At 38.5% G+C, this 72,089-nt stretch overlaps 3 protein-coding genes, 1 long non-coding RNA gene, 1 other non-coding gene and 1 pseudogene across 6 annotated transcripts in view; 3 read left to right on the forward strand and 3 right to left on the reverse strand.

Moving 5' to 3' along the window:
• Nucleotides 1-4,959, forward strand: part of LOC108824847 (uncharacterized) — an 8,316-nt gene extending 3,357 nt beyond the window's left edge. Inside the window, 3 exon segments of the mRNA XM_056990196.1 lie at nt 2,241-3,700; nt 3,794-4,124; nt 4,127-4,959. Of these exon segments, the coding sequence (XP_056846176.1) occupies nt 2,241-3,700; nt 3,794-4,124; nt 4,127-4,959 (2,624 nt within the window).
• Nucleotides 1,413-1,519, reverse strand: LOC130497809 (small nucleolar RNA R71). Its single transcript, XR_008936798.1, has one exon. It is a non-coding gene; the product is annotated as a small nucleolar RNA R71 (small nucleolar RNA).
• A 7,827-nt stretch (nt 4,960-12,786) lies between the features above and the next one.
• LOC130497423 (uncharacterized) lies at nt 12,787-17,651 on the reverse strand. Its single transcript, XM_056990201.1, is given in 8 exon segments — nt 12,787-13,204; nt 13,340-13,521; nt 13,582-15,029; nt 15,032-15,626; nt 15,723-15,915; nt 15,991-16,225; nt 16,296-17,086; nt 17,311-17,651. Coding segments are annotated over 8 exon segments (4,203 nt in total).
• LOC130497961 (small nucleolar RNA R71) lies at nt 17,120-17,220 on the forward strand (annotated as a pseudogene).
• Nucleotides 17,652-35,378: 17,727 nt separating the features above from the next.
• LOC108842049 (pentatricopeptide repeat-containing protein At1g26900, mitochondrial) lies at nt 35,379-37,371 on the reverse strand. 2 transcript variants are annotated; one of them, XM_056987029.1, is made up of 2 exons: nt 36,608-37,371; nt 35,379-36,511 (listed from the first exon to the last, which is right to left on the reverse strand). In XM_056987029.1, the coding sequence occupies exons 1-2, from the start codon at nt 37,338-37,340 to the stop codon at nt 35,538-35,540; spliced, it is 1,707 nt and encodes a 568-aa protein (XP_056843009.1). In that variant the 5' UTR covers nt 37,341-37,371; the 3' UTR covers nt 35,379-35,537. The 2 variants fall into 2 exon arrangements, with proteins under 2 accessions (XP_056843009.1, XP_018470361.1); XM_018614859.2 differs by having other exon boundaries at nt 35,379-37,371.
• A 1,467-nt stretch (nt 37,372-38,838) lies between these two features.
• Nucleotides 38,839-40,850, forward strand: LOC108857324 (uncharacterized). The gene is made up of 4 exons (XR_001950340.2): nt 38,839-39,225; nt 39,762-39,969; nt 40,240-40,408; nt 40,495-40,850. It is a non-coding gene; the product is annotated as an uncharacterized LOC108857324 (long non-coding RNA).
• The last annotated feature ends 31,239 nt before the right edge of the window (nt 40,851-72,089 follow it).

Here is a 72,089-nt window from a genome sequence, read left to right on the forward strand (position 1 = left end):
AAATTAGTCTTTTCACTTTAGTTATTCTTAATACTAGATTTAGGATTGATCACCCTTAAATCTAGATCTTAGGATTGAAGAGATAACCAACTGTATACTCTCAATACCCTGAAATAAACTAAAGTGATCTAACTGACTAGACACATGCGAAAGGTGGTCTAGATCATTAGAGAACGTTTTCAACCAAATCGATAATGCTTGCTAGAATTACCATCGATCGATACAACCATCGTTGTAGCGATCGATTGTTTGAAAGGTGTATCGATCGATTAGACGAAAGTCGTATCGATCGACTCTTTTCCGAGATCAACAAACGACAGTTGAGATCCGGGATCTAGTAAAGGAGACCCTACTGGTCGTACCAATTGATTGAGTTCAAAGGACTAAAGCCCTAATGTCACTTTCAAACTGCATAAATTCATACCTGAGAAATACCTGAATCTAGCTATTTTCCTCATTAAGAAACAACCTTCATTTCAGTTACTGAACAACTTCCTTGTTCACATTAATATTTACTGCTTAAAAACATATAAAACCTTAAGTCTATCTTTATTTCTAATTAATTGAACCTTCAAGTAATCCTAGAGTCCTTGTGGATTCGATCCCTAAGTACTACATCTGAACCTCTTATTTGAGAGAGTAATTCACTTTTTAGGGTAATTTGAGTGATATCAAATTTGGCGCCGTTGCCGGGGACTCTTTCTTATTACTTTTAGATTTAATTTAGGATTTAGCATAGACTTTGTTACTTTTGCTAATTTTTCTATTCTTTTGTTTTACAACACAAAGGATGGAGAATACAGATGTCGGCCAAGCATCGATCGACACGGAACATTGTCAATCGAGCGACGCAGATACAGAAGAATCGATCGTTTCATCCGAAATTTATCGATCGATACCACCCAGCCGGAAGCAGGTAAGTACCCTCTTACCGATGCTGATAATGAGAAAGTAGTCCAAACTGAACCAATAGGTCAATCAAGCAACATTTCTAGCCAAACTAATGAAAAACAGGGGACTGAAATCCCTGTTAAGTCAAACTCTACCTTAAACATAGGTAAAGAAATTAAATTGCCCTTGCAAGACTACTTAAACCCCAATAGGACCTATTCCAATAGGTCCGCTATTAGAGTACCTGACGACGTCACCACGAAAACCAAGTTTAATGTTGATTACTATAATATGGTGCGTCGAAACCCTTTTAAAGGATCTTCCTTAGAACATCCACAAGACCACATCGAAGGTCTAGAGGAATTAATTCCAGACGAATACATTCGTTGCAGACTTTTTCCATTTTCACTAGAAGGGGAAGCCTTGAAGATGGTAAACTGTCTACCAAAAGGATCCCTGACTAGTTGGAAGGAGATTAGAAATGTCTTCTTAAGAGATTCTTCGACGATACTCGTTACTGGGAAGTAAGGAGGCGAATCTCTACCTTCCGTCAAAATCCTCAGGAATCATTCAAAAACGCATGGGGAAGATTCAAGAGTTATGAACTCGAATGCCCCCACCATGGTTATCCAGAACCACAATTTCTTAAGATCTTTTACAAAGGTGTTATTCTGAGCTATAAGACAACGCTTGATACAGCAAGCGAAGGGAATTCGTTACTAGAAATCCTATGGAAGCAAGACGCTTAATCGAAAACATGGCAACAGGAAGATCTTATGAAGAGATGAATGAAGAAAAAGAAAAGCTGTAAACTCAATAGAAAATACTGAGTTAGCTGAGATAAAAAATTCTATAAATTCGCTTCATTCCCTTCTGACAGATCAAACCCACCTAACTGTGCCAGTACTACAATAAAACTCCTATATCAGAAGATGAGCTCGACTTTATAGAAGAATTAGATACTACTGATCCTCATTCTGTGTTTAACGTCGACAGCTTTACACGAGACTATGAAATCTGTATGCAGTCTCGTACTGGGAGAGAGAAGTACAATCTAAAACAAGCCCTTACAGGAAACCGTAAAATGAAATCCGAATTCAATGGGAAAATAAACAGTGTTTACGGTGAACTAAATCAGAAGATGGATTCATTAATTGAACACCTACGGGAATGGAAGACCAAATTGCTAACCTGGCAACTACTCAAAAAGAGAGACAGGTCGTCTTCCTGGAAGGACCGATGCTAACCCTGGGGCAAAACGCCAGGCATATGCCGTGATGTTACGAAGCGGAAAACGCCTTGAAACAAATGCCAGAGACGATGCCAGCAATAAAAATTTGATAACGCAGGAAAAAGCAATTCCAACCCCATAGAGCTTCTTGACAATGATTCTGACTCAGGAACATCAGAACAAATAAGAAATTTTTCAAATAAACAGGATCAGGGAAGAACTGTAGACTTAGAAAAAGAGAATCCCGATGCCGAGATCGAAGTCGATCATCTAGACGTACCAAATATCGATCGATCCTCTGGGAAGGAAAACGATCGACCATCTGGCAACACCAACGATTGCAATACACAATCTACCGGAACTGAAAGAGTCTATAGAACTCCTCCCCCATTTCCTCCAAACAAACCACAAACTAAGAAGGCATTGGAACATGCAATCTGCAAAAAGGCCTTCGACAAAATCACTCTCGAGATGTCTCTCAGTGACGCCCTTAAGATAGCCCCCTCGGTGAAAAAGTACGTAAAAGATATGATATCCTCGAGTGGAGAACAAAGCGTTATGATGGTGTCAGAGGAAGTAAGTGCGATGATACAAGGAGAAACTTCAATCAAAAGGACTGACCCTGGTAGTTTTGTCCTAGATTGCAAGATACAAAACGCACGTTTTCCTCGATCTCTTTGTGATCTTGGCTCTAGTGTAAACCTCATGCCATACTCTGTGGCAGTTTCACTAGGTTATAATGAATTCGTTCCAACGCCTATCACGTTAGTTCTAGCTGATCGTTCTATTAGGGTACCTGAGGGAATCCTCGTAGATGTACCAGTCAAAATTGATGATTGCTTCATACCAACAGATTTTGTTGTACTAAAGTATAAACAAGTGCCGAAAGACCCCCTTATATTAGGTCGGCCCTTTTTGGCTACAGCAGGAGCAATCATAGATTGTAAAGGAGGAAAGATTAACTTAAATGTCGGAGATATATCAATGAACTTCGACATGGAAAAGCTAGTAAAACGTCCTCTGATAGACGATCACGCCTTTTACACAGAAGAAGTTTCTGAGCTAGAAAAAGAATACCTTACGGATATATGTGCTGCCAATTCATCAGAAGACACATTCACTCCTGATGAACAAGAAATTCTGAACGTAGATAGCAGAACAGAAGATTATGCGAACCTTATGGACGCAAGTATCGGAATCGCAAATGAAGAAACTGATGATTCTGAAATCATTATGGATCAATACCTTAGGGAAACTATTGATCGATCATCTTCTTCATCGACCAACTGGACTAAAGAAAAAGCACCCAAGGTTGAACTGAAACCACTTCCAGCTGGCCTGAAATATGCATTCCTTTGCGATAAATCATATCCTGTCATTGTTAATGCCAATCTCACGAATGGAGAGCTTGCTCTCCTTTTGAACAAACTGCGTAAGTATCGGAGAGCGATCGGGTATTCTCTCGATGATATTCCCGGAATAGCTCCTGACCTTTGCATGCACCGTATCCACCTCGAAGAAGATGCAAAAACATCTATAGAACAGCAAAGGAGACTCAATCCAAACCTAAAAGAGGTAGTGAAAAAGGAAATAATTAAACTTCTGGATGCTGGAGTTATATATCCTATCTCAGACAGTAAATGGGTAAGCCCTGTGCATGTTGTACCAAAGAAAGGTGGGATCACAGTGGTTAAAAATGATAAAGATGAACTTATCCCTACACGCACTGTCACTGGACATCGAATGTGTATTGATTACAGGAAACTGAATGCTGCTACTAGGAAAGACCATTTTCCCTTACCTTTCATCGATCAAATGCTAGAAAGACTGGCCAACCATAAATATTATTGTTTTCTTGACGGATATTCGGGATTTTTCCAGATACCGATACATCCTGAAGATCAGGAAAAGACAACTTTTACTTGTCCTTACGGAACATTTGCATATCGCAGAATGCCATTTGGACTATGTAACGCACCAGCCACTTTCCAACGTTGCATGATGTCATATTCACAGATATGATCGAAGATTTCATGGAAGTCTTTATGGACGATTTTTCGGTTTACGGATCAAGTTTTAAGGATTGCCTAGACAACTTGTGCAAGGTATTGGAAAGATGCGAAGAAAAGAATCTTGTCCTAAACTGGGAAAAATGCCATTTCATGGTAAACGATGGTATAGTCCTTGGACATAAAGTTTCCGCAGCTGGAATAGAAGTAGACAGAGCTAAAATTGAAGTAATGACTGGTCTACCGGCACCCACAAACGTTAGAGACATAAGGAGTTTCCTTGGACATGCCGGATTTTACAGACGATTCATACAAGATTTCAGTAAAATTGCTAGACCTCTAAATAATCTTTTGTGCAAAGAAGTTAAATTCGATTTTACACCAGAATGCAAGGAAGCTTTCGAAGCACTGAAGAAGTCTCTTATAACTGCCCCAGTCGTACAACCCCCGGATTGGAATCTCCCTTTCGAGATTATGTGCGATGCGAGTGATTTCGCAGTTGGAGCGGTTCTAGGACAACGAAAAGATAAGAAGCTGCACGCTATCTACTATGCGAGTCGCACACTCGACGAAGCGCAACGGAATTACTCTACCACAGAAAAAGAGCTACTAGCAGTGGTTTATGCTTTCGAAAAATTCCGTCAATACTTAGTCGGAGCACATGTTATAGTCCACACTGATCATGCTGCTATCAAATATTTAATGCAGAAGAAAGATGCTAAACCAAGACTCATAAGATGGATCTTACTACTCCAAGAATTCAATATTGAGATCAAAGATAAAAGAGGAGTAGACAACGGTGTCGCTGATCATCTTTCCAGGATTTGAATTGAGGATAAAGTTCCTATAGACGATTTATTCCCTACAGAGAATATCGCTCTTTTGGACACGTCATTCATAGGTCATATATCGCTCATATCTGACGGATCACTGGACGAATCAAATGACAAATTGAAAGCCGATACTACTGATGCAGGATCAATCGTATCCATCAGCAACAGAACATTAACAGAACTTATTGACTTACCAGTTAAGGTTGCCTGTAATGCTTTGAATCATAACTTATCTGACGTCTCTATTCAAGAAACAAATGCGATTGGACGGAACATCAAAGATCGACCCTGGTATGCCGATATAGTCAACTATTTAGCCGCTGATTTTGAACCAGAAAATTTAAAAGGTTATGAAAGAAAAAAATTCTTTCGTGAAGTTCGGAGATACCATTGGGACGAGCCCTATCTCTACAAGCACTGTTCTGACGGCATATATAGAAGATGCGTCTCTGAAGCTGAAATTCCGAACATTATTTACCAATGTCATAGCTCTGGCTACGGAGGACATTTCGCCACTTTTAAAACAGTTTCCAAAATTCTCCAAGCAGGATTTTGGTGGCCAACAACATTTCGCGATGTCCACGCTCATATAGCACAATGCGACAGATGTCAGAGGAGAGGAAAAATAAGCAAGAGACATGAGATGGAACAAAACTTTATCTTGGAAGTAGAAGTCTTCGACTGTTGGGGAATAGATTTTATGGGTCCTTTCCCATCTTCTTATGACAACAAATATATCCTGGTCGCTGTAGATTACGTTTCAAAATGGGTCGAGGCAGTTGCTTCTCCAACAAATGATGCATCTGTCGTTGTCAAACTTTTCAAGAGCATTATCTTCCCAAGATTTGGAGTTCCCAGAATAGTCATTAGTGACGGTGGATCACACTTCATCAACAAAGTTTTCGACCGATTACTTGAGAAGAATGGTGTCCACCATCGAGTGGCTACACCTTATCACCCACAAACCAGTGGACAAGTGGAAGTTTCGAACCGACAAATCAAGGAAATCTTGGAGAAGACCGTTCGAATAGATAGGAAAGATTGGTCTCGCAAATTAGACAATGCCTTATGGGCATATCGGACCGCTTACAAAACACCACTGGGAACGACACCCTTTCACTTACTTTATGGAAAATCATGCCATTTACCAGTTGAACTGGAGCACAAGGCAGCCTGGGCAACCAAATTACTAAATTTTGATATTAAGCCAGCTGCCGAGAGACGTCTAATTCAGCTCAACGAGCTCGATGAAATACGACATTTGGCATATGAAAATTCGAAGTTATATAAGGAACGAACAAAAGCTTATCACGATAAGAAGATCATATCTAGACACTTTGAACCGAATGATCAAGTTCTCCTATATAACTCCAGATTAAACCTTTTCCCTGGAAAACTAAGATCTCGTTGGTCAGGACCTTTTACCATCAAGGAAGTAAAACCTTCCGGAGCACTAACGATCGTTAGTGAAGAAGGCGACGAGTTCACAGTAAATGGGCAGCGAGTAAACATTATTGGGCCAAACCACCAGATATAAAGCCCCTTCCGCTGCTACCACCCGGTGATAACTAAATACAGTTATCCTAAGTCGAGCTAAAGACTTTAAACTAAGCGCTGAATGAGAGGCAACCCATTTTTCTTTTTATCTCTTTATTTTTAATTTTTTCATTTAATCTTTTCATCCTTATTTTAATTTTTATTTTTATTTTTATTTTAATTTTTATTTTAATTTTAATTTTATTTTAATTCTTATTTATATTTTTTTACTTAATTCTTTTAGTTAGAAATTTTAATTTTTAGTTAGTGACTTTTAAATTATTTTCTAAGCATTTACTTTCACATTTGCATAAAATCGATCGATATCAACCAAATTGTATCGATCGACACGGGGATGTCGAGGCAACTTCTCATTTAACTCGACATCCGCTTCTTCTTCCCTTATTTCGCAAACCCTAGCCGAATTCTAAAACTCCCTTTTCTCTCTCGTTTCTTGACGATTTCCATTGTTTCTTTGCCCAAAACCACTCGATTTCAAGTTCTCCATCTGTTTCCATTAGCATTTTTCTCATTCTCCAAGGTATTGGTCCGAAATTCTCTTTGGATTGAAACCCTAGGGTTTGGGTTTTGAATTGGGGAAAATCGGGTTGATTTGGTGCAATTCTAGGTCGTTTTAGATGTTTAAACTGGTTATCTAAGTGCTAGGATAGTTTGTTTTGCTCCAATCCTCTCTTTCGATTCGTTTTCGTATGAACTGTTGAATTGCAGGTTTCGCGAGTCGCTATCGATCGACACAGACTTTGTCCTGTCGATCGATTTCCGATTTTCTGATGAACACTGATCTAATCTATCGATCGACACACACGAGTGTGCATCGGTCGATATGACTCTTTTCGCGAACCAACACTAACTTACTCGTTTTACTTTTCTTTTCAGATGAGCACAGATTCGGACACTGAGAGAGAGAGGAGGACGAAGAGGAGGAGTGATCCCGCTGGCCCTTCAAACCGCCGGCAACCACGAGTCCCGCGGGACGACGAGAGGCCTCCATGGCCACATGAGGATAGAATCCCCATCGCTTACAGAGAGGGTCTCGACTTCTCAGACCCGAAGAAGATCATCTCCAGCAGCGAGTGTCTCGATAGAGAGCTCACAGAGCAGTGGGACGACTACGACAGCTTGCACTACAACACCTGGATCGATGTCGACATCGACCCACACGCTTCATTGACCCAGAGGTCATACACAAGATGCGGATCCAGGATGATCTGTACGCGATGATTGCTCAGCTCGGCCTGGGCACCATAGCCACACACGCCTACGACCTCCACATCCCGTTGGTGCGCCAGTTCATGGCCTCTGTCCGTCTCACCTACCGCCATGACGGTCCTAAAGTAGCGGGCGACGGCGTTCTCTCTTTCTTTGCTAGAGGGAAGAGATACTCTATCACCATCCCCCAGCTCTGCGGCATCTTCGGTTTTGAGGAGGACACCTCTCCCTGGTGCGAGCGACTTCTGGAAGATCATAGGCACAGGCAGCTGGAGCGGCTCAGCAACTCAGTCCGACGTTCGTCACCCGACGCTCCGCTACTTCCTACGAGCTATTGCCAACACTCTGTTGTGCAAGATGGAGCCCAACAAGGTGCGCCTACATGATCTCTCACTGCTCTTCCCAGCGGTGAACGGACTGGTCGATCTCTCTCACCTCGACACTGCGGGACTGGTAGTCCCCAACCTTGGAGCTCTCTTCGCCGAGCATCTGATCTCACTGAAGAAGAAACCCTTCTCGGGTTCGGTAGGAAGAAGGAGAGCGTGGGAAGTCTTCTCACACCGATCTTTGAGTTCTGCGGTGTCCGTCTGGACAGGAGTACTGCAGACCGCCGCCATCTCTTCATGGACGAGCAGCACCTGATGAACTGTGGCTGGCTCAAGGAGAGCCTTCTCTGGTTCTTCAGGATTGACCGCCGCTTCCGTATGTTTCAGCTCCCGCATGCAGCACTCACTGACTTCGACCATCAGGTCGACAGGATCCGGTTCAGGCCCGACGACGAGTTCCTATTGGATCTCACCACCGAGTCTCGCCAGGAACCGATGGAGCGTGGTGTTGGAGGATCGCAGGCAGCACCCGCAGCTCCCCTTCCTGACTTCCCGGACATCCCAGACGTCCCGATGCCTGAGGCAGACTTTCAGAGGACGGTCGTGAGTGCTCTTCGAGCCATCTGGGCTAGAGTCACGCGACCACCATGTGCGAGCAGGAGGAGTGTCAGAGCGGCAGACCTAGGACCATCTCACCAGTACCAGCAGGAGGAGGACGAGGAGGCCACCGACTAGCCTTCTTATCTCTTCTCTTTATCTTTCAGACTTTTTATTTTTATGTTTATGTTTCGGATTTGCAGGATTTATGTTTTAAACTTATCTATGTTTTATGCTTTTACACTATTTCGTATGTTTAATTTTCTTTGTGTTTGGACTGACAACAGAGCTAACTTGAGAGCCAAGCTAGACGAGTGAGTGAGTTCCATGCTAACACATTATCACACATTCTGTCTGATACTGTCGATCGATACCGTCTATGGTACATCGATCGACGGGAAAGACAGAAAGGTACGACACTTTGCTTCAATATCTACACTTCTAACATTTTTTATTTATACTTCTCCTACTTATTATTACACCGGGACGGTGTAATTTAAGTCTGGGGGAGGGTGTTACTAACATTTCTCTTTTATCATCTATTTTTCAAAAATAAAATTGTTTTTCGAGTCAAAAAGGAAATATAAATTTTTATTAATGATTTTCTAAACCACTCTTTGGCACTACTCTAGACCTATTAACCACAGATTGCACTAGAGATACCAAAGTGGATCAACCTGTCAGTTAGCCACACTTGCCCAGATTGTTTAAAGGAACTGAAGCTAACCTTCAACCTAATATTGGCTATCTTAGCTTGTCTTGGGGCTTGGTATACATCGGATCGGAATCCTCCTACAGGACTGAAAAGGTAAAAGTCTGTGCAATTCTGGTTTCCTTCCTTCTCTCTTCGGCATCTCAAGATCTAAGTTTATAAAGAAAAAATTGATATGATTTCTTGAGAGGCAGAGGGGTAGGAGTGTCTCCTGCGACCCCAGTATTCTAAATCTCAAGAATGATCACACATTGTGGAAACGAGGGATAGGTAAATTACCAAAGACCCAATTATTTGCTACACTTTGTCAAAAATGTATGAGTTACAATTTAAATGTCAATAAGATAGATTAGATGACCTTTGTGGCATCAAGATCTATTGAAATTGAAACTAATAAGAGATACAGAGAAGAGGGGAGAAAAGGATCAGAAAAGACTACCTGCTCAGAAAACGTGTTTGAGTTGAATTCATGTGTCTTTTGATAGATACTCCCAAGGTAAAGCATGCACTTTTATCTTATGTAAAGAAATGAGGTTAGTAAAGGGAAATTTTAGACAAGATCTGCTAAGTTGTTGGATAGATGAATTTGGTTGTTAAGCTAGGATAAGGTATAAACGTGCATTTGTAGTTGAGACCGTTTGGATTCTTATGACGAAGAAGTGAGGATTTTTAAGTTTTCAAAAATAGAGTCATGTTGTTTTCAAACCTCCTTCGGAGAGACCACCGTTTCTTTTGCTTGAGGACAAGCAAAAGAGTAAGTCTGAGGGAGTTGATATACCATGAATTTCACCCGTTTTTAGCCATGGTATATGAGAGTTTTCAATCATATTTACTACGTTTTCAAAGTATTTTAGAGTATTTTCAGGCACAGGTACTTAATTGAAGAAATCAATACTTTTAAGGCATTTTTGGAGTATTCTCACGAATGAAGATCGACCGATAAGAATCATGTGAGATCGGACGATTAGAGTCAATTACAATCGATCGACAGATATCGAAGAGTGTCGATTGACATTAAGCCATTCGATGGATTACGATTTAGAAGATTCATCACAAAGTGTGCTATTTACACAATTAGTCCATGGCCGCCTGTTAGGCTTTATATACTAAGGTTTTGTATCATTTTAGAGGCAGACTTGCCTAGAGACCTAGTGGAGAAGAGAAGCAATTTGGCTACCTTAGGAGAAGAGTTAGAGTTGGAGAGATAGATCTGAGACTGCAAAACAGAGAAGATCTTGAACTCCCTTTTTATCTTACTCATTACTCTTGTGTTCCTTATTTCATATTAAGTTTTATTCAAACCATCATGACTTTGTCTCTCATGAATATGTCTGAGTAAACATAATTGTTAGATTTAGGTTTCTCATAAGGGTGAATCATATGATGAGATTGTGAAAATTGTTAGGGTGGTTAAATTAGTCTTTTCACTTTAGTTATTCTTAATACTAGATTTAGGATTGATCACCCTTCGATCTAGATCTTAGGATTGAAGAGATAACCTGAAAATTGTTAGGGTATACTCTCAATACCCTGAAATAAACTAAAGTGATCTAACTGACTAGACACATGCAAAAGGTGGTCTAGATCATTAGAGAACGTTTTTAACCAAATCGATAACGCTTGTGATATACCATGAATTTCACCCGTTTTTAACCATGGTATATAAGAGTTTTCAATCATATTTACTTAGTTTTCAAAGTATTTTAGAGTTTTTTCAGGCACATGTACTTAATTGAAGAAAGCAATACTTTTAAGGTATTTTTGGAGTATTTTCACGAATGAAGAATCGACCGATAGGAATCATGCGAGGTCGGGCAATTAGAGTCATTTACAATCGATCGACAGTGATGGAAGAGTGTCGATCGATATTTAACCATTCGATGGATTACGATTTAGAAGATTTTCAAGAATCACAAAGTTTGCTATTTACACAATTAGTCTCTGGCCGCCTGTTAGGCTTTATATACTAGGTTTTGTATCATTTTAAAGGCAGACTTACCTAGAGACCTATTGGAGAGGAGAAGCAATTTGGCTACCTTAGAAGAAGAGTTAGAGTTGGAGAGATAAATCTGAGACTGCAAAACAGAGAAGATCTTGAACTCCCTTTTTATCTTACTCACTACTCTTTGTGTTCCCTGTTTCATATTAGTTTTATTCAAACCATCATGATCTTGTCTCTCATGAATATGTCTGAGTAAACCTAATTGTTAGATTTAGGTTTCTCATAAGGGTGAATCATGTGATGAGATTGTGATGTTTATTAGGGTTGTTAAATTAGTTCTTTCACTTAGTTATTCTTAATACTAGATTTAGGATTGATCACCCTTAAATCTAGATCTTAGGATTGAAGAGATAACCAACTGTATACTCTCAATACCCTGAAATAAACTATAGTGATCTAACTGACTAGACTCATGCGAAAGGTGGTCTAGATCATTAGAGAACGTGTTCAACCAAATCGATAATGCTTGCTAGAATTACCATCGATCGACACAACCATCGTTGTAGCGATCGATTGTATGAAAGGTGTATCGATCGATTAAGACAAAAGTCGTATCGATCGACTCTTTTCCGAGATCAACAAACGACAGTTGAGATCCGGGATCTAGTAAAGGAGACCCTACTGGTCGTACCAATTGATTAAGTTCATGGACTAAAGCCCTATTGTCGCTTTCAAACTGCATAAATTCATACCTGAGAAATACCTGAATCTAGCTATCTTCCTCATTTAGAAACAACCTTCACTTCATTTACTGAACAATTCCCTTGTTCACATTATTATTTACTGCTTTAAAACATATAAAACCTTAAGTTTATCTTTAATTCTATTTAGTTAAACCTTGAAGTAATCCTAAAGTCCTTGTGGATTCGATCCCTAAGTACTGCATATGAACCTCTTATTTGAGAGAGTAATTCACTTTTAGGTTAATTTGAGTGATATCAGCTTGCTAGAATTACCATCGATCGATACAACCATCGTTGTAGCGCTCGATTGTTTGAAAGGTGTATCGATCGATTAGACGAAAGTTGTATCGATCGACTCTTTTCCGAGATCAACAAATGACAGTTGAGATCCGGGATCGAGTAAAGGAGACCCTACTGGTCGTACAATTGCTTTAGTTTAAAAGACCAAAGCCCTAATATCATTTTCAAACTGCATAAATTCATACCTGACAAATACCTGGATCTAGCTATTTTCCTCATTAAGAAACAACCTTCATTTCAGTTACTGAACAACTTCCTTGTTCACATTAATATTTACTGCTTAAAAACATATAAAACCTTAAGTCTATCTTTATTTCTAATTAATTGAACCTTCAAGTAATCCTAGAGTCCTTGTGGATTCGATCCCTAAGTACTACATCTGAACCTCTTATTTGATAGAGTAATTCACTTTTTAGGGTAATTTAAGTGATATCAATCAGAAAGTGGACTTGATCTCTCTATTAGAAACCTCAACTTGACCACTTGTCTGAGGATGATAAGGATTTGCTACCTTGTGCTTCACACCCTTCTTCTTGAGAAGTCCTTCAATCAGTTCGTTTATGAAGTGAGAGCCTCCATCACTGATCACAACCCTTGGGACTCCAAACCTAGGAAAAATGACACTCTTGAACATCTTGGTTACCACTTTAGCATCATTGTTGGGACTTGCAATGGCTTCCACCCACTTTGAAACATAATCAACAGCCACAAGGATGTATTTGTTGCCATGAGATGATGGGAACGGTCCGATGAAGTCAATACCCCACACATCAAACACTTCAACTTCAAGGATAGGATTATGTGGCATCTCATTCCTCTTGGTGATGTTTCCTCTTCTTTGGCATGAATGACACCTTAAAACAAAGTCTTGTGTATCCTTGAACATGTGTGGCCACCAGAACCCGGCTTGTAGCACCTTTGCAACAGTTTTGAAGGTTGCAAAGTGGCCTCCATAAGATGATCCATGACAGTGTGTAAGGATCCCTTCAACTTCTTCATTAGCAACCACTCTTCTGTAGAGTTGGTCCTTGCAGAGAATGTAGAGGTAAGGCTCATCCCAATAGTATATCTTCACATCCTTGTAGAACTTCTTCTTGGCATAGCCCACAAGATTTAAAGGTTCTCTTCCTGTGGCTAAGTAATTCACCAAATCAGCATACCAAGGTTCTTTCTCTTCAGTAGCTTTAACCTCTTCAAGCTTTCTACCAGTCTTACAAGCTGCCATTACTGCTCCAATAGCCATGATCTGCTCCTCTGGAAGCCCTTCATCAATAGGGACACCACATTCCACTTTCAGCCTTGACAAGTGATCAACTACACTATTTTCAACTCCTGGCTTGTCCCTAATCTCCAAATAAAACTCTTGGAGCAAAAGGATCCATCTCAAAAGCCTGGGTTTTGCATCTTTCTTGGCCAAAAGGTGTCTTAAAGCCGCATGATCAGTGTAGACAATGACTTTAAACCCCACCAAATAGCTTCTGAACTTCTCAAATGCAAATACAATGGCTAGCATCTCCTTCTCAGTTGTGGCATACTTCATCTGAGCATCATTCATGGTTTGGCTCGCATAGTAGATCACATGATTCTTGCCATTTTTCTTCTGGCCCAAGACAGCTCCCACAGCATAGTCACTAGCATCACACATGATCTCAAAGGGTAGACTCCAATCTGGTGGCTGGACAATGGGAGCATTTACAAGCTCATTCTTCAACTTCTTGAAAGCTTCTAGACATTCCTTACCAAAGAGAAAGATCTCTTCCTTACATAGCAGTCTAGGGAGTGGCCTGGCGATCTTGGAGAAGTCCTGAATGAACCTTCTATAGAAACCAGCATGCCCCAAGAAGCTCCTGATGTCTTTCACTGTCTTCGGGGGAGCCAAACTGACCATCACATCAATCTTTGCTTTGTCTACCTCTATCCCCTTCTCTGATATCTTGTGTCCAAGAACAATCCCTTCCTTAACCATGCACAAATTAGACAAACAAGCAGAAAACGAAGATCCGTAGACAGAGAAGTCATCCATAAACACCTCCACAACATCCTCAATAAGATCAGAGAAAATTGACATCATGCACCTTTGAAAGGTGGCTGGAGCATTGCACAGCCCAAATGGCATCCTTCGATAAGCAAAGGTACCATAGGGGCATGTGAATGTCGTTTTCTCTTGATCATTGGGATGTATGGGTATTTGGAAGAACCCTGAATACCCATCAAGAAAACAATAGAATGGATGATTTGCAAGTCTCTCAAGCATCTGATCAATAAATGGCAATGGAAAATGATCCTTTCTAGATGCAGAGTTTAATTTTCGGTAATTAATGCACATTCTATGTCCTGTGATGGTTCTTGTGGGTATTAATTCATCCTTATCATTTTTTACCACAGTGATCCCACCCTTCTTTGGAACCACATGCACAGGAGATACCCATTTAGAATCTGAAATAGGGTAAATCACACCAGCATCTAAGAGTTTAAGAATCTCCTTCTTTACAACATCCTTCAGGTTAGGATTTAACCTTCTTTGATGCTCGATAGAAGTCATTGATTCATCCTCAAGATGTATCCTATGCATTCACAAAGTAGGTGAAATCCCTTTGATATCATCAAGTGAGTAACCTATTGCTTTTCTAAATCTTTTAAGTGTCTTTAAAAGTTCAGCAAGCTCAGTTTCAGTAAGTCACTACTCACAATGACAGGATAAGTCTCATTAAGGAATGCATACCTTACACCATGGGGAAGTGGTTTAAGCTCCACCTTAGGTGCCTTAAGCTCGCTCCAGTCATCTTGCTGGGTGTTCTCTTGTTGAGTCACTGAAGCTACTTGATGGACCACTTGTGGCAGCTCTTCATACTGATCCTTACTCTCAAACCCCTTGTGTGAATCCAGCATCATCCCATAGGCAGTACTCTCCAGATTCTCAATCACTTCAGCCTCCTTCTCCACCGTCAAAGCATGCTGTAGAGGATCTTCTAGAGATAGCTCTTCAAGGAGTTCATCAGCCAGAGCATCCATCTCTTCAATGTAGAAGATTTGCCCTTGCATAGTTGGTTTCTTCATAATCTCCTTGATGTCAAAGTGGAGAATGTGCCTTTTACCCAAGTGGAGATCAATCTTGCCTTCTTTCACATTCACAATAGCTCCAGCTGTAGCTAAGAAAGGTCTCCCAAGGATTAAGGGAGCTTGAGCTTCTTCACCCATCTCAAGCACCACAAAATCTGTAGGGATTTCACAGTTTCCGACCATAAGAGGGAGGTCTTCCAAGATGCCAACAGGGTACTTCACGGAACGATCAGCCAACACCAATGAGAGTCTACACTTCTTGTACTGAGTGAAACCAAGCTTCTTTGCAACTGACAGAGGCATCAAGCTGACACTAGCTCCCAAATCGCAGAGACATCTCTCAAAAACCATAGGTCCAAGAGCACAAGGCAGTGTGACGCATCCTGGGTCCTCTAGTTTCTTTGGAACATCAAGTCTCTGGATGATGGCATTACACTCATGAGTGAGAATCATCATACCCTGCATCTCTTTCTTCTTTGCAGCTACATCATCTTTTAGGAACTTGCTGTATTGAGGAACCAGCATGAAAGCATCAATGATGGGCATTGTGATCTGAACTTCACTCATCTGCTTCTCAAACAGGGCTTTGTACTTCTCTAGCAGCTTCTTCTTGAACCTTCCAGGGAAGGGAAGTTTGGGCTCATAAGGAGAGGGAACAAAAGGATTCTCAGTTGCTGGAACAGCAGCTTGACCATCTTTCATTGTTTGCTTCTCTTCTCCCACCTTTCCTTTGCCTTTGGCTTCCACAATCTTCTCTAAGATCTCATCATTGATCTTCTCATCCACAATCACAACCTCATCATCAATGTTGATGGCTACCCCCCCCCCCCCCCCCACCTTGTTTCTCAGCATCCTTGGTGAGAGTTGGAGGAGGCAACTGCTTGCCACTCCTAAGGGTAACAGCCTTCATTGTTTCCTTGGGGTTTTGCTCAGATTTTCCAGGTAGAGAACCCTGCTGGCGATTTTGGTGAGTAGTCAGAGAAGCAAACTGGTTCTCCAAGGCCTTGAACTTGTTGTTGAGCTCATTGTAGCTACCATCAATCTTGTTGTGGAGATTCTTCAGCTCATATCCAACATGCTTCTCACTTCTAGTTTGAGACTCCAAGATTTGTTTCAGTAGAATATATGTGGTGCTGGCCTGAGGAGTAGAACTAGAAGGATGAGATTGCTGCTGAGAAGATTGGTTTCCTTTGTTGGGAAAACCAGGAGGAGGATTCTGCTGAGGCTGAGAGTTGCCTTGCTGGTTGTTCCTAGGCTGGTAACCATTCTGCTGGTTGTTTGGGTAAGATCGCTGTTGGTAATTGTTGTACTGAAAATTGGGCTCTTTCTTGTACCAACTACCATTGTTGTTGATGAAACATAGCTCTTCTTGACCTTCCAAACCTTCAACTTCATTAGCACCAGGGGGTGCTTCTTGGGCTGGGTTACCAACGAAGTTCAGCTGCTCTTGTGTAGCCTTATCAGCAATCAGAATGTCGATCTTATCCTGCAGAGCCTTTAACTCTTTTCTCGTCTGCTTATCATCAGTTCTATCTCCTCTGTCATGGTCTCCACTGTAGACTGCGTCACTCTTCACCATGTTGTCAACCAGCTCCTCTGCATCTGCTTCAGTTCTCCCCAAGAAGAACCCATTACTTGCAGTGTCCAATCTGGATCTGTACTTAGGAAGTGCACCCCTGTAGAAGGTGCTCAGCAAGCTCTCTTTGGAGAAACCATGGTGTGGACACTGAGCTTGGTAGCCCTTGAATCTCTCCCAAGCTTCACTGAAGCCTTCCAAGTTCTTGAAGTAGAGAAGAACTTCTCCAAGAATGCTCTCTTGCAGTCATCCCAGGTGGTGATGGAGTCACTAGATAGAGACTTCTCCCACTGACGTTCCTTATCTCCCAAAGAGAAAGGGAACAGCTTGAGTTTGAAGGCATCCTCAGACACACCATTGGTCTTTGACAAACCACAGTAGCTGTCACACTTGTCCAAGTGATCAAATGGGTCTTCTACAGCCAAGCCATGATACTTGTTGTTCTCGATCACGTTGAGGAGTCCTGGTTTGACCTCAAAGTTGTTAGCCTCCACAGCTAGGGCTCTGATGCCAAGCCTATGACCATTGATGATAGGACGGTCATAGGTACCAATCGGTCGAGCAGGTCGCGGAGGGTGCTGAGGGTTAACCCCTTGACCGTTTGCAGGTGGATCCATATCGATGTCCTGCTGAGCTCTTCTCTGTCTGGATATATGATATACCATGGATTTTACCCGTTTTTAACCATGGTATACTAGTATTTTATTATATATTTAATCTGTTTTCTAGCCTGTTAGGTATGTTTTCAGGTTCAGGAGCATTTCGTGAGAAAGTGATGTTTTTGGAGCATTTTGGAGTACAAGAGATGATACACCCGAGTTGACCATTCAAGACTAAGTCGGAAGTCAACATTGCGATTACAATCGATCGATACTCATCCTGAGTTGTCGATCGATGTAGCTGAGAAGATCCGCGTACTAGAAGATTATAATCGATCGATACACATTCAGTGTTGTCGATCGATATCGAGGACGAAATGGTTTAGCCGACTACTTCACCAAGACTTCACCAAATTACGAGATTGCCCCTGACGAGTTTTTAACCTAATGGAAATGCTTAAATACTCCTGCAAAGTCTTTTTGACGGCAAGTTTTGAAACCCTTTGAAGCTTGAAGCTTTTCACAACCAAAGCAGAGAGTGTGAGAGAGAGACTAGAGTTTTATTTGTTTGAGAGAGATTGGAGAGATTTCTCATCTCCTTTTGTATTTCTACTTTATTCTATCTATGCAATTCTTTCATCTATCTATTGTTATGAATTGTTTAGCTATGTCTGAGTAGTCTACTTGTTAGATCTAGGGTTTAAATAGGTTTGTGGGATTAGCCCCAAGCTATAATTGCTAAGTTGTGATACTCATCAAATGGATTGTACCCTATGCTTGTTTTAGAGTAGCTAACTAGAACATAGATCACTAGGATCTTAGATTATCTTGAATTATCCATTTGAGCGATGCATGTTTCCCGTTGAGAAGAACGACAGTTCCTCCTTGAGACCTCGCGGTCATATTCGGTTCGCGCCTAGGCAGATCTAGAAGCCGTCGATCGATACCCTACTGGTAAATCGATCGGCGCCGCGAAAGGTGTATCGCTCGATATCTCAAAAGGATATCGACCGACTCTTTTTCTGTGTCATCATGCGAAAGGTGTGGCCAGAGATCTAGATATTTTAACCAGTGATTCATTCACATATGTTAAGCGGCTGAGATCTATAGTATCATGCAAGCAACTTATTAAAGCATTTATAGAGATTATAATCTCCATTCCTGAATAGAAACCCTATGTCTAGCACTCTTTATCCCATTTAAACAACCCTTCATATTGTTAGTTAGAGCAACTACCTTGCTCATTTTAGGATTTGTTATTTTCATTTCTATCATATAAACCAACCTTGCCTAGGATTGATTAGTAGATTTTATTTAATTGGTTCCCTAGCTCCTCGTGATTCGATCCCTAAGTACTACAGCTGTACCTCTTATTTGAGAGAGTAAGCTCTACTGGGTAATTTGAGCACTATCAAATTTGGCGCCGTTGCCGGGGAGCTTTGATCGCCATTAGATTTAATCTTATTAATCTTAGGTTTTTCTTTTACCCCCTTTCTTATTTAATTTTTTTTCTTGTCTTTTCAGGTACATGCCCAGCAGTACCAGAAGCAACAAGGGAAATCAACTATTATTCTCAGAGGATCCTGCACACTTGGAACGCTCAATCCGCAAAGACCTACGCTCCGCATCGATCGACAGAACCGCATTACCGTCGACTGATACTCACGTTCAACAGTCGACCGACACTCCGACAGCACCGTCGACCGATACCGTTCACCGATCTACATCGATCGATACTTCTAACCGTATATCGATCGACACTACTCCGCGAAGCATGGTCGCGATTGTCATTCTCACGCAGGGCGAGAATGGAAACCTGTATGACCAAGATGGTCATCTGCGTAATGCAACAGGTCAGAAGCTAGATGCACAGGGAAACATAATCCCTGAAACTGAAGCTGAGGCTACAGGAGAAGCTCAAACACGATCGTTGGCAGACTATAACCGTCCAGACGAGTACTACACCAACAGATCAGCTATTCGACTTCCAGAGATTCAGAAGCCGAACTTCGAGCTCAAGCCTCAGTACTACTCTCTCGTGTCTCAGATACCTTATTCTGGGCAATCACACGAGCATCCTATGGACCATCTGGAGAGGTTCGAGGATCTTATCGCTGCTATTCGTATGGATGGAGTCCCCGAGGACTACCTACTCTGCAAGCTCTTCAAATACTCACTGATTGGAGAAGCTTCGCACTGGCTCAAGCAGCTACCTACAGGATCACTGACATCCTGGGCCGACATCAAAAACGCCTTCCTGCGTAATTTCTTTGATGAGGCACGCGCTGAAGACTTAAGGAGCAAAATAGCCACTTTCGCGCAAAAGCCTAGTGAGACTTTTAAAGACGCGTGGATCAGATTCAAGTTCTTCCAGCGAGACTGTCCACACCATGGATTCAATGAAGTGCAGCTGTTAAGCACTTTTTACAGAGGTATCGCCTTAAGGTATCAGATGGCTCTTGATACTGCTAGTGAGGGGAACTTCAACACTAGGAATCCAAGAGAGGCTGTGAGACTTATTGAGAACCTAGCCAACAGCAGCAGCACCAAGAACACTGACTCTGACAAGAAGAAATCGGTTGCAGCCATAGGTGAAGACCAGATGAATGAAGTCAGAACCAAGATAGATGCTTTACATGCATTTCTGGGACAACCAGTCTGCTCAGCTGAAGAAGGAGAGGCTAGAGAGGATGATACAGAGGAAGATGTGAACTACATTGGAGGTACTGGATTTCAGAGATATGGAAACCAGAGTGGAAACAGAAACTTTTTGGCAGTGGTCAGAAGAGTAACTACAACCAGAGTTCACAGTATCAGAAACCCTTCACCAACACAAGGAACTACGGCAACTCAGCTTACCAAAACCCACCGCCACCCACCCAAGAGAGTAAGTTTGATGCCATGATTGATAGAGTTCTGGAAGGTCAGCAGAAGCTTACAGTAGACTTCAATGGGAAGATTGATTCTGTCTTTAACAATCTGACCACGAGGATAGATACCATCTGCACTCAAGTTAAGAAACTTGAGACACAGATTGTCCAGACTGAAGACTCTATCAGGAGGATTGGAACTTCTAAGGAAGTAGGGGAAGGAAATAGGAAACACCACGTCAATGCTATCATAGATGATGATTTCTGGCAAGTGGTGAAACAGGAGAAGCTACAAGAAGGAGACTTTGAAGTGGAAAGTTCGCTAAGTCTCGGTGGATCGCAATGGTGTCGATCGACACCAACTAGTCCACATCGATCGACATCGACGATGTCTTTTCCGGACACGCTTGCAGACTGCAACGCGGTTAGGATTTTGACACATGCTGAGTTCGCGGCTTCTCATCCATACCCACCCACCCACACCTACGAAGATATCGACCGACGAGACGAGCCACTCGCGATCGACACAATGAAGAGAACGTATCGATCGATCCTATTCTCCACCTATCGATCGACACGCACCTCTCATATACCGAGTGCAACTACCATCGATAGACAGCAACCGAATCAATGCACTCAGACCCACACCGAAACCACAAGCTATCCCTACCGAAATAACTAGTAACCCTTCAGACACTACACCTACATCAGAGGGAACTGAAGGAAGAAGGTTAAGGAGTCGGAAGGAGAAGATTCCTAAGAACCTTAAGAGGGAAGCTAATGAAAAGGAGATTGATGGTTTCACTAAGAGAGTTATCGGAATCCCACCAGAGAAACCTTTTGAGGAGGTTTATTTCACAAAGAGATTGTGGATGTTCTTCAGAGAAACAAGGGAGACTGAAACTGACATTAGGAGAAGGTTTGACAACGTCAGAGAAGAGATGAGGAAAAGGATTACTTTGCTAAAGAAGAGTGATCCTGGGAAGTTTGCAATACCCTGTGTGGTACAAGGTATTGAATTTCCTCACGCACTATGTGACACTGGTTCATCAGTCAGCATCTTACCAAAGGTCATGGCAGACCATCTGGGCCTGCAAGTAGAGCCCTCACCACAGATCTTTACTTTCGTGGATTACTCTCAGAGAAACTCTGGAGGCTTCATCAAAGACCTAGAGGTACACATTGGTGATGCTATCGTCCCTGTGGATTTTCATGTCCTAGACATCAAGCTAAATTGGAACTCTTCCCTCTTACTTGGAAGAGCATTTATGGCTACAGTAGGAGCCATATGTGACATGAAGACCAACAGGATGTGCTTGACTATGATAGATCCAGATATCCACTACGACCCTGTCAAGCTTGACAAACCACCAGCCAAATTAGTGGTACAGGAAGATGATACTGGTATCATCGCAGTTTGTCATTGTGAAGTTGAGTACGAGACAGAGTACTCGGGATCGATCGACAGTACTTTGACGTCATCGATCGACACATTCAAGTCAGAGGAGATCGACAACAACTATGGATTATCGATCGACAGAGACCCACCGGATGATAAACTCGATCTACCAGATCATTGCTACCCGAATTTCGCCATCCCACCCAACCGAAAGGAAGATGATTACTCAATAAGGAGTTGGGCAGATAGCGGATTTCATGAGAGTTTTGAAGTAGACACAGCCACCTCTTTCCACAGTGGAGACCACAGTGAAGAATATGATGAAGACTATTGGGAAGAGAGAGCTTGGGAAATCTACTTGGAGAATGACAGATTTGCACCACAATCGATCGACAACAAACGTCCATCATCGATCGATTATCTACTTCATCCAGCAAAACGACATCGTCCATCGATCGACATTGCCAGTATAATATCGATCGATATTAACCCGGACGACTTAAAGGACAAAATCGGAATTTCACCGATTAGGGCAACACATGGGTATAAAAGGTTGACAACTCAAGCCACGAAAATTCAAAACTTTTCACCTTCTACCCAGCAGCTTCCAGCATTCAGAGTTTCATCAATGGAAGACTGCAACAACATGTTCAATCGATCCAACCGTGCAGCTAGACGTGCACCATCGACCGCCACCACCACACACCCATCGATCGACACCTTCAACAGAGCTCAACCGAGATCTCATGAACCTTATGACATCAGGAATGTTTCACTAACACCTGATGAATTTGGAATTTTCAGGGACACAGATGGCTATGCAAGAGCTATGGATGGAAGAGTTCTGCACATAACCAGAGAGGACATAGCAGACATCCTCCAAGTTGCCAATGGACCAGAAAACCTGTTCACACAGCAACGTAGCCATCCAAACATCCTACAACACGTCCAGGACAACCAAACACCAACACAAGGGAGGATCAAGTTCCTCAACACTTCGGTCCACCTCGACATTCACAATCGATCGACATCGTTTCAACACCGTCGATCGACGGCCGATATCCAGGTTCGATCGACAAACCGAGAGTCCGATCGCCCGACAGACGACTGGAGTTTGGACGACGTGCCTTCACTACCGATGGATCCAGGAGATTCAAGTTGGAAGCTAAGGATGAATATGGTGTCTACAGAGATGAGTTTGGCTATGCTAGAGGAGTTGATGGTGAGATCATCCATGTTACCAAGGAACAAGTAAAGAGACTTTTGGATAGAGCATCCCTTTTTCACAAAGGCTGCTTACAACTTCCAATACACACACGCCCTTCCCACGCATACACACCACCAGTGCCCTACAGTACAGAGGAGGTGGATGATATGGTGACTGATGTGTGGAGAGCTCAGGCGCACCTTGAGGCAAACATGCGCACATTGGTGGAAGACACTTTCCAGCCTTTGGATGTCAGTTACAAAGACTTACAGAATGATATGGCTGAGATAAGAGTGGAGCTTGGAAACATATTAACCACGCTTGAGAAAGAGGCTACGCCACCTGTATCGACCGACAGAGTACCTGTACCATCGATCGACATCGGCAAGACTACATCCATGGACCGACCGGAATGTTCATCACCTAAGAAAGATGAATGGGAGGTTGCTTACATATATACACGGATTGGAGACGTCTACAGCCCTCTCAACAACAATGTCGAATGGTTAAGCAAGAGGATCGATCTACTACAGAGAGAGTTGGACACAATTCGCCTGAATGACAAAGCTAAGCTTGCCACTTTTTCATCGATCGACACATATACTTCATCATCGATCGACAAAAGGTTCGCAGAACTGAAAGATAGGATGAAAGCGTATGAAAGAAAACATGAACTCTTTAGTTCCCCTATCCTGCGATGCCAACACACAATGTCACGGCAGCTGGACAAGTTAGAAAGAGACATGAGCATTGTTCAAGCTTATATTGATCTCCGTGACAGCTACGAAGCATCGATCGACAGGCCTCGACCAACATCGATCGACACCGAACCACCACCAGCCAAGAGAGTATGCACTCCAGCAGCAGTTGATGAACTTAAACTTGAGCTGTATGAGGCTATGGATGCTATGGAAAGAAGACTCAACGGGACCTGTGATACTATTGACTACACTGTTAACGAGAGGGTTAAGAGCCTCTGCAGAACTACTCGCCACATGAAGGGCAATATACGTGCTCTGCAGTACCAAGGACAATGTTCACAATCGATCGACACAAGGGATTCTGAGTCGACCGACAGACCCGTCAGCGAAGTGACCGACGCGCATCTCGTAGCATCGATCGACACTGAGTCTTTAGCAGACCGAGATCAGTTTATTATGGACAGGATCGATGCATTACAGAGTGAACTAAAGTTATTGTCCGTACACACCTACCAGACCATTGACAAGGAAGTTGACAAAATCGAATACATCGAGAATTCTGTGAGGAAACTTCAAGATACAGTCCTCCAGATAGATAAGAAGCAACTACGAGCAGACGATGCCACAAGAAGCTTCGTCGCCACATAGTTCAACAGTAGGAGACACAAGATTGATGATTACTGTCCGGCAATCAACAGTTTTTGCACCCCATGAGTCACTCACCTACCACAGTCAAGCTAAATGACTATAACCAAGCGCTGAGTGGGAGGCAACCCACTATTAGGTTTTCTTTTTCTTTATTTTATTTTATTTTTCTTTTTGATTTTATTTTTCGACTTTATTTTGCAGTTTTTCTTAGATCCAAGTAGAATGATAATTCCATCGACCGACATTCACCATTTATATCGCTCGACACCACATGACCATTACTAACGATCGACGTATACCACTACGAATCGATCGACATCTTGTCGATCAGGTTTATTCATTCTAACTTGTTTTATTTATTTACCTCACCACCGGATGTTACACTGGGACAGTGTAATTTAAGTCTGGGGGGGGGGAGTTTACTAATATGTGTTTTTTATTTTGGTTTTTATTAAAATGTTTTTCAAAATTATTTTTCGCATAAAGTATTAAATAGGAACATTGATATGGATTATTATTTGATTGTCTGACCACTCTTTAGCACCATTCTAGATTACTAATTGCAGTTAGTACTAAAGATGCTACAGTGGATCAACTTGCTATCTATATTCACTAGCTAAGATTGTTTGAAGGAACCAAAGCTGACCTCCAACACTAATACTGACTTATTTGATTGTCTTGGGGCTTGGATATCACTCGATCGGAATCCTCTTACAAGTCTGGAAGGTAAAAAGTCTGTGTGTTTCTGGTTCCCTTCCTTCGCTCTCTTCGGCATCTCGAGATCTAAATTTATGTTATCAAAGATTGAAATGATTTCTTGAGAAGCAGAGGGGTAGGAGTGTCTCTTGCAACCCCAGTATTCTAAATCTCAAGAATGATCACAGATTGTGGAAACGAAGGGTAGGAGTGATTCCTGCGACCCCAATATTCGCTACACTTTGTCAAAAATGTATGAGTTACAATGCAAATGTCAATGAGATGGACTAGATGACCTATGTGGCATCGAAACCTGTTGAAATTGAAACTAATAAGAGATTCAGTGAAGAGAGAAGAGGGGAGAAAGGAATCAGAGAAGACTACCTGTGTGTTCAGATACTTGTTTGAGTTGAATCCATGTGTTCTTTGATCGATAATCCCAAGGTAAAGCCTGCACTTTATTTTATGTTAAGAAATGAGGTTAGTAGAGGGAAATGTCATATGAGAATTGCTAAGTTGTTGAATAGATGAGTTTAGTTGCTAAGCTAGGATAAGGCATGATGAACTTCTGTGATTAGGATTTTAGACATGAATTGCAAACCATATAGTGATGACTTCAATATATTGAATCCTTGAGTTCCTGCTATTTCCAAACCTTTTCCAAAGACTACTGTTTTTGCTTGAGGACAAGCAAAGGAGTAAGTCTGGGGGAGTTGATATACAATGGATTTTACCCGTTTTTAACCATGGTATACTAGTATTTTATTATATATTTAATCTGTTTTCTAGCATGTTAGGTATGTTTTCAGGTTCAGGAGCATTTCGTGAGAAAGTGATGTTTTTGGAGCATTTTGGAGTACAAGAGATGATACACCCGAGTTGACCATTCAAGACTAAGTCGGAAGTCAACATTGCGATTACAATCGATCGATACTCATCCTGAGTTGTCGATCGATGTAGCTGAGAAGATCCGCATACTAGAAGATTATAATCGATCGATACACATTCAGTGTTGTCGATCGATATCGAGGACGAAATGGTTTAGCCGACTACTTCACCAAGACTTCACCAAATTACGAGATTGCCCCTGACGAGTTTTTAACCTAATGGAAATGCTTAAATACTCCTGCAAAGTCTTTTTAACAGCAAGTTTTGAAACCCTTTGAAGCTTGAAGCTTTTCACAACCAAAGCAGAGAGTGTGAGAGAGAGACTAGAGTTTTATTTGTTTGAGAGAGATTGGAGAGATTTCTCATCTCCTTTTGTATTTCTACTTTATTCTATCTATGCAATTCTTTCATCTATCTATTGTTATGAATTGTTTAGCTATGTCTAAGTAGTCTACTTGTTAGATCTAGGGTTTAAATAGGTTTGTGGGATTAGCCCCAAGCTATAATTGCTAAGTTGTGATACTCATCAAATGGGTTGCACCCTATGCTTGTTTTAGAGTAGCTAGAACATAGAACACTAGGATCTTAGATTATCTTGAATTATCCATTTGAGCGATGCCTGTTTCCCGTTGAGAAGAACGACAGTTCCTCCTTGAGACCTCGCGGTCATATTCGGTTCGCGCCTATGCAGATCTAGAAGCCGTCGATCGATACCCTACTGGTAAATCGATCGGCGCCGCGAAAGGTGTATCGCTTGATATCTCAAAAGGATATCGACCGACTCTTTTTCTGTGTCATCATGCGAAAGGTGTGGCCAGAGATCCAGATATTTTAACCAGTGATTCATTCACATATGTTAAGCGGCTGAGATCTATAGTATCATGCAAGCAACTTATTAAAGCATTTATAGAGATTATAATCTCCATTCCTGAATAGAAACCCTATGTCTAGCACTCTTTATCCCATTTAAACAACCCTTCATATTGTTAGTTAGAGCAACTACCTTGCTCATTTTAGGATTTGTTATTTTCATTTCTATCATATAAACCAACCTTGCCTAGGATTGATTAGTAGATTTTATTTAATTGGTTCCCTAGCTCCTCGTGATTCGATCCCTAAGTACTACAGCTGTACCTCTTATTTGAGAGAGTAAGCTCTACTGGGTAATTTGAGCACTATAAATATACCCCTTTCAAGTGCTCTGATGTCAGGTACAATTGGAACTAGGTTTGATGTGCCTTTTGCTCCTCAAGTTCATACACCTGAAGCAAGTGACTAAATCTCAATGTTTAAATCTACTCGGAATTTGGCAACGGCGCCAATTTGATGCTAAGAGTTTCAAGGCTCTTAAAACAAATGTTGTAATATGAGTGAAATGTCGAACCAATTCCAAGGGATTCAAAGCACCAAGAATGCAAGTACTTCCTTAATCTAAGTGCAATCGATGATTTGATGATTTCTAGAACTAAGAGTGCAATAACTAAACAATAAAATAGTAAATCAAAGAACTTTCTTTTATGAGAAAGAAAAACTCATGGGTATAGGAATTTAGACCTTGGGTGATCAAGTTTCGAACTAAGGATGGCAACAGTCAATCAAACTAAACAACCTTAAGCTTAGACGCAATCCTAAACAAACTCTATGTCTAGATGAATGCTCATTTGCTAACATATTTCAGACATCAAATGTCTTTGGCTGAATAATATAAAAGCAATCATTAACAACAAGTCTATTGGCTATCTTAACACCCTTAACAACAAATGTCTTTGGTAAAGTGTGTTAAGAGCTTAGGAGAGTTGACTCAGACATATCATCGAACACCTTGTGGGTGGGAGATGTCTAAAGATCAACTTTTGAGACGCCAACTCAATAGATGCATTATGAATACTCTCCTAGGTAAGGAATAAGGTTTGATTTTTACTAAAACATCCTAGAACTAACTTAATCAACCTAAACCTTCCTAACCCATGAATCCTATGGAGGATTACTCACTAAGGTTCATGATCATTCTTAAACCTATTTGAGGTTTCAGATTGATCATCAACAAAATAAGAAATCAATAAGATAAACAACAAGAACAATCGAATCAATGATCAAAAGAGATCAAGAACTTTCAATGGAATGATGTTTACCAAGTAACCAAAGATAATCTGCATGGTGGCTACAAAATGATAACTTAAACATAGGTTTAGAGTGTGTAAATCGTAGAGGGCAAAATAGTAATTCAACATAAAACACGGTGCACAGCGGCTTAATGACATGCCACTATGCCGCTGTGGGTAACAAGGCCGCTGGGTCTCGCTGTGGAGCGGCATCCTGACTCATGGCCTCAAGGTCGCTGTGCCCAAAAGCCGCTGGGACACTTAGCCTCGTTTTCTCCATGATTGTAACGTGGCGGCTTCAGGAACCGCTGCGGGAGACCGATTGAGAGTACGCAATTTATTGTCCAAAACTTGGTTTCGCAGCGGCATAATGACAACGTGACTCAAGGCCGCTGTGGATGCAAAAGGCCGCTGCAACACTTAGAGAAATAGGCACACGAGCTGGACCATCACTCTTGCCTCCAAAACACCTCTCAAATCTTCCATGATCACCATGTTGCATCTCCAACACCTGATAAAGACATGTGCAATGAAATGCATCCTAGATATGCCTAGATGATGCCTCAGATGATCAAAATGCACACTAATGAATGGTTAAAACAATGCAAATAAGCAAGATATCACCTTCAAAGAGATGAGAATTTCTGTTTTTCCAAATGCTTCAAATGATCCAGGGGCCAGCTCTACTAATATTCGAGGGAATAGAGAGGTTCTCTCTTGATTTCAGCACATAGAATATATTCGAGTAGACTGAGGAAGGAGAAAAACCTGAGATTAGATGCGAGAAATTACTGATAGCCCAATATTGTCTAGCCAGGGTGCAAGTGAAAAGCACGTGGTTTATAGATTCTCCTTCCAAACTGCATACTTGGCATCTAGAGTCTACTTTCATTCCTCTTGCCATAAGATTGTCAATCACCGTTAGAGATCCACTAACCGCTTTCCATAGGAAGATTTTGATTTTTGGTACTGTATCCAGTGTCCAAATGAAGTCTTTGATTCCATTGAGCGATGGAAGTATAGATCCTACTGCAAAAGCTTATTTGTTTGCTAATTTTTCCACAAACCAGTATCATGATCTGACTGAATATGCTCCAGTTCTTGTGTGATTCCAGCAGAAAAAATCTTCTGAAGATATGACTAGTTTGATCTTGATGATGATTGCAATATCTTGAGGGTAAAAGAGATCCTTAAGCTTGTCCATATCCCATAAATGAGAATTTGGTATCAAAAGATCTTTTACTCTAAGATTTAAATCAATCAAGACGTTTTTATTAGCGGAATGCGCATTCTAACACCATCAGCAAGGCAAGGGGTAGACCAAACATGGGTTGATTCACCATTTCCAATCATATGTAGTAAGCCCTTGATTAAAAGATTCATACCATGAATAATATTACGCCAAGCAAACGAGGGCCTTTTACCTAATTTGGCCGAGAGGAAATCACCATTGGGAAAGTATCTTCTCTTTAAAAAGTTTCCAAACAGAGATTATTGATCATGAAGAATCCTCCACGCTTGCTTAGCTAAAGCTTGATTAAATGTTTCAAGATCTTTCAACCCCATTCCTCCAAGATGTTTAGGCACACAGAGCTTGTCCCAACTCAACCAATGAATTTTCCCTTTATCCTCAGAAGATCTCCACCAAAACGCCACCATAGCTGATGTTAGGTCATTACAAGTTGTCTTAGGGAGCTTAAAACAACTCATGGCATAGATCGGCATTGCCATAGCCACTGATTTTAAGATGATCTCCTTGCAAGCTTGAGAAAAGAGTCTTGTGTACCATCCAGACATTCTCCCTTTCATTTTTTCTTGAATATAGGCAAGCATCTCAACTTTTGATCCACTAAAACATTTTGGGAGACCAAGATAGGTACCTGCCCCTCCTTCAGCAAACATCCCGAGCATGTTTTGGATTTGATTCTTCAAGTCTTGATTAACCTTCTTTCCAAACGTTAGAGAAGATTTGTTGAGATTAATTAATTGTCCAGTAGCATCACCATATTTCTGTAGAACCTCTTGGAATTGTGATATATCAGCTTTGAAGAGAAAAGAGACTGTCGTCCGCAAAAAAACAGATGGTGAACTGCTGGTCCTTCTGGAGAGAACTGAATACCATTGATCAAACCGCTTGCAGCTTTCTGGTTCAAGAGAAATGAGAGACCTTCAGCACAGAGGACAAAGAGAAATGATGATAAGGGATCATCTTGCCTGATTCCTCGTTCCGGAGAGATATATCCATGGGATTGTCCGTTGATGAGAACTGAAGATTGCACAGACGAAACACACGCCATGATCCACTTTACCCAAACTTTTTGATATCCTATGGATTAGAGAAGCATCTAAAGATATTTCCACTCAACCCTATCAAAAGCCTTCGACATATCAGTTTTTGCAATCATAAAATTCTCAAATATTTCCTCCTTAGTGTTGAGACTGTGAACAGCTTCATGAGCTAAGATTATATTATCTGATATGAGGCTATTGGAGACAAAGGCAGACTGATTTGTTGAGACGATATCCGGAAGTAGATTCTGAAGTCGGGAAGCCAAGATTTTAGAAATGGTCTTGTACATTACAGTACACAAACTGACTGGCCTCAAGTCTGACATCAGTGTAGAATTTGGCTTCTGAGGAATTAAGCAGATTTGAGTGTAGTTCCATTCTTCTGGCATGATTCCAGAGTCAAAGGAGTTGATTACTTCCTTGGTAAGTTAATCTCCTACTGTGTCCCAATAATGTTGAAAGAAAAAACCAGTCATTACATCTACTCCTGGTGCACTTTCTCCTTTAATGAAAAACACATCATTCTTCACTTCTTCAGGTGTAATGTTTTTGATAAGACCAATATTCATTCTCTCCGTTACTCTGGATGGGAAACCTCTCAGAATTTCAGAATAATCTTCAGTGTTGGAAGAACTGAAGAGTTCCTGAAAATAGTTAAGCGCCACTTGTGCATTCGAAGCTTCAGAACGATGAGCAACACCATTAGGATCAATAAGTTTCACCACCTCATTTCTTGATCTCGAAGCTTTGACAGCAGCATGAAAGATTTTTGTGTTACAATCACCATGGATAATCCAATCGTCCTTGCTTTTCTGTTTCCGTAAATTTTCTTCATCTTGATAAGTTTTCAAGAGATCACTTGACGATTGCTCCACTTCTAGATCATTTTAAAGCTTGACAATCCTTTCCTTTGATTAGCTTGGTTATCCTTTTCCATTTGCTTAGAGCCTTTCTACAATGCCGCAACCTTAACGAAACAGAATCATACTGATTCTTAAGATTTTGATTCCAAGCAATATGAATGGCTTCTTTAACTAGAGGCTTATGAAGCATTCTTCTGTCAAATCTAAAGTATCCTCGATAAGAGTCTTATGAAGCTGTGAGCTTGATCAGAACAGGCCTGTGATCAGATCCCTTTTTGGCTAGAAAAGGTTGATTAGAAGCAGGAAAATTCTTAAACCAATCCGAGTTACCAAAGGCTCTATCAAGTTTACTTTGAAACCGTAACTTCTTCCTTCTTCTTCCCCAAGTAAAATTGTTCCATGTACTAGATAGTTCAGTCATACCACAATCATGAAGCATATCCGAGAAGGGTTGAAAGGATGCTTCACTTCTACTTGGACCACCAATTTTTTCCGAGTTGTTAAGAATCTCACTAAAGTCACCAACCATGCACCATTAACTCCTTCTATTTACACCCAGGCGCATCAATCTTTCCCACACAAAATGTCTATATTTAATATTAGGATTACCATAAACACACAAGAGAAAATACTTCTTTTCATCCATCTTGATATTAACATCCAAAAGGTTCTTATCATAATACAAGAGTTCCACATCTACACTGCTTTTCCAAAATAAAGCTAACCAACCATGCACCAGCAACTCATTCTATTTACACCCTGGCGCATCAATCTTTCCTACACCAAATGTCTATATTTAATATTAGGATTACCATAAACACACGAGAGAAAATACTGCTTATCACCCATCTTGATATTAACATCCAAAAGATTCTTATCATAATACAAGAATTCCACATCTACATTGCTTTTCCAAAATAAAGCTAACCACCCCCCCCCCCCCCCCACGTATTTACAGGGTTAACAGTGAAGACATGATCATACCCAAGCCAAACTTTAAGATCTTCCATAGTGTTTCTACCGTTCATAGTTTCCATATAAAATAAAATCTCAGGGAAGTACATACGTCGTAATTCCATGAGACGTTGAACTGGCAGGTCCTGAGGCCGCCCCACTCCCTGGCAGTTCCAACTAAGAAGACTCATTACGCTTTGGACGGTCCCTCCTTTGGGACCATCTCTGACGCTTTCAGCTTTGTAGGCTTGGGAGCATCCACCGCTTCATCTTCTGTTTTCCTTTTGAGAGGCAACTTGTCCTTGTCTTTAGAGCTCTGAGATCCTTCACCAGTAGCAATAGTTTTATTCTTGGCTTGATCTTGTGCATTTCTCTTGTATTTTCCTGGTCGTTTCCTCGCCATACCTCGCACATTAGAAGTTCTGGTAGTTTCAATCACAAATAAGTTGGACTAAGAAACCGTGAACTTTTAATGTTATAAGGAGTCAATGAGGTTAGAGACTGAGGCCTACCATGTTCTTGCGACTGAACATTTGAAGAACAACCAGCAGAGATTGCCGCAGACATGAGTTTAGGACCCCGGTCTCCATGAGATGTAGGTTGTGACGAGGAATCTGTATAATATCCAAAGATGATTCCTTTACCCTTGTTCAGATCGTTGGTAATGATCGGAGGAGGAATTAGCTGAAGGATAGCATTTTGAGAGACTGGATCATTCTCTGCTTCCTTAACTAATGAGATGATTATTTGCTCTTTAGTACTTCTATCTTCACCATTAGTAGAAAGCAAATAATTCCTCATTTCCGGCAACACTTCTGGGGCAATACGAGATTTTCCAGAGATAGGATGAATCCCGACTTAATCATCATTTAAAACACCAAACAATGGGTATGTTTCAGAGAGAGCACCTTGTCCTCTAGGTCTTGCAGAGGTGGAGCTGGAAGTAGACTGAGGATCGACATTCATATGGTTTCTGACACGAAAGGGGCATCGATCACTTGCATGCGTCAATCTTTGACAGAGAAAGCATATTTTCTTAACTTTCTCATAGTGAAAGTAGACAGTGTGTTGGTAGCCACCACGAAGAGTGTGAAACTTACTAAGGGGTTTTGAGACATTGAGAATGATTTTTACCCGAACGAAGTCACGTCTCTGAGATTTCGTCGGATCAAACACTACTGTATCAACATGTCCGATGAGCTCGCCGATTGCCGTAATCGCGATTTCTGTGTAATGATTCACCAATATATTCTTGATTTGGACCCAGATCGGAACATGCTGAAGGTAATCTGGCGGAGGATTTTCAACCCATCTATCAATCGCAAGCCCCCATTCATTATAGGTCTACATGCCCTTTTCCAGAACTTCTTCTAAATCATATGCATAATTAAAGATGAATTGGAATCTTTCATTAGTAAGAGAGACACCTCTAACTCTGTTTTGCTTCTGCCACTTCCTTGGCATGTCTAGGATCAGACTTTCCATCTTTTGATGCTGAGGATTGAGGAGGCGACCAATAAGACTATTCGCATTTCTTTCACAAGAGTAGTACTGAGGGAGATCCAGCATATCAAAAGGAACATCTTCCTCTTCTTGTAAAGAAAGAGCAAGCATGGCGTTATCCATTTCAGATGACATCTTTAAGAGGAGAAAATAAGGAGTTGCTAAAAAAAAGAGGAGAAAATAAGACTAAGATCTAAAAGCGGAAGATTTTGATTGAAAAAGATAGATCGGGAAAAAGAACAGAGGGCGGAATAAACAAAGCTCAAAAGAAAGAGTCCAGAGCTCTAGAGAGAGAAACCCCACACGACCAAAATACATGGATATATGTGTGTAAATCGTAGCAAAAAGCTATGAAGTTGCTACGAAATAAAATATGGCGAAAAAGACAAAGTTCAGTCACATTTATTTTCATAATAGTAATTTAGTTACGATTTTGTTACGAATATTTTGTGCTAAGGATGCCAAAAATAAAACATGGCTAAAATGTAGCTAATTTACATAAAAACATATTTTCCTTACTAAGGTTTACTCACAAATATTTTCTTGGCTGATTTTTAAAATATCTTTTTGTCACGTTTTAGTCACATAATTAACTGTGATTATTTTATAAATAGTCACGCAGTGCTACGATTTTCCACGATTTTTGTAGCTATTTTAAACTCCTAAACTCTAAACACAAACTCTGAAACTTTAATTTTTTTCATACTACAGCCTCAATCTTAAGCGTAAATTCAGTTCTAATATTCTTAGAATTTAATTTCTAATCTTAAACCTTAAACTCTCATATTAAACCATACTTCAAACTATGTACCCTAAACTCTAACAAAAAAATATATAATGTAAGCATACTCTAACCTCAAATCTGAAACTTACTCTTAAAATTTAATCTCAAATCTTAAGTTTAAACCTAAAAACTATACTCCAGCCCCTAAACTATAAACTAAATCTTGTACTCCAATTCCTAAATCTAAACACCAAATCCAACATTTTATAAACTCAAACACTAAATCTTAAATCGACACAAATTTTATATTTTTTAATTTTAATCTAAAATAATACCCAAATCCCATATTTCAAATTAATTTCTTATATCATAACACACAAAAGTGTAAATATTAAATATACAATTCTAATTTTATAGTATATATTAACATAATAGATTCTAAATTTTAAATCTAATATTTTCAAGTTCAAGTTCAAAATATTAAACATAAACTTAAATTTTAAAATTGATTTACTCAAAGTTATAAACAAAGATTAATAAAATAAAGAATAAATACAATTAAAATAATATTTTTTGTGTATAAAATATTGATGTTTTATTTTTGATTAATACATTTCATTTTAAAAGTAAAACAGAAATTAAATTTTAGAAACATGAATAGTAAAACTTAATTAAAAGCAAATAAAATTAACAAAAATTAATAATCAAAATATATATTTAACATTTATTAATATGTGTGAAAATCTTCGACATCAATTTTTAAATCTAAAGTGAGTATATACTTTAATATCATCCAAGTAGTTAGTCTTCGGCATTCAAGTCTATTTCTATTAGATCCTAAATTTTTGGGTCCCAAATATTTGGACAAACTAGGTATCTGAAAAATTATGATTGATTTTAGATCAGTAGTTTCTGTTGATTCTGAATCAGTTCGGGTCTACAATTGAAATTAGATGTAATTGTATCAAAATTACATGTAATTGTATCAAAAATTACCCAGACTTACAAGTAGTTTAATCAAAATAAACTGCTTTCTCACACTATACACGGTTAATATTTTTAAAAGCATTACCGTTACGAAAATATAAATACATGGCTCCTGTCGTGATTATCTTTCCAACACAGGTGAATAAATACGAAGCCCACAGGTTGCTTCCGTTCTCCATTCTATTTCAATGGCACTATATCCAGCTTCCTTTTTCTCTTTATACAATTCATTATCTAATAAATATTGTCGACCTTGCGGATTCCCTGCAACAGCATGTGTTCCAGCCAAAAGAACTGCATCAGCAAAATTTCTCTCACCCATTTCTACCAATTTTGTTCTCACGAGTCCCCCCAAATCTACATTCCCATAGACTCTACAAGCAGCTAGCAAAGCACGCCAAGCTGTTGAATCGCTTGTGATAGGTAAATTCTTTATCAATTCATATGCTTCCTCTAACTGCCCTGCTCTACCTAAAAGATCAACCACACAACCATAATGCTCAACTTCGGGTATGAAGCGGTATACCTCAACCATCCTCTTAAAGCATGTGATTCCTTCCATCACCAGACCTCCATGGCTACAAGCATTCAACACAACCAAGAAAGTAATCTTATTGGGCTTCACTTTGATGCTCTCGTCCTCCATCTTATAGAAAATATTTATTGCTTCTCTTGCTAGTCCATGCGCTCCGTAACCCGAGATCATTGCGGTCCAAGACTTGACATCCTTGTTCTTCATCCTATTAAAAATTTCAACAGCTTTGTCAAGCATCCCTAGTTTTGCATACATATCAACGAGTGCGGTTCCGAGTACTGCATCCAAAACTACTCTTTCCTCTTCCACCAAGTCTCCAACGCTCTGTCCTACTGATGATGCTTCGTAGCTCGCACAGGAAGACAACAGCCCAACAAACGTAGATGAATTTGGTTTCACTTGTTCATACTTCATCTGCCTCAGTAGCCATAAACACTCTTCAAGTAGACCCATTTTGGCATACTGGTCAATCATACAATTCCAGATAACAACGTCCTTGCTTGCAGCAGAATCAAAGATCCTGCGCGCTGAACTCATATCCCCAATTTTGCCGTACATACCTATCAAAGCAGTGATTAAATGCAACTTAAGATCAAGGCCAGTCTTGATAGAAAACCCATAAGCAGATTCTGCTCCTAACAAGTCTCCAAGCTCACCGGTAGCCGAAAGAAAGCTAAGCAGCGTACTATCATTAACAATGATATCACTTCTCCGCATATCCGTGAACAAATACAAAGCCAACGCGGGCTTAGAAACTTGAAGATACCCATTCATCAAAGTAGTAAACGAAATAGCATCAACCGTGTCCAGCATTTCGTCGAACAGTTTCCGAGCATCATTGATCCTCCCAGAAACACAGTAAAAACGAAGAAGAGCGTTTCTCAAATCGGTAAACGGTATGAACCCAGATCTCAATACGATCCCATGCACACCCTCACCGAACCTACTACACAATTCACGAGCGCATGATTTCAAAGTTGGGATGAACGAGAAGCGATCCAAAGTGGAAAATTCAGCTCTCAATTGGTTAAAAACAGGAAAGGCTCGCTCTGGGTCGTCGCTGATAGAATAACCTCTGAGCATTGTGTTGAACATGAAGAGATTGGTGTTGGAGACATTCTCGAAGATCGAGGAGGCGTATCGGATATCTTGAAGAGAGGAGGAAGCAATGAGCTTGCTCACTGTGAAATCGTCCTTGTCGATTCCTGTTTTCACCATGTAGCCATGGATTCGAGAAACTTGGGCGACCTCTCTGCAACACCTTAGGTCTTCGATAAGTTTCTGGAACAGTGGAGATTCAACGCGTGCTATTCTTGTTGATGTTGCTGTTGTTGTGTATAGACTCATACGACGCAACGCGTATATGCGAAACGTTATCGCCGATGCCATCGGTTAACGGCGGAACAAAAATCACGGTTTAGGTTTTCTATCGAAGAACAAATTGCCAAAACTACCATTTTTATATTACCACTTTTCATGTTTACACTAACCACTTTTAATAAAAAATTTAGATACGAAGATTTAGGATTTAGGGTTTAGATTTGATGTTTTAGGGTTTATGGTATATAGTTTAGGGTTTAGAGTTGAGGATTTAGGGTTCATAGTTGAAGTTTTAGGGTTTAGGGTTTAGGATATTGATTTTAGGGTATAGCGTTAAGAGTTTAGCGTTTAGAGTTAAGGATTTAGGGTTTAAAATTTAGAATTAGAGGTTTAGGATTTAAAATTTGGGGTTAGAATTTTGAAAAATACATAAAAATAAGGATATAAGAGCTTTTGACCTTTTACTAAATAAGATATTTTTGAAAATGTGTATTTAGTGGTCGTAAAGATGAATAATGGTAGCTTCAAAATGGTATTTTTGAAAATTTTCCCTTAAAGAATTTTGTATTGAACTTTGTTCTGTGCGGATGTATATTTTTATAAAATATATAGTTTTTTATGTTAATATTAGAGTTCAGCAAAAAATCTGAATCTAAAAAATTGAACCGATTCCGATCCAAAAAAATACAAAATCTCAACCGAAATATTTTAGATACATGAATGTATTAAAAATATATTTATATACTTATAATTATTAATTTTTAGACTTAATGTATATAAAAACATGTAGAATATATACGGTACTTATAAGTTGGCAGTTCTAAATTTTTATTTTCTACTAAAATCATATTTCTAGATCATTTCTAGAGAGGAGGTGCCTCTTTATTTATAGAAGGATAAGGTTTCCTAGTGACCTCATGTCCAACAGTCACTCACACACACATGATTCCTCTAACTTAGCCCTCTCGGGAGCCCTATGTTGGAACTCGTTTTTTGACGAGATGGTTTTAAACTATTTTCGGTAAGTTTTCCGGGCGAAGACGTTTGCCAGATAACTGATTGTTTGACAAACACTATGCAGTAGTGTATTCATATGTCAAAAATAGAGTTCATTTGAATGAGAAATGGAGTAATAAAATATGTGACTTAAATGTACACATTGTATATTGGGTTTGAATTTAGATTTAAATATGTTAAAGAGACTTATGTCTAATAACTTATGGTTTAAATCATATTCATGTTATTTTTTATATTTGTTTAAATATAAAAATGTAAACCCATAGCAAAACAAATTAGCTTTGATTGGTCAAAGATATTAATATATTTGTTAGTAAGTTACGGTCAAGAGGTCAATGAAAATAAGTTTTTCATAATGATTATTGATGTGGCTTAATGCTCCATAACACCACTTACGTTTGACTTGGTAGAACGTAAGGGTTTGTCATAATTGTGTGACTTATGACTCATTCTTTTGTTTCTATATAAAGGTGCTTGACATTATAGAAAAGATATATGATGTACAAGATCAAATATGCTCCCACTTGAATATTTCTTTTATGTTAGTTTGTGTCTGAGAGTACAACACAAAATTAGTTTCGTCAGGCTTCTGATAGAGTGACGCAAATTCAGAAGATTGTTTGCAGTTGTATCCTGGGACTCATTACGTTATCGAACCGTCGCACTACGGGACGTATTTTGAGTTAAGGAAAAAAATAATATCTCGCCTCTGCAGTTATATCTTCATTTTCTTAAATCTTTGGTATATTCTTATCAATTTTTTATTTACAATATTCAGTTCTCCGTAGTTTATAAAATACGGTTCTATCACCCTAATCCGTCGTCGTAGACTGTTGCAACTCAGTCGGCGTCTCCTCCTTCTCTGACAAACTCTCCAGTCTCGTCTTCGTCTCCCACCGGATTCGTGAGCCATCTCGACGTTTCCAAAAGCATTCAGGTTCGTATCCAAACATTGATTTGTGCTGTTTTGAGATGATTCGAGTAGAATGTTTCCAGATTAAGTAAGATTTTTTGCAGATTTGATCCTTCTTCTTGTGATTAATTTGTTGAATGAGTGAGTGATTGTTGTCAATTTTGGGTTTTCCTTTAAAAGTACTTTTCTTTTCCCAAAGAAACTGATTGAAATCTCTCAAGAAAAGTTGGGGTCTGTTCAACTATGATTCCTTCTACTGATCTAACCTTGTAGAATATGTTTAATAGACATGGGGCAAACTCTGTTCTTGCTCTTTTATGTGTTTTGTTCAGTGATTCCTGTTGGTCCTGCTTAGAGTAATTCAATAACAAGGGTTAGTAAACAAAACCAGCAACATAGGGTTATTAATAAGATCCCCCAAGGCTAGTGATGTGCCAATGACAAACAATGAAGACAATCATGCTTAGTAATATATTTCCATGGCCAACATAACATGCTGGAATCTGGTCTTTACTACATGTTGAGTCTCTTACCAAAACTATTCTTTGTATTGTTTTCAGGTCATATTCTATGTAAAAGCTGGAGTATGTGTAGCAGCTGGAGCAATGGAGATAAGTCTGTGCGTCGCCCATATCTTGGGATCGGTTGTTGTGGGCCAAGAGAACATTTACCAAATCGTATCATCACAAGCGTTAAGAGCTGGAGCTCTTGCATTTCACTCAACAATGACGCAAGGGTATTAACCAGGACGCAAGGATTGTGTTGGAAGTGAGTTCTTCCTTCTCTCACTCTCTATCTCCTTTGTATTTCTAGCTGTATAAAGAGAGGCTTTTTACTTGAATTTCTGTTCTGTTCTTGAATTTCTTGTTTATGTCTAGTCGTGAATCAACTGGAGTTCCCGCTTAATGAATTTGAGAGTTCTGTACTTCTGTTCTGTTCTTGAATTTCATATGTATAAATATGAACCTCTTATTTCTGGGATTGGGATTTCTGTTCTGTTCTTGAATCTAAAAGATGTGAACTTCGTTTTGTGTGAAGGTGATGTTGTTATAGTGAAGATGATGACAAGAATGCTGCTGGAAAAAGAAGAAACCTTCAAGTTCTTCGTGATATAGGCAATGTTGTTCGACGAAATCACACAAAGAACAATGACCCTGCAAAGATCAATCATCCTCGTACACTGTCTCGGCATGTTCCACTCGTTGAGGTACATCTCAAAGTTTGTTCCTTTTGGTAGACTATTAGGTATATCTGATAGATAGCTCATGTTGTTATATCGTTTGGCCTTTGCAGCTTGTTAAACATGTGGTGAGAAACCAAAGATGTAGAGGTTAGATGGATTTGGAGTCTAGCGAGAGAAGATGGAATTGGTTCAGAGATGAGGGATGAGAGATAGATGGTCCTAGTGTTTGGTGATGGAACTTTGAATTGTTTATACAGAGAAGAAGGGTTTAAAACCTTACAGCTCAATGTTGGGAAAAACCTTAAGGCCGGTTTAGAAGTTCTCCAGGCTATACGTGCAGTCCACCTTGGCAAAAATTTATGTTGTTAGTTTAAGGCTTATGTAATGTTACTGTAAGACTTGGAAATATTATATGAAAAATGTATGTTTTATAAACTTAGTGCAATATATATATTTTTGTTATAAATCAATTTCAAGTTTATAATTATGCAGTGTATTTTTACCAATGAAGAGGAGAATGATTAACAAAAATAATGATATTTAAAAAGATTAAGCTTAAAATTTTGATTTGAAAATTATATTTTTTATGATTGCTCAAATATTTTAAAATCTAATAACAATAAAAAGTTATGTTTAAAAATTCAGTTATTATTTATATCTATAAAGTATAAATAAATTAAATATTTATATATAGTTATAGACTTTTAGATGAAAATTTAAGATTTTTAGTTATAGTTTATGGTTTATGATTAAGTTGGGGAATGATATATGTATAGTTTTGTGGTTTGAGGTTTATATTTAGTATTTTTAATTAAATTTGTAAAAAAACTTTGAATAAGATTTGAAAACTTCAATGTTTTATATTCAAACTTTAATCTTAGATTTAAACTCAAATTTGATCATTACAAAAATATAATCTCAAAATTTGATCATTATAATGTTTTAGGGTTTAAACCCTAACCCCTAAACATAAACTTTAAAACTTCAATATTTTCACAAAATAACTTAAATTTTAAATTAAAACTCAAAATTCAATCATTTTAAAAATCTTATCTAAATTTTAAATTCTAAAATTGAAACACTAAATCTCAATCTATACCTTAAACCTAAAACTCTAAACCCCAAACTCAAATCCTACATACTAAGTAAAATCCTATATCTTCAAACTTACAATATACATTTTAAAATCAAATTTCAATTATATTCTAAAATCAATTCATATACTTAATTATAAATCCTAACTTTAAACTAGATGAATTTGATTGCTAAGTTAGGATAAGGCATAATGAACTTCTATGATTAAGATGTTTATATATGAATTGCAAACCCATAGAGTGATGACTTCAATATTTTGAATCTTTGAGTCCCTACTATTTTCAAACCTTTTCCAAAGACTACTGAGTTTTTGTTTGAGGACAAGCAAAGGAGTAAGTCTGGGGGAGTTGATATACCATGGATTTCACCCATTTTCTACCATGGTATAATAGTATTTTTATTATATAACTAATGTGTTTTCTAGCTTGTTAAGTATGTTTTCAGGTTCATGAGCGTTTCGTGATAAAGTGATTCTTTTGGAGCATTTTGGAGTACAAGAGATAATACACCCGAGTTGACCATTCAAGACCAAGTCGGAAGTCAACATTCAGATAAGAATCGATCGATACTCATCCAGAGTTCTCGATCGATGTAGCTGAGAAGATCCGCGTACTAGAAGATTATAATCGATCGATACACATCTAGTGTTGTCGACCGATATAGATGACGAAATGGTTTAGCCAACTACTTCACCAAAACTTCACCAAATTACGAGATTGCCCCTGACGAGTTTTTAACCTAATGGAAATGCTTAAATACCCTGCTAAGTGTTTTTGACGGCAAGCTTTGGCACACAAACTTTTGTAACCAGAGAGAAAAACAGAGAGTGTGAGAGAAAGCTAGAATTTTATATATTGTGAGAGATTGGAGAGATCATTGAGAGATTTGTGATTGAACTCCATTTGTTTTCTATTCTCTATCTAATGCAATTCTTTTACCTATCTTGTGTTATGAATTGCTTAGCTATGTCTGAGTAATCTACTTGTTAGATCTAGGGTTTAAATAGGTTTGTGAGATTAGCCCCAAACTATATTTGCTAAGTTGTGATATTCATCAAATAGATTGCACCATATGCTTGTTCTAGAGTAGCTAACTAGAGCATAGATCACTAGGATTCTTATATCTTGAATTATCTGTTTGAACTAGTTGTTTCCTTGGAGAAGAGCTAACCGCCCTCCTTGAGACCTAGTGTTCATTATCGGCTCGCGCCTAGGCATTTCTAGAAGCCGTCGATCGATATCCCAACTGGACAATCGATCGGCGCTGCGAAAGGTGTATCGCTCGATATCTCTAAAGGATATCGATCGACTCTTTTTCTGGTCAACAGACGACAGTTGTGATCAGAGATCTAGTTATTTAACCAGTGAGACATCACTGAGTGTTAAGCGGCTGAGTTCTTTAATATCATGCATGCAACTTATTAGGCATTTATAGATATTATAATCTCCATTCCTGAATAAAAGCCCTAAGTCTAGCACTCTTCATTATCATTTAAACAACATCATATTGTTAGTTAGAGCAACTACATTGCTCATTTAGGATTGTCATTTACATTTCATCATTAAAACCAACTTCACCTAGGATTGATTAATTGATTAGATTTAATTGGTTCCCTAATTCTTCGTGATTCAATCCCTAAATACTACAGTTGAACCTCTTATTTGATAGAGTAAGCTCTTTAGGGTAATTTGAGCACTATCACCTTCTCGCACTCCATTCGATACATACGAGCTGCATTAAACACAGAGTAATGCGACTCACTGGACGCATACAGAATCCCATCAGGTAACATCTCTCTCCTGAATAAGATTTATAAAACAATATCAAAATACAGTATCTGAAAAAGAAACTAAACAAACAAACAAACAAAACGTACCCAACTAAAATGCCGTGAGGTTTCCTTCAGTGCCACAGTTAGTGATGTAACCCCAATAATCTTCTCTCTCAATCTCCCAGAGACGAGCAAACCAATCCAATACGCCAACTTCAAAGGGCCTGGAAAGTACTCCATAGTTGGTTTCTATAAACGGATCTCCAAGGTTGTTATTGGAGAAATGTTGCAACTGTCCAAGCACACCGTAGTCGAAATCCAAGTTATATGGATAAACTACACCATATCACATATTCTTAAATATATAGTCTCTCTAGGCCTAGGATCTACCGTTATGATTTACCTAGATGATATTTGGTCCGTTCAACCAAGGTTTTCCTGTAACGAGCGATGACACTAGCCATGTAAGTGTCCTTATCTCCGGTGAATTCATCGTTCGACTCAGGCAAGAGAGGTTGTGTGAACATTCCTGCTGAGAACCATTTCTCTCTCCTCCGTTTGTTACATTTGTCTTTTTTCGCATTGTTTTCCTCGTGATCTGGTCCGATCCCGTTTGTTACTGTATTAAGGTGTAAACCGGGATTTTGGTTAGGCTGAATTAATTTCCTTTCACTGGTTCAGTAGTCCGGTTTAGTACATATGTAATGTATATAAATAGCAAAGATTTGTAAACGGTAAAGTTAACAGATGAATAAACATTTCTTTAACAAACTTCATCTTCTCTCTCTCTCTCTCTCTCTCTCTCTCTCTCTCTCTCTCTCTCTCTCTCTCTCTCTCTCTCTCTCTCTCTCTCTCTCTCTCTCTCTCTCTCTCTCTCTCTCTCTCTCCTTCGATCTCCTTCTTCACAAACACGTAATATGGTATCAGAGCCATCCCAAAGCTCTTGATTCCTTCTCCGATCTACTCGTTTCAAGCTCTGATCACCTGAATCTGAGCTCCGATGGTATCTGTGAAGAAATTTCCCCGTCGTACGACGCGTAACTCTTCTCGTTCAAATCCCACTGTTCGTTCTCCTCCGAGGTCTCCTCCGATCGTTGCGACTCCAACGATCGATGCTTCGCGAACGTTTCCGGTGGTGAATCAGTCCGATCCAACTCAGTCTCCTCTGTACCTTACTCACTCCGATCATCCAGGTCTCCAGCTTATCTCTATTCAACTCACTGGTGCAAACTACGATGATTGGAATGCGGCGATGAGGATCTCTCTTGATGCTAAAAACAAAATCGGACTCATTGATGGAACTCTCACTCGACCTGAGGAACCCGATCTGAGTTTTCGCATCTGGTCACGCAGCAACAGTATGGTGAAATCATGGTTACTTAACTTTGTCTCTCCTCAGATATATCGTAGTATCTTAAGATTGAATGATGCGTTTGATATGGCATGATCTACACGGCCGTTTCCATATGACAAATCTTCCACATACATTCAACCTCACTCAGGAGATTCAAGATCTTCGTCAATGTACTATGACTCTCTCTGAGTATTACACTACTCTGAAGACACTTTGGGATAATCTTGAGAGCTCCGATGAACCTGAAAAATCTTGTGTTTGTGGTAATGCTGCTGCGAATTACTTGAAAGCTGAGCGTTCCAAGATTGTTAAGTTTTTGGCAGGACTTAATGATTCTTATGCGATCATTCGGAGACAGATTATCATGAAGAAAGTGTCACCTTCTTTGGTTGAGATCTATAACATTTTGGATCATGATGATAGCCAGAGAGGATTTTCCACTGTTCCTTCTTCACCATCTGCTTTTCAAATCTCTGAGACAACTCCGGTGATGACTGATCAAGCTATCTGCTATGTTCAATCAGGTCCTAACAAAGGTCGTCCTATCTGCAACTTTTGCAAACGACCTGGTCATATAGCAGAACGTTGTTACAAGAAGCATGGATTTCCCACAGGATTTGTTTCCAAATTCAAACAAAATGAGAAAAGCTCCTCAGCTCCTAAGGTTGTTGCTCAAGTTTCAGGTGAATCGAAGTCAATGAACGTGGACAATATGCTTGGTAGTCTCTCTAAAGATCAGATTCAGCAATTTATTGCTCTATTCACCTCTCAACTACAGCCTTCCCACTCTACTGGAACTCAGGAAGCGAGTACATCGAACACCGGTATCTCTTTCTCTTCCTCCACGTACAGTTTTGTTGGCATTTTGATGGTTGCTCAACATACTATTTCATCTCAAACGTGGGTGATTGATTCTGGAGCTACACATCATGTCTCTCATGAGAAAAGTCTATTTACATCCATAGACACAATAGTTGAAAGTTATGTTAACCTTCCAACTGTATCAACAATAAAGATCAGTGGTGTTGGCAAGGTTCAACTCAACTCACATATTGGACTCAATAATGTGCTGTATATCCCAAAATTCAGGCTCAATCTTCTCAGTATCAGCTCTCTGATGGATGATTTGAATTCTAGTGTGATCTTTGATCCCTCTTCTTGTATGATTCATGATCATACCAGGGAGTTGACGATTGGTCAGGGTAGACGCATTGGGAATCTTTATGTGTTGGATACAGAGTCTCTTCAAGCTTCAGTGAACTCGGTGGTGGACATTGGAGTTTGGCACATACTTCTGGGTCATCCAGCATATTCAAGACTTGATGTTATCTCTGCTACTCTTGGAACTTCGAGATACAAGAATAAAGGCTCTGCTTTTTGTCATACTTGTCATCTAGCAAAACAGAAGAAACTCTCTTATCCATCTTTCAGTCATATTTGTAACACAAACTTTGAGTTTTTACATATTGATACTTGGGGTCCTTTCTCAGTTGAAACAGTTGATGGATTTCGTTACTTCTTGAGAATAGTTGATGATCACTCTTGTGCGACTTGGGTCTATCTTCTTCGAAACAAGAGTGACGTTTTAACTGTGTTTCCAGCCTTTATTGAACAAGTAGAAACTTCATACAACATCAAAGTCAAATCTGTACGCTCTGCTACTGCTCAGGAGTTACAGTTCACTCAACTTTATCAGAAGAAAGGCATTGTTCCATACAACTCTCGCCCTGAAACTCCCGAGCAGAATTATGTGGTTGAACGGAAGCATCAACACATACTCAACGTGGCTCGTGCTTTGGATTTCCACTCTGGTGTTCCTCTTACTCTGTGGAGAGATTGCGTCTTAACTGCAGTATTCCTCATCAATCGAACACCTTCTGAGTTGCTTTCTAACAAAACTCCGTTTGAGGTTCTCACAGGGAAAGCACCAGTCTACTGTCTTCTCAAGACTTTCGGGTGTTTATGCTATGCATCTACATCTTTGAAGAAAAGACATAAATTCCTACCACGGTCTAAGGCTTGTATCTTCTTGGGCTATCCTTCTGGTTATAAAGGATATAAGTTGATGGATTTGGAGAGTAACAGAGTCTTCATTTCTCTCTAAATGTTCTGTTTCATGAAGACATCTTTCCGCTACGTTCTAAGGTACCTGATCTCTTTCATTCTCCTATCAACAGCCTCTCTCCTGAAGATACTAGTCCTACCTCTCATCATTCTATTCCTTCTAAAACACAAACCATTACTTCTTCCTCAGAAATTTCTTCTACTCGTACTAAGAAACCACCATCTTACCTTCAAGATTACATTTGTAACTCTATGCAATCCACCTCTTTATACCCCATTTCATCTTCCACAGCTTTTTCAAAACTCTCACCTTCATATACTACCTTTATCAATCATATTACTAGTATCCCAATTCCTAGTTCTATTGATGAGGCTCGCAAATCAAAAGAGTGGGATGAGTCTGTTGATAAGGAGTTTGATGCTATGGAAAGAGAGCTGTGGGTTGTCGTTGGTTGCATTCTCTGAAGTTTAATGCAGACAGTACTCTGGAGAGACGTAAGTCACGTCTAGTAGCCAAGGGTTACACGCAGAAAGAAGGACTTGATTATAATGATACTTTCTCTCCAGTTGCTAAAATGGCTACCATCAAGCTACTGTTAAAAGTTGCAACATCAAAGAAGTGGTTTCTCACTCAACTTGACATTTCAAATGCTTTCTTGAAAGGTGAGTTGGAAGAAGAGATTTATATGAGGATTCCTGATGGCTATGATGAGTACTATGCTAAGCATAAGGGGGACTCTCTTCCTCTTAAGTCTGTTCTTCGCTTGCATAAGTCCATTTATGGTATTAAACAAGCATCACGGCAGTGGTTCAAGAAATTATCTCAGGCATTACTCTCAATGGGATTTTCTCGTGGTCATGGTGATCATACATTGTTCATTAAGCAATTGGATACAGATTTCTTGGTCGTACTTGTTTATGTGGATGATATTCTCATCGCTAGTACAAGTACTGATGCTGCGTCTGAACTCATTTCAAATCTGCAGAAGTGTTTTAAGCTTCAAGATCTTGGTACTCTCAAGTATTTTCTTGGTTTGGAAATAGCTCGATCGTCTGATGGGATTTCATTTTGTCAACGAAAGTATGCTCTGGATTTACTCTCCTCTACAAGCATGACAGGATGTAAACCTTCCTCCTTTCTGATGATACCCAATTTGAAGCTATCCAAGACTGATGGAGAACTTCTTACTGATGTGGGTATGTACAGACGCATTGTTGGTCGGTTGATGTATCTCATTATCACTCGACCTGACTTAACATTCGCTGTGAATAAGCTTTGTCAGTATTCCGCTGCTCCACGATCATCTCACTTAACGGAAGTTCACAAAGTTCTTCAGTACATCAAAGGCACCGTAGGACAAGGTCTCTTCTACTCTGCTACTCCTGATCTACTTCTTACTGGCTTTGCCGATGCTGATTGGGCTTCATGTCAAGATAGTAGGCGTTCGACTATAGGTTTTACTATATTTCTTGGCTCTTCTCTGATCTCTTGGAAGTCCAAGAAACAACTGTGTCTCTTTCTTCGGCTGAAGCAGAGTACCGTGCTCTGGCTCTTGCTTCTTGTGAGATGATGTGGTTAATCACTTTACTTCCTGATCTACGCATTACTCAGCTGGTTGTTCCGATGTTATTCTCTGATAGTACAGCTGCAATCTACATAGCTACGAATCCAGTTTTTCACGAACGAACTAAGTACATCGAATTAGATTGTCATACAGTTCGTGAGAAATTGGATAGAGGTCTTCTCAAGACACTTCATGTGAAGAGTGAAGATCAAGTTGCTGATATTTTGACTGAACCATTGTTTCCTGCTCAGTTTGAACATCTTAAATCCAAGATGAGCATTATTAACATCTTTGATAGCTCATCTTGAGCGGGACTATTAAGGTGTAAACCGGGATTTTGGTTAGGCTGAATTAGTTTCCTTTCGCTGGTTCAGTAGTCCGATTTAGTACATATGTAATGTATATAAATAGCATAGATTTGTAAACGGTAAGGTTAACAGATGAATAAACGTTTGTTTAACAAACTTCATCTTCTCCATTTTCTCTCTCTCTCCTTCGATCTCCTTCTTCACAAACACGTAATATACTGGGGAAGGTAACGGTTCTGCGACCACAACGGTTGGATCGAAATCATCAGACAAGATGTCGAACTTTTCAACCATTGCAAAGACTGTTTGATCAGATTTCAGGGCTCCGACCATGGTGATTTAAGAAGGGGATAAACTCAAGGAAGTGCAGATCTGAGAGAGAGAAGGAAGTGACTAGTGGAGAAGCGGTGGGACGGAGACGAGAGAGGCGCGGCTTCATTCATTTATAAGTTGCAAAGAAGAAGAAAAAGAGAAAACATAGATTTTTCTGTCGGCAAAAAAAAAACTTGATTATTTGCTTTTTGTTGCCCTTTCGTTCACTTTGTGCTATTATATATGGGGAAACACCGATTTTTTTATAACCAAACAAAAACATTTGAATTGAATGTTACAATTATAATCATTCGTATAAAAGATCTTACTAAGAAAACTCCTTTTTAAAAAATTATAAAAAATATTTTGATAGGAAATAAATTTAAATCATGCAATAATAAACATTTTATTTAAATTTGTTTTTACTAAAACTAAATTATTTTTACATAGATGAATGAATCTAGATTGAGTCATGATAGTCTTTGGTTTACGGTTTGATAACATATGTTACAGTTTTGTTATTATTTCAAGGGATAAGTTTTGAAATATTATTTTTTTTAGTTTCACATGTGTTTTAGTGACTATCTAATAATTTGATTTAAATACTTTCTAAATATCTTTTAAATTTGATTATAAAGTCTGGGAAGCTCACAGAAAGACTTCTCGACAAATCTTCTCATATATCATGCCTAAATTTTAGTATAATATAGTGTTTTCGCTTAAATTTTATAAGAACTTAGGTTTCCATCTAAATCGAAATATTCCATAAGTCTTAAGGATAATTCTTCTTATGTATTATGTCTTAAAAGTAATATTAATAAATTTTTATAAAAAATATTCTGAAAAAGGAAAAAAATGAAAATCATGTACTAATAAACATTTTTAAATGATGGAAATTTAGGTTCACTAAAACTGAATTATTTGTTTAACATATATGAGTGAATGTAGATTGAGTTTTGATAGATCTAACATATTCTACTGTATTGTTATAATTTTAGGGTTAGATTTTGAAATCTTAAGCTTAAAGATTGTCATATATGTTTTTAGTTTTGTGTATATTAAACATTTTTAAAGTTGATTTTAAGTTTAATGAAGTGTTTGTTCCTATTTAGTTAGTTTTTTTTTTATTTTAGGCCCTAGAAGACTTCTTGTCTCCATATAAAAAGAAAATTTGCACATTTTTTTTCTTTTTCTCAAATGGTTGTAACAAAAGTTAATATTTCTCTCTAGAACTCTTCAACCTCTCTCTAATCTCTTTAAGCATCAAAACAACAAACTTTATATCCATTTCTTATTTTTCTTATGTCTTCTCACTAATTTATTTTCTTTTTACAGGTTTTTATTACATAGTTCTCATCTTTCATATCTTCAAAAGTATATCTATAAATTTTGAATATGTATTTTTGTGGGTTTTATATGTTTGATTCTAAAAAGCTATATATTCAACCTATGTTTATTATTTAAGCATAAAATTTTATCTTTGATTTTTTCTCTATTTTGAAGTTGCAGGTTTTTTCATATCTGAGGCAGACTTTGAAAGACTTCTCAGAAGACTCTCGGAAGACTTCTTGAAAAACTTTTAGGAAGACTTCTTGGGAAGTTCTAATGCATTTTATGCTAGAAGTTTTCACACGAGGTCTTCTGAAGTCTTCTTCCTAAGTGGTACCAATTTTGGATATATATTTTATGTGTGTTACATATTAGATTTTAAAAAGTTGTGAATCCAACCTAATGTGATTGTTTTTTTTAATTTAACCATAAAAATGTTTTTGATGTCATTTAAATGCTCTTGAATATACATATTTTCAGATCTAAGTCAGACTTTGGAAGACTTCTCAGGAGATTCTTGGAAGATTCTCGAAAGATTCTCGGAAGACTTCTCGGCAGACTTCTTGGGAAGTCCTCTAATGCATTTATGCTACAAGACCTCCCACAAAGTCTTCTGAAATCTTCTCTACGAAGTGGTACAAATTTTGGATATGTATTTTGTGTGTGTTTATATATTAGATTCTAAAAAGTTATACATTCAACCTAATATGACTGTTTTGTTTATTATTTAAGGATAAATAAATTATTTTGAAGTTTTCTTTGTTTTGAAGTCATTTGAATGATTTTGAATATGCAGATCTTTTAGATCTGAGTCAGACTTTGGAAAATTTCTGAGATGACTCTTGAAAGACTCTCGAACGACTCTCGTAAGACTTCTCGAAAGACTTCTTGGAAAATCTTCTAATACATTTTATGCTAGAAAACTTCCCATGAATTCTTCAGAAAGTCTTTCGAAGTCTTCTTCCCAAAGTGGTACAAGTTTTGGATATGTATTTTTGTGTGTTTATATATTAGATTTTTAGAAGTTATAAATTCAACCTAATGTGACTGTTTTATTTATTATTTAAATATTAAAAAAATATTTTTGAAGTTTTTTTCTGTTTTGAAGCCATTGAATGCGTTTGAATATGCATATTTTCATATCTGAGTCAGAATTTGGAAAAATTCTAAGAAAACTCTTGGAAGACTATCTTAGAAGACTCTTGGAAGATTCTTGGAACACTCTAGGAAGACTCAGAAAAATTCTTGGGAAGTAGATTTCCTACGAAGTCTTCAGGAAGTCTTCTGCCCAAAGTGGTACGAAGGGATAGTGTTAAGTGGAGTCCAAACTTATCTATGTTGAGGAATGATATCTAGCTCAATATGTAATAGTGTTGTTTATGGTTTATTTTATAATTTGTATGTGTACTATATTAGTTGTGAACTCCTTTGTAAACTTGAAGAGAGGTTAATCAAAATAATTTGGTAAATATGTGTTGTTAAAATTACTTGATATTATTGAAGTTATTGATACAACATATCAATTTTTTAACCATTCTACCCACTCATGAGAAGACACAACAACACAACAACACAAAAACTTAGTTAAATTTACTAAACTAAGAAAGAAGATTTCTCAAGAAAAAATAGTCAATTTACAAAAGATCCAAATTAAATTTTAAGTGAAACTTGAAATTTTAAATCTCATGGAAGTTAAAAATGATATCTTATTATCTAAAAGAGACATTAAATCACATGATTTTATATTCTTGAAGTTGTTTAACACTTGAAAGTTAAAAATCATACATTAATGTTACTTAAGATGTATTCTCGGATTAGCTAGAAACATTAAACATGAATATTTAAAATTTCATAATTATCACCATATAAGTTATGAATTTTATCTAGGAGCCCCAGTATTAACTAAAATACATGAATTAATAAAAAAATATTAAAAATGAGTTTAATTGTAGAGAAAATGGAAATTTATTAAGCATTGACGTTTCTTCACGAAGAAGACTTATTAGGAAGTCTTCCATTTATGTCACTTTTGCAATTGCAAATTTATAAATTAAGACTTCTAGAGAAGTCTACTCTACATAAGACATCTTGAGAAGTATTATTTAATAAATATTGGCTTACTTTTGAATTTCAAAAATCCTCAAAAATATTAGAGAAGTCTTCTAAATTAATCCTTCTTTGCTAAACAAGTTAATTTTGCAATTGACCAAAGTTTTGCAGATATTTAACTTTTTCTAAAAAGACCAAAGTTTTGCAGATATTTGACATAAAGTCTTCTCACTGTCGAAAGATATATGCGTAGATTACTTTTACAATTGACTTTATTTGATTTTTTCATAGAAGATTTCTCTAGCAGTCTTCTGTCAGAAGTCTTCTCTCATAAACAAAGATTTAACCAAAAACCCGAAATAAAATTCGATATTATTTTTTTACTATTAATTATCAATTGCAAAACTAACCTATGCAGACTTCTTTCCATAGTGAAAAGACTTCATCTAATAGTAAAGAACACTTACCAAAAAGTCTTCTCTAAGAAGACTTCTCGGGACATCTTCTATAAAAAGTCAAATTTCGGTCAATTGCAAAACTAACTTGTTTATCCGAGAAGTGATATATGGTGTTTTTGACATCATTGTAAATATGTTTTCAAATGGTTTTCAGTCTTCCATCGGGTCTTTCCAGTCTTTCTTGAGTCATTTCAGGTCTGGAGTAGGTTGTAGAGCTAAAGAAGGGTGCATGTAGAAAAGTGTCAAAATTGGAGTTTTTCCCACGGAGCAGCCAGACAGAGAAGCCTAACGGATGATCACACAAGGAGAAGACGGGTGGTTTCTCGCGACTTTTGTGGAAACCTCCTAGATTATTTCGGGATTTTGCCCTAACTACCCTATCTTTTCTCCAACTTAATGGCGCCTCCATATATAAAACACCATTTATCCTTTATTTCTTTTTTACCTTATTTTCTGCAAAAAACCATATACTTGATTTGCGATTTGCACTTGTAAGGAAGACGGCTCCATATCTCTCGCCTAGAGAAGATTATCCTGAACCCTCTTTATATTTATGTTATGCAGTAGTATTCAAAATCAATGTCTTTGATCTCTTGTGATATGGCTGAGTAGTCAGTTAGCTTGTCTAGGGTTCTACGGTGTTAATTTCGTGAGCTATAAACATAGATAAGTGAATCATTTGATTTTCTTTATTTATATCCATTCTTACTACTTGCATTAATCTGATCACTTAATGTATGAATCTAGTATTCATCTATTCATTAACTGTGTAATAGATAACTTGGCATGATATGAATGGGCCTTGCATCCCTAATTAGCGAAAGTAGATATTAGGGTGTTTGGTGAACTTGTGGGACTTGATCTCTATTGCTTGTTGTCACATTTTGATCAAAGCGAGAGTTTAGGCATCAAGATCGACTTGCAAAGGGGAGAATTCCACGACAGTGGACTGTTCTACCTTGAGTGATCTAAGTTTTAGAATTGCGCTCAACTGTGCTTGAATAATTGTTTAACTCACAAGTATCGACACCCAATGAAGTAATCCAAGACTGGCTTCTTTTTAATCTGAATTCATCATCTAACCCCAGCATTGTTTTAGCTAAATATCAATCCAATAGGATAAAAAGTAAACTGGTCCTCTAAAATTGAATCTTAAAATATTACAACAACAATGTGAACTTGACAGTAGACAAAGATTTATTTTTAGTGTACTAAGAAGACTTCTCATTGCAAAACTAATCTATGCATTAAAAGTATAAGTCAACGATTTATAGGTCTTTATAAAGAAGCTTTTAAACAAGAGTTTATTGCATGTCTATAAAAATATATAAATGTGTTCAAGTAATTTTAGGATTTGCTTCCTTCTGTTATCCAAAATTAAATAAGGTTGATTTGGACTTGTCATTTAAATAGTTATGTTATCCAAAATTAATATTAAGATTTTCGGATAGTGAACACTGTATTTTACTGTTTCAAAAAAAAAAAAACACTGCATTTTACAGAATTATAATCCCTTATAAATCTGGAGGATATTGTTAAAAGTACAACTCAACAATTTATAAAGTTTTATAAAGAAGGTTTTAAACAAGAGTTGATCGTATATGTCTATAAAAAACTTATAAATATGTGAATTTGAGAAGTTTTGTCTTTTATTATCATACTAGGGTCAGTCTGCGCTCCGCGCGGGATCTTATTATCGTGCATGCATGAATCCAAAAGAAAAACCCCTTGGTAGTTCTTACTCAGTTAGTTGTTTGTTAATCTTTTTTTTTTGTTTTTGTGAACATTATTTATCAAACATAAGTGTTTATATTGTAAATCAATTGTGGAGTTGCTTATCGTGGTAAAAATCGTGTTTTCTTATTTTCCCATCGGTAGCAAACGACATATGGATGTGATAGTTTTGGAAAAGAAAGAGTATGGGTATGATTGGTAAGAACTGTGATTTTATTTTTTGGCTGTAGAAATATTGCGGTCAACTTTTTTGCTTTTGCTTTAGATTTTATTCTCTAGATTTGGGCTGTAGGTATTTGTCTCTGCAGAGAAATTGTAAAGACATAAATTGCTGTGGATTTTTAAAAAGGGCTGTGAGCTTTAAAAAAAGGGAAATTGCGAAAAGAGAACAAAAAACTAGGTTGTTGTCCTTTTGGTATAAAAACATTTTTGTCTATTTTTCCTCCTTTTTATCCTTTGTATTTCTGAAAACTAATAAAATAAATAATTTTGTGAATCAAAAAAATTATTAAAAACTTAAACAATTAATAAAACACTCATATATACAAGCTGGTAATTTTTTTTTGTTTCAGAAACTTGATAAATAAATTTTTTAAAATACGTTCTACTAAAAGTAGAATGCGTCTTCTACGAAAAATGGTATAGTAGAAAACAATTTCTAAAATAAATACGTTCATTTACTAAATTTCTAAATAAGAAGAATGTGCATTCTACTAATCGTAAAGGTATCCACTTTCCTTCCGGCTGCATCTTTTACTTTTATAAAGTATTCTAAATTTCGGGTAATTTGTTTTCTACAATGTAGTCTTATGTCTACTCAAAGTAGAAAGTGTATTCAGGTTTTTTATCATTCTTCTAAACTTTTAGAAGACGTCTTCTACGGATAAGATAGTAGGCAAAAATTAATGAAATTTCAGTTAAGAAAATATTCTAAAAATTTCATAAAAATATATTAAATTCCTAAAACGTGTTATGGTCGATTTTACTTGGGAAAAAATAATTTTTCATTTTCTTCTTCATAAATCTATGATATCTCCATAGTTTATCTTGTGATTTTCACAAACTCTTGTTCTATTTTTCTTAAGTTTAATAAAACTAAAAAATTTACAAACGTTTTAAGCTTCTTATAAAAAAAGACTTTGTAAACTTTTTTATAAAGTTTATTTAAATTTTTTTACTAAAAACTTTTTGTGAAGTTTTTTTTTAATAAAGTTTACAAGGTTTACTTTTATTAAACTTTTATTAAAAAATTTTTAAAAATTATTTTTATTAAAAGGTTTGATAAAATTTAAAAGTTTACAAACATTTTAAATTTTCTATAAAACTAAAACTTTGTCAAATATTTTGTATAAAGTTTGTTTAAAGTTTTTATTAAAACTTTTTGTAAAGTTTTATTTTTATTTTTATAAATTTTATTTTATTAAAGTTTTATCAAAAACTTTTTAAACTTTTTATAAAAATAAAAATTTGTAAAAAGTTTTTTATAAATTTTATTTAATTTTTCTTAAAATTATTTTGTAAATTATTTTTATTTTATACATTTTACGAATTTTATTTTTATTAAAATTTTTTAAACGTTTTATTTTTTTCCCTTTTTAAAACATTTTAGTTAATTTTTGTAAAAAACTATTAGTTTGATATGTTTAATTAGTTAATCAAAGGTTATTTTTGGGATTATGAAAAAAATTATACTAAAAAGACAACTAAATGATGGTTTTATACTATAGTGACAAAAATGTTTAATTTTGTTCTGTTTTGACAATATTCCCATACAAAAAATACAAATCAAAATTGGTGTAAATTTAGTGTTGTAGAAATAAATGTACCATAAAGAGCACATAGCACCCACAGCTACGACCAATCACTACAAATCAACCATGTTTTTTCTTTTTTCTTTTGTTGTAAAAGGCTTCGGAAAGGTTCTGTTATGGCAATGTTTTTTCTTTGTCTTTGTAGTTAAGCTATATAGGTAATGGACTCGTGGTTGTTTTCTAATTTGTTTAATTTTTTTTTCTTTTTCTTCATGTTTCAATAAAATTTGCTATTTAAATACTTAATTTTGATTTAATATGTCAGATTTTAAAATTGTTTTTTTCTCAAAATATAGAATATATATAGCATTTTGGAAGAATGCAATTTAACATACAAATCATTTAAGATGGCATTAAGAGTTCTGGTTAAATGTAAAACACAGAATATTATATTTATTTTATTAAACGTTTGATGTTGTTTATTTTTCTAGTGTGATTTCATTTTTAGTTGTTGTCTATTAGAATTTGTGATCTTGAATTATTTTAGATGTTACTGTACTTTATGTTGTGTCGTTTTCTTAATAGAAACACATCCACATCTCATCCTAGTATACATCTAATTAAAATCAACATTATTTTATACTTTTATTAGTTTTGTTATAGATTATAATTTTCTATTAACATGAAAATATATTCATTATTATAATTTTTATACACTTTCTTAAATGTTTTCTAAAAATTTAATATACCTATATATAAATATATAACAATCATATCAATTTTTCGGTTAGGCTTAACACTCAAAACATTGATTTTTTCTCTTTTGTACATACTTAGTTTTTCTTTGACATTTTTCCAAACAGTATATATATAATTCCCTGTTATAGAAAAATATTTTTAAGTTTGGTAAATACAATGAAAACATAATTCTAATTATTACTACTCAGAAAATATATCACTGAATTTTATTTACTATTAAATTCTTAGAATTAAATTTTATTCATTAATTTTTCTCAATATTTTTTTAAGATTGACTATCTTATATATAATTTGTTTATTTTATATTTAGAGAAACTTACTATATTTTTATTAATTACTTTTTATTGTCTAGAATTTATCCTTTATTTAAAATATAATTCTAGTATATGTATATAAACATGTTAAAAAACAATTGTTACTATAACTTTAGATTTTTTTTGAAACACTTTTTTTTTTTGAAACACAAACTATAACTTTAGATTAATCAATGTTTAGTCGGAAAATTGTGCTTTTAGATAGAAAAATTAAACTGGAAAAGAAAATTTGCTAAGTTTTCTGTTGATTAATTCGTAAAACTAATAATGATTAGTTATCCTATCGTAAAAGAAGAGATACCCTTACAATAAGTTGTTGCTTACCATCTTTGTTTGGTTTGTTTATTTTCAGTTCACGTGCTTTATTTGTTTGTATATTTTCAAGAGTAACCACTTAGCAAGTCCACGATCGATTCGATATGTACCAAAACCAATTCAGATAGGTAAAAGACCCATGGGGTAAGACTGAGGTTTGTCATAAAATCAAATGAAAAAATAAACAACATACAACAGTACTGGCACCAAAGACAAAGCAGCTCAGGCCCATTCTTTACAACAATCATGTAGCACAACAATATTGTAGCATTCATATACATAGTAAGCATAACATTGCACCATCCCGCAACAATGCAGGAGAGTAAATCAACTCTAACTAACCTATCCAATATGGTTAAGCTAAATGAATGAAAGATGATTCGTACACCAATAGGGAGTACAACATGATAAATCGAAAAAAAAAAGTAACTCTCTTAGCTATTGCATCAGGCAGCTGATCAGTAGAGTAATAAAAGTCTTGATTCTAGTGTTGATTCTCGAACCATTTACTATACGAAACCCAGCGCAACAATTTTTTTCATTTTTTACTCTGATTTACTTTTTTTTCTTTTCCACCATATTACTCCATTTTATTCTCTCTCTCTCTCTCTCTCTCTCTCTCTCTCTCTCTCTCTCTCTCTCTCTCTCTCTCTCTCTCTCTCTCTCTCTCTCTCTCTCTCTCTCTCTCTCTCTCTCTCTCTCTCTCTCTCTCTCTATTAAGTTACCAATCACACCCAATATTAAATAGTAAATAAGATAAACAGTTTAAGGGTTTTTGTGTATTGTGGGGTTTAGGGTAATGTATATAGAGAAACAACCCCTAAACTATTTTGGGTTTAGGTATTGAATTTTGGAGTTTAGATTCAACTTTTAGGGATTAGAATTAACAAACTAATATTATTTCCACCTAATATCTTGTATATAATGTATTGATTTAAGTTTGATAGAAAACATATATATGAAATAGGGACATTCTCAATTTGTAAGGATAGTGGGCTTTAGAGTAGCATAATCAATGTGGGCCTATAATATCAAATGCTTACCTATCCAAAATTGAGCTCTGAGATTGATTAATTTACGATACTACCCTTATCAAAGTAGTCGATGTCTTTGGAAATTAGATAGGATCATAAACACACAGTTGGCAAAAAAAAGATTAAATTTGAGAAACTGAAACAACAAATCCCAGATGTTAAACTATAATAATAAAGTAATACCAGATCTTCAAATGTAGAGAACAAAAAAGCTTCATAGTTTCTGGGTGTTAAAAACTGGAATCCAGCATCAAGGATGTTTATATATATATATAACTTAATGATTGAAATTTCGAGGGATAGGATTCAGAACATGTGTGATATGCCTCTACGAATATACATATCGAGAAGGAAGCAGCAGAAAGTGAAGGAAGGAGCTATCGAGAGTGATGAGCTGGCAAGTGAAGAGATTTCTCATTAATAAATCAGTATTATTGTACATGAGTCTTAGAGTATAAAAGACTCGTTAGTCAGTTACAGAGAATCATTCTGTTAGTGAATCATTGTGGCTTGTTTCTCAATTTGTGAGCCTCCAGAATTGACTTAGTTCTCTGGATTGTAGAGACTAAGAGAGGTAGGTTAGGCGGTTATTAATCAAAATACTCTTCAGTTCTTATCAAATTGGTGCGGTTGAGCATTCTGGATCGAAAAATCGTAACAGAAGATGACGAGAGCGACGACGTTGGAAGCATTATCACAGACGGTGGCATCAAACTACGCCGAGCAACAGGAGTCAACAGTGCAGTTACGAGCATCGATGACGAGTTTGGAGGAGAAATTTACGGAGATATATATCATCTTGACGAATAATACGACGGCGACTACGATCGGCGATCTGAATCAAGTTCCGACGGCGAGCAATAATCAGGTACCTAATACGACTTTGGAACCTGGCCGTAGTCCTAGGATCGAGGAGGTTAGGGTGCAGAACACGTTGGGGGATCATCGGGATATGATCAAACGTGTTGAGCTTCCGATCTTTGATGGCGATGATGCGTACGGTTGGATCGCACTAGCCGAACGATTTTTCCGAATCGGAGGTTACGACGAAACGGCGAAGATTGAATTGGGTTTGATAAGTCTCAGTGGTGATGTGTTGAGCTGGTTCAACAGTGAAATTATTAGGAGACCTTTTGAGTGTTGGTTTGATTTCAAGACCAGATTGATCGCAAGATTTAGCAGAGTAAAGTTATGAGATCCGAGTCAACCGTTCTTTGCGGTTCAACAGACGGGATCAGTAGCTGAATACATTCACAAGTTCGAAGATCTTTCAACTCAAGTGACATGAATCTCAGATACTCAGAGAGAAGGAATCTTTATGAACGGTTTAACAGAAGAGATGCGTGAGGTAGTGAATATGTGTAAACCGACTGATCTTCCTGATATGATCGCTACAGCTTATCAAATGGAAGATAGCTCTTTGTATAGCTTGGTTCAAAAAGAAGTTCAGCTGAGGAGGTCTAAAGGAGCGGGAAGTGTTAATGAAGCTAAGAAGTCTTACTCAAGCTTTACTCCTACTGCAGGATGGAGACAGAAACAGACAGTTCAAACGGGAGATACCTCCCAAACGAAACAAGTACCAACTGTGAAACAACCGTTGAAACTCACAGAAGCTCAGATAGTAGAGAAGAGGCGACTGGGGCTTTGTTTTAAGTGTGATGCGAAATGGAGTAGACAACATTTGGTCAATGGAGTTTGCCCAAATGCTTCGCTAAGGGTACTAACAGTAGTGAATGGAATGACAGTGGAGCTGATTGAGCAGGAGGAATCAGAGATGGAAGATGATATTATTGTGTAGGAGCCTGAAATGAGATCAATATCGTTGAACTCTTTCTATGGGAGGGATTCACCAACTACAACAAAACTCAAAGGAAATATTAAGAAACATACGATGGTGGTAATGTTGGATAGTGGTGCCACTCACAACTTCATATCTCCAGCTATGGCATCGCATTTGAAGTTGGAAACTGATAGAATGAATGGGCTAGATGTGTTATTGGGAACAGGAGTTTCAGTTCAAGGAGTCGGAGTGTGTAGAAAAGTTCAGATAACTCTGCAAGGTTGGTCTTTTACCACAGACTTTATCGTGTTGGAGTTAGGAAACATCGATGTGATTCTTGGAATGTATTGGTTGCGAACCCTTGGTAAGTGCGAGATTGATTGGGAGAAGCATGAATACACATTCATGTATCAAGGGAAGCAAGTAACTTTGACTGGAGATCCATCGCTACACTCTCCTATGAAATCACTGAAAACAATACAACCAAGTTCTGAGGTTCCTGTGCAACTGAATGAGCTTTTGAATCAATTTGTGCATGTGTCGAAAGAACCAACAGAGCTGCCTCTGGTAAGGGGAAAAGAACATGGGATTACCTTACAACCAGGACTTGGACCTATTAGTGTCAAACCATACCGTTTACAGCGTCAGACATGGCACATAATTTTGTGCAGGAGATAGTTCGCCTTCACGGGTTTCCTAAGTCAATCATATCGGATAGAGACAAGATCTTTCTCAGCAATTTTTGGAAGGACTGTTTCAAGGCATCGGGAACACGTTTGCGCTTTAGCACAGCATTTCACCCTCAATCAGATGGGCAAACAGAAGTTTTGAATCGATGTTTGGAAACCTATCTAAGGAGTTTTGCATCATCTCATCCTAAAACGTGTGGAAAGTTTCTGATGTGGGCTGAATTGTGGTATAACACATCCTATCACATGGCGACTCAATGCACACCGTTTAAGATGGTGTATGGACGTGATCCTCCACCATTGTTGCGCTTTGAAGAGGGATCTACAAAGAATTTTGAGTTGGAGACAATGATGAGAGAAAGGGATGCTCTGTTGTGTGATATGAAGCAGCATCTGTTATGTGCTCAGGAAGTGATGAAGAATAACACCAACAAGCACCGTCGCGATTTGGTGTTGTCTGTTGGAATGAGAGTTTATCTGAAACTCCGACCTTATCGCCAGCAATCAGTTAGTCGAAGATTATATCAAAAGCTAGCGACTCGCTACTGTGGGCCATTTGAAGTGTTGGAGAGAGTTGGGAAGGTAGCGTATAGGTTGAAGTTGCCAGAAGGTTCGAAGGTGCATCCGGTTTTTCACATATCACAGTTGAAACCGGTAATTGGACAAGGCTGTACGGTTACTCCCCTACCGCCAGTGCTAGCTAGAGAAGATGAACTTGTGATCAACCAGAAGACTTGCTACACACGCGTTATGATGAAGAGGGACACTTGGAGGTTTTGGTTTCATGGAAGAATATGCCTTCTCATGAGAATACTTGGATGCGACTGTCTGAGTTCAAGTCTCAGTTTCCAAGTTATTCGCTTGAGGACAAGCTAGTTCTCCACCCGGGGGTATTGATATGCCTCTACGAGTATACATATCGAGAAGGAAGCAACAGAAAGTGAAGGAAAGAGCTATTAGGAGTGATGAGCTGGCAAGTGAAGAGCTTTCTCATTAATAAATCAGTATTATTGTACACGAGTCTAAGAGTATAAAAGACTTGTTAGTCAGTTACAAAGAATCATTCTGTTAGTGAATCATTGTGGCTTGTTTCTCAAGTTGTGAGACTCAAGAATTAGCTTAGTTCTCTGAATTGTAGAGACTAAGAGAGGGAGGTTGGGCGGTTATTAATCAAAATACTCTTCAGTTCTTATCAATATGCCTTAAAATCAGAACCTCAGCATCCTTGATTGCCAAGACTGAGTCAAGCTCACTCTGCGTTTTAATCTTTCCCTTCGCTAAACTAGTCCCTCACACTTGGCCGCAACAGAACCAGCAGCTTGTAGCGTCTCCTGAACAGATAATAGCTTGACTGAAAAAAAAAAAGACTTAAGGCTTCAGACAAAAAACATTTGATACAAATGTCTACTTTCTAGATCATGAGTTAACCAACTAAACTTAAAAAGAGCGACATAATTTCAGACCAGAAACACCTAGCTTAATTCTAACCTTATGGTGTCATAAATTGGATGCAGGATCTCAGTCATGGTGATGATAGTATGAATAAGGATGACAACCTTCAGCAATACCAGAAAGAAAGTTCTTAAGGAACCATAATAGTTTTTTTTATCTCTGACTAATCCAGTTTTTTTCTTAATCTACTTAAAGATTTAGATTTGCATTCCTGAATTACCATTTTCTCGATTGTAAAAGCAGCCAAAGGAAAGTTGGAGAGACTGATAACTGAATTACCATGGATTTCACATGTTTTCTATCATGGTATATTAGTATTTTATTATATAACTAATGTGTTTTCTAGCATGTTAGGTATGTTTTCAGGTTCATGAGCGTTTCGTGATAAAGTGATGTTTTTGGAGCATTTTGGAGTACAAGAGATAATACACCCGAGTTGATCATTCAAGACCAAGTCGGAAGTCAACATTGTGATAAGAATCGATTGATACTCATCCTGAGTTGTCGATCGATGTAGCTGAGAAGATCCGCATACTAGAAGATTATAATCGATCGATACACATCTTGTGTTGTCGATCGATATCGAGGACGAAATGGTTTAGCCGGCTACTGATAGTGCTCAAATTACCCAGTAGAGCTTACTCTCTCAAATAAGAGGTACAGCTGTAGTACTTAGGAATCGAATCACGAGGAGCTAGGTAACCAATTAAATAAAATCTACTAATCATTCCTAGGCAAGGTTGGTTTATATGATAGAAATAAAAATAACAAATCCTAAAATGAGCAAGGTAGTTGCTCCAACTAACAATATAAAGGGTTATTTAAATGGGATAAAGAGTGCTAGACATAGGGTTTCTATTCAGGGATGGAGATTATAATCTCTATAAATACTTTAATAAGTTGCTTGCATGATACTATAGATCTCAGCCGCTTAACATATGTGAATGAATCACTGGTTAAAATATCTAGATCTCTGGCCACACTTTTCGCATGATGACACAGAAAAAGAGTCGGTCGATATCCTTTTGAGATATCGAGTGATACACCTTTTGCGGCGCCGATCGATTTACCAGTAGGGTATCGATCGACGGCTTCTAGATCTGCCTAGGCGCGAACCGAATATGACCGCGAGGTCTCAAGGAGGAACTGTCGTTCTTCTCAACGGGAAACAAGCATCGCTCAAATGGATAATTCAAGATAATCTAAGATCCTAGTGATCTATGTTCTAGTTAGCTACTCTAAAACAAGCATAGGGTACAATCCATTTGATATCACAACTTAGCAATTATAGCTTGGGGCTAATCCCGCAAACCTAGTTAAACCCTAGATCTAACAAGTAGACTACTCAGACATAGCTAAGCAATTCATAACAATAGATAGATGAAAGAATTGCATAGATAGAATAAAGTAGAAATACAAAAGGAGATGAGAAATCTCTCCAATCTCTCTCAAACAAATAAAACTCTAGTCTCTCTCTCACACTCTCTGCTTTGGTTGTGAAAAGCTTCAAGCTTCAAAGGGTTTCAAAACTTGCCGTCAAAAAGACTTTGCAGGGGTATTTAAGCATTTCCATTAGGTTAAAAACTCGTCAGGGGCAATCTCCTAATTTGGTGAAGTCTTGGTGAAGTAGTCGGCTAAACCATTTCGTCCTCGATATCGATCGACAACACTGAATGTGTATCGATCGATTATAATCTTCTAGTACACGGATCTTCTCAGCTACATCGATCGACGACTCAGGATGAGTATCGATCGATTGTAATCGCAATGTTGACTTCCGACTTAGTCTTGAATGGTCAACTCGGGTGTATCATCTCTTGTACTCCAAAATGCTCCAAAAACATCACTTTCTCACAAAATGCTCCTGAACCTGAAAACATATCTAACAGGCTAGAAAACAGATTAAATATATATAAAATACTAGTATACCATGGTTAAAAACGGGTAAAATCCATGGTATATCAACTCCCCCAGACTTACTCCTTTGCTTGTCCTCAAGCAAAAACAGTAGTCTTTGGAAAAGGTTTGGAAATAGCAGGAACTCAAGGATTCAATATATTGAAGTCATCACTCTAGGGTTTGCAATTCATGTCTAAAATCCTAATCATAGAAGTTCATCATGCCTTATCCTAGCTTAGCAACTAAACTCATCTAGTCAACAACTTAGCAATTCTCATCTGACATTCCCCTCTACTAACCTCATTTCTTAACATAAAATAAAGTGCAGGCTCTACCTTGGGAGTATCGATCAAAGAACACATGGATTCAACTCAAACAAGTATCTGAACACACAGGTAGTCTTCTCTGATCCCTTTCTCCCCTCTTCTCTCTTCACTGAATCTCTTATTAGTTTCAATTTCAACAGGTTTCGATGCCACATAGGTCATCTAGTCCATCTCATTGACATTTGCATTGTAACTCATACATTTTTGACAAAGTGTAGCGAATAATGGGGTCGCAGGTAATTTACCTATCCCTCGTTTCCACAATGTGTGATCGTCCTTGAGATTTAGAATACTGGGGTCGCAGGAGACACTCCTACCCCTCTGCTTCTCAAGAAATCATATCAATCTTTTCTTTATAAACTTAGATCTTGAGATGCCGAAGAGAGCGAAGGAAGGGAACCAGAAACACACAGACTTTTTACCTTCCAGACTTGTAAGAGGATTCCGATCCAGTGATATCCAAGCCCCAAGACAAGCAAATAAGTCAGTATTAGTGTTGGAGGTCAGCTTTGGTTCCTTCAAACAATCTTAGCTAGTGAATATAGATAGCAAGTTGATCCACTTTAGCATCTTTAGTAATATCTGCAATTAGTAATCTAGAATGGTGCTAAAGAGTGGTCAGACAATCAAATAATAATCCATATCAATGTTCCTATTTAATACTTATGCGAAAAATAATTTTGAAAAGTATATTTAATAAAAACCAAAATAAAAACACATATTAGTAAACTCCCCCCCAGACTTAAATTACACTGTCCCAGTGTAACATCCGGTGGTGAGGTAAATAAATAAAACATAATAAATATAACAAGTTAGAATGAATAAACCTGATCGACAAGATGTCGATCGATTCGTAGTGGTCTACGTCGATCGTTAGTAATGGTCGTGTGGTGTCGAGCGATATGAATGGTGAATGTCGGTCGATGGAATTATCATTCTACTTGGATCTAAATAAAAACTGCAAAATAAAATCGAAAAAAATAAAAGCAAAAAGAAAAATAAAATATAAATAAAGAAAAAAGAAAACCTAATAGTGGGTTGCCTCCCACTCAGCGCTTGGTTAAAGTCATTTAGCTTGACTGTGGTAGGTGAGTGACTCATGGGGTGCAGTGAGGGTTTTTGTTCGCTGGTGGGCAAACACTTTCCTCATCTTTGGACTCAGCGGCAATGAAGCTTCTTGTGGCATCACCTGATCTTGTCCATCTAGGAGATATCTTTGCTAAATCGGCTTTGATTACTTGCAACCTTCGGACCAAATCTTCTGTGTCTAACTGATGCTGGTGGAAATCAAATCTTGAGATGCGCACTTAGTTCGGCATGTTTGTCTTTTCGCGTGTTGATCCTGAGTTTGTTGATCCTTGTCGGCCACGGCGGTGTATCGATCGATGCCACAATTGGTATATCGGTCGCTTCGCTGGGATCACTGTCGATCGACTCCGTGCAGATTTGTCGATCGATTCTGAACGTTGGCCTTGGTACTCAAGATTGCTCTGCATAGTGCGTATCTCATTCTTCAGAGACCAGTAGCTCTGCAAAGATTGGTCACTCTTTGCATTGAGAGTCTCCTCAATGTGATCACTTCTTTCTGTGAGTCTCTCCTCCATAGAATTCATGGTTCGTAAAGCTGATCTTTGATATCATCAACTTCTGCTGCAGTGCATATTCTCTTCGCTGGTGGTGGTTCGTGTCGATCGACGTTGGTCGAGGCCTGTCGATCGATGCTTCGTAGCTGTCACGGATCAATATAAGCTTGAACAATGCTCATGTCTCTTTCTAACTTGTCCAGCTGCCGTGACATTGTGTGTTGGCATCGCAGGATAGGGAACTGAAAGTTCATGTTTTCTTACATACGCTTTCATCCTATCTTCCAGTTCTGCGAACTTTTGTCGATCGATGATGAAGTATATGTGTCGATCGATGAAAAAGTAGCAAGCTTAGCTTTGTCATTCTGGCGAATTGTGTCCAACTCTTTCTGTAGAAGATCGATCCTCTTGCTTAACCATTCGACATTGTTGTTGAGAGGGCTGTAGACGTCTCCAATCCGTGTATTGATGTAAGCAACCTCCCATTCATCTTTCTTAGGTGATGAACATTCGGTCGGTCCATGGATGTAGTCTTGCCGATGTCGATCGATGGTACAGGTACTCTGTCGGTCGATACTGGTGGCGTAGCCTCTTTCTCAAGCGTGGTAATATGTTTCCAAGCTCCACTCTTATCTCAGCCATATCATTCTGGAAGTCTTTGTAACTGACATCCAAAGGCTGGAAAGTGTCTTCCACCAATGTGCGCATGTTTGCCTCAAGGTGCGCCTGAGCTCTCCATACATCAGTCACCATATCATCCACCTCCTCTCTACTGTAGGGCACTGTGGTGGTGTGTATGCATGGGAAGGGCGTGTGTGTATTGGAAGTTGTAAGCAACCTTTGTGAAAAAGGGATGCTCTATCCAAAAGTCTCTTTACTTGCTCCTTGGTAACATGGATGATCTCACCATCAACTCCTCTAGCATAGCCAAACTCATCTCTGTAGACACCATATTCATCCTTAGCCTTCCCACTTGAATCTCCTGGATCCATCGGTAGTGAAGGCACGTCGTCCAAACTCCAGTCGTCTGTCGGGCGATCGGACTCTGGTCTGTCGATCGATCCTGGATATCCGCCGTCGATCGACGGTGTTGAAACGATGTCGATCGATTGTGAATGTCGAGGTGGACCGAAGTGTTGAGGAACTGGATCCTCCCTTGTGTTGGTGTTGTGGTTGTCCTGGACGTGTTGTAGGATGTTTGGATGGCTACGTTGCTGTGTGAACAGGTTTTCTGGTCCATTGGCAACTTGGAGGATGTCTGCTATGTCCTCTCTGGTTATGTGCAGAACTCTTCCATCCATAGCTCTTGCATAGCCATCTGTGTCCCTGAAATTCCAAATTCATCAGGTGTTAGTGAAACATTCCTGATATCATAAGGTTCATGAGATCTCGGTTGAGCTCTGTTGAAGGTGTCGATCGATGGGTGTGTGTGGTGCGATCGATGGTGCACGTCTAGCTGCACGGTTGGATCGATTGAACATGTTGTTGCAGTCTTCCATTGATGAATCTCTGAATGCTGGAAGCTGCTGGGTAGAAGGTGAAAAGTTTTGAATTTTCGTGGCTTGAGTTGTCAACCTTTTATACCCATGTGTTGCCCTAATCGTGAAATTCCGATTTTGTCCTTTAAGTCGTCCGGGTTAATATCGATCGATATTATACTGGCAATGTCGATCGATGGACGATGTCGTTTTGCTGGATGAAGTAGATAATCGATCGATGGGGCGTTTGTTGTCGATCGATTGTGGTGCAAATCTGTCATTCTCCAAGTAGATTCCCAAGCTCTCTCTTCCCAATAGTCTTCATCATATTCTTCACTGTGGTCTCCACTGTGGAAAGAGGTGGCTATGTCTACTGCAAAACTCTCATGAAATCCGCTATCTGCCCAACTCCTTTGAGTAATCATCTTCCTTTCGGTTGGGTGGGATGGCGAAATTCGGGTAGCAATGATCTGGTAGATCGAGTTCATCATCGGTGGGTCTCTGTCGATCGATGATCCATAGTTGTTGTCGATCTCCTCTGACTTGAATGTGTCGATCGATGACGTCAAAGTACTGTCGATCGATCCCGAGTACTCTGTCTCGTACTCAACTTCACAATGACAAACTGCGATGATACCAGTATCATCTTCCTTTACCACTAATTTGGCTGGTGGTTTGTCAAGCTTGACAGGGTCGTAGTGGATATCTGGATCTATCATAGTCAAGCACATCCTGTTGGTTTCATGTCACATATGGCTCCTACTGTAGCCATAAATGCTCTTCCAAGTAAGAGGGAAGAGTTCCAATTTAGCTTGATGTCTAGGACATGAAAATCCACAGGGACGATAGCATCACCAATGTGTACCTCTAGGTCTTTGATGAAGCCTCCAGAGTTTCTCTGAGAGTAATCCACGAAAGTAAAGATCTGTGGTGAAGGCTCTACTTGCAGGCCCAGATGGTCTGCCATGACCTTTGGTAAGATGCTGACTGATGAACCAGTGTCACATAGTGCGTGAGGAAATTCAATACCTTGTACCACACAGGGTATTGCAAACTTCCCAGGATCACTCTTCTTTAGCAAAGTAATCCTTTTCCTCATCTCTTCTCTGACGTTGTCAAACCTTCTCCTAATGTCAGTTTCAGTCTCCCTTGTTTCTCTGAAGAACATCCACAATCTCTTTGTGAAATAAACCTCCTCAAAAGGTTTCTCTGGTGGGATTCCGATAACTCTCTTAGTGAAACCATCAATCTCCTTTTCATTAGCTTCCCTCTTAAGGTTCTTAGGAATCTTCTCCTTCCGACTCCTTAACCTTCTTCCTTCAGTTCCCTCTGATGTAGGTGTAGTGTCTGAAGGGTTACTAGTTATTTCGGTAGGGATAGCTTGTGGTTTCGGTGTGGGTCTGAGTGCATTGATTCGGTTGCTGTCTATCGATGGTAGTTGCACTCGGTATATGAGAGGTGCGTGTCGATCGATAGGTGGAGAATAGGATCGATCGATACGGTTCTCTTTGTTGTGTCGATCGATGAGTGGCTCGTCTCGTCGGTCGATATCTTCGTAGGTGTGGGTGGGTGGGTATGGATGAGAAGCCGTGAACTCAGCATGTGTCAAATTCCTAACCGCGTTGCAGTCTGCAAGCGTATCCGGAAAGACATCGTCGATGTCGATCGATGTGGACTAGTTGGTGTCGATCGACACCATTGTGATCCACCGAGACTTAGCGAACTTTCCACTTCAAAGTCTCCTTCTTGTAGCTTCTCCTGTTTCACCACTTGCCAGAAATCATCATCTATGATAGCATTGACGTGGTGTTTCCTATTTCCTTCCCCTACTTCCTTAGAAGTTCCAATCCTCCTGATAGAGTCTTCAGTCTGGACAATCTGTGTCTCAAGTTTCTTAACTTGAGTGCAGATGGTATCTATCCTCGTGGTCAGATTGTTAAAGACAGAATCAATCTTCCCATTGAAGTCTACTGTAAGCTTCTGCTGACCTTCCAGAACTCTATCAATCATGGCATCAAACTTACTCTCTTGGGGGGGTGGTGGGTTTTGGTAAGCTGAGTTGCCGTAGTTCCTTGTGTTGGTGAAGGGTTTCTGATACTGTGAACTCTGGTTGTAGTTACTCTTCTGACCACTGCCAAAAAAGTTTCTGTTTCCACTCTGGTTTCCATATCTCTGAAATCCAGTACCTCCAATGTAGTTCACATCTTCCTCTGTATCATCCTCTCTAGCCTCTCCTTCTTCAGCTGAGCAGACTGGTTGTCCCAGAAATGCATGTAAAGCATCTATCTTGGCTCTGACTTCATTCATCTGGTCTTCACCGATGGCTGCAACCGATTTCTTCTTGTCAGAGTCAGTGTTCTTGGTGCTGCTGCTGTTGGCTAGGTTCTCAATAAGTCTCACAGCCTCTATTGGATTCCTAGTGTTGAAGTTCCCCTCACTAGCAGTATCAAGAGCCATCTGATACCTTAAGGCGATACCTCTGTAAAAAGTGCTTAACAGCTGCACTTCATTGAATCCATGGTGTGGACAGTCTCGCTGGAAGAACTTGAATCTGATCCACGCGTCTTTAAAAGTCTCACTAGGCTTTTGCGCGAAAGTGGCTATTTTGCTCCTTAAGTCTTCAGCGCGTGCCTCATCAAAGAAATTACGCAGGAAGGCGTTTTTGATGTCGGCCCAGGATGTCAGTGATCCTGTAGGTAGCTGCTTGAGCCAGTGCGAAGCTTCTCCAATCAGTGAGTATTTGAAGAGCTTGCAGAGTAGGTAGTCCTCGGGGACTCCATCCATACGAATAGCAGCGATAAGATCCTCGAACCTCTCCAGATGGTCCATAGGATGCTCGTGTGATTGCCCAGAATAAGGTATCTGAGACACGAGAGAGTAGTACTGAGGCTTGAGCTCGAAGTTCGGCTTCTGAATCTCTGGAAGTCGAATAGCTGATCTGTTGGTGTAGTACTCGTCTGGACGGTTATAGTCTGCCAACGATCGTGTTTGAGCTTCTCCTGTAGCCTCAGCTTCAGTTTCAGGGATTATGTTTCCCTGTGCATCTAGTTTCTGACCTGTTGCATTACGCAGATGACCATCTTGGTCATACAGGTTTCCATTCTCGCCCTGCGTGAAATGACAATCGCGACCATGCTTCGCGGAGTAGTGTCGATCGGTATACGGTTAGAAGTATCGATCGATGTAGATCGGTGAACGGTATCGGTCGACGGTGCTGTCGGAGTGTCGGTCGACTGTTGAACGTGAGTATCAGTCGACGGTAATGCGGTTCTGTCGATCGATGCGGAGCGTAGGTCTTTGCGGATTGAGCGTTCCAAGTGTGCAGGATCCTCTGAGAATAATAGTTGATTTCCCTTGTTGCTTCTGGTACTGCTGGGCATGTACCTGAAAGACAAGAAAGAAAAATTTAAATAAGAAAGGGGGTAAAAGAAAAACCTAAGATTAATAAGATTAAATCTAATGGCGATCAAAGCTCCCCGGCAACGGCGCCAAATTTGATAGTGCTCAAATTACCCAGTAGAGCTTACTCTCTCAAATAAGAGGTACAGCTGTAGTACTTAGGGATCGAATCACGAGGAGCTAGGGAACCAATTAAATAAAATCTACTAATCAATCCTAGGCAAGGTTGGTTTATATGATAGAAATAAAAATAACAAATCCTAAAATGAGCAAGGCAGTTGCTCCAACTAACAATATGAAGGGTTGTTTAAATGGGATAAAGAGTGCTAGACATAGGGTTTCTATTCAGGGATGGAGATTATAATCTCTATAAATGCTTTAATAAGTTGCTTGCATGATACTATAGATCTCAGCCGCTTAACATATGTGAATGAATCACTGGTTAAAATATCTAGATCTCTGGCCACACCTTTCGCATGATGACACAGAAAAAGAGTCGGTCGATATCCTTTTGAGATATCGAGCGATACACCTTTCGCGGCGCCGATCGATTTACCAGTAGGGTATCGATCGACGGCTTCTAGATCTGCCTAGGCGCGAACCGAATATGACCGCGAGGTCTCAAGGAGGAACTGTCGTTCTTCTCAACGGGAAACAGGCATCGCTCAAATGGATAATTCAAGATAATCTAAGATCCTAGTGATCTATGTTCTAGTTAGCTACTCTAAACAAGCATAGGGTACAATCCATTTGATGAGTATCACAACTTAGCAATTATAGCTTGGGGCTAATCCCACAAACCTATTTAAACCCTAGATCTAACAAGTAGACTACTCAGACATAGCTAAGCAATTCATAACAATAGATAGATGAAAGAATTGCATAGA

The sequence above is a fragment of the Raphanus sativus genome, chromosome 1, assembly GCF_000801105.2.
Source record: "Raphanus sativus cultivar WK10039 chromosome 1, ASM80110v3, whole genome shotgun sequence".
In the NCBI taxonomy this organism is placed as follows: Eukaryota; Viridiplantae; Streptophyta; class Magnoliopsida; order Brassicales; family Brassicaceae; genus Raphanus; species Raphanus sativus.

Bases quoted from the DNA above. Each gene is read 5' to 3' on its own strand.
- LOC108842049 (XM_018614859.2), bottom strand. From the start codon at position 37,340: ATGGCATCGGCGATAACGTTTCGCATATACGCGTTGCGTCGTATGAGT.